This window comes from Borostomias antarcticus (assembly GCF_949987555.1).
Source record: "Borostomias antarcticus genome assembly, contig: scaffold_65, whole genome shotgun sequence".
NCBI lineage: Eukaryota > Metazoa > Chordata > Actinopteri > Stomiiformes > Stomiidae > Borostomias > Borostomias antarcticus.
The window spans coordinates 498,708-570,796 of NW_028176587.1; the positions used below are offsets into that span (position 1 = coordinate 498,708).

At 44.5% G+C, this 72,089-nt stretch overlaps 2 protein-coding genes across 5 annotated transcripts; both read left to right on the forward strand.

Annotated features, from left to right (window-relative positions):
* Positions 1-2,420: 2,420 nt before the first annotated feature.
* Positions 2,421-19,258, forward strand: LOC311328288 (uncharacterized protein; the record flags this gene model as incomplete). The annotated part of the gene is made up of 21 exons (XM_084462276.1): positions 2,421-2,498; positions 2,645-2,702; positions 3,033-3,161; positions 5,495-6,025; positions 6,117-6,185; positions 6,279-6,412; positions 6,506-6,625; positions 6,915-6,972; positions 7,459-7,536; positions 8,301-8,393; positions 8,523-8,690; positions 9,035-9,229; positions 10,583-10,648; positions 11,347-11,748; positions 11,862-11,915; positions 12,333-12,466; positions 12,583-12,711; positions 12,813-12,870; positions 12,997-13,077; positions 13,181-13,228; positions 18,168-19,258. 21 exons carry the CDS (start codon positions 2,421-2,423, stop codon positions 19,256-19,258), a joined length of 3,774 nt encoding a protein of 1,257 aa, XP_084318402.1.
* Positions 19,259-28,124: 8,866 nt separating this feature from the next.
* Positions 28,125-39,513, forward strand: LOC311328306 (uncharacterized protein). 4 transcript variants are annotated; one of them, XM_084462293.1, is made up of 13 exons: positions 28,125-28,566; positions 29,058-29,181; positions 29,480-29,530; positions 29,685-29,762; positions 29,959-30,095; positions 30,591-30,713; positions 30,925-30,982; positions 31,622-31,936; positions 32,063-32,202; positions 32,339-32,452; positions 32,597-32,654; positions 35,842-35,919; positions 36,268-39,513. In XM_084462293.1, exons 3-13 carry the CDS (start codon positions 29,494-29,496, stop codon positions 37,947-37,949), a joined length of 2,820 nt encoding a protein of 939 aa, XP_084318419.1. In that variant the 5' UTR covers positions 28,125-28,566; positions 29,058-29,181; positions 29,480-29,493; the 3' UTR covers positions 37,950-39,513. The 4 variants fall into 4 exon arrangements, with proteins under 4 accessions (XP_084318419.1, XP_084318417.1, XP_084318420.1 ...); XM_084462291.1 differs by having other exon boundaries at positions 29,126-29,181; XM_084462294.1 differs by having other exon boundaries at positions 29,126-29,181; positions 30,591-30,707.
* The last annotated feature ends 32,576 nt before the right edge of the window (positions 39,514-72,089 follow it).

A 72,089-nucleotide genomic window follows, 5' to 3' on the forward strand; every position in this document is an offset into this window, starting at 1 on the left:
TTAGGAGTGGGGTCAAGTTAGAAAACAGGTATGATTTCAAAATTAGCAACTCAAAAGCTAGAGTGGAGTGCCATTCGTTTCAATGGTGAGCATGGTTGTCAAACAAATCAGCAAATCATGTGAACATTTCGATATATAATATGTGTATGTGCTGTTAAAACTTGGAGTGCTGTCAGTTTACAAAATGTGTGGACATTTTCAAACTGCCACCACTCTAAAACTAAGCATTCTATCAATCTTTTTAATGGGACAAAGAATAGACTACATATTTCAATGATGGATAAAACTTGTCACTGCTTCTACATTTTTCAAGCTACACTGATATATTTAAATGTATTTCAGTGTTGAGATAGAGCTGTCTGAAACCAGCCATGCTTTCCTCATATAGAATGAATGGTGGTACTTAGGACAAGACCATGCTCCCCAGTAGAATGTTCAGAACACTCCAGGTGTTGGTCATTTCAGATGCATACACATTTTCTGTTTCATTTAAATTTTTGACTGCTTTTGACTCCCTGCATTCACCTGGGTGTGATTTTTATATATAATAGACCTAAGTGTACAGTATTTCTTCAATCATTTTCAAACTTGTATTTTGTGTGTGTGTGTTTGTCCATTCTTTAGGCTTAAACTTCCTGGTTTTGGTCAGATCCAAGAAGAGGCAATGTTACTTCTGTCAGCTGTGTTCCATTAGGATATACAAAGCATAGGCGTAGTTTTAGGTATGGACGCTATGGACATGTCCATACCAAAGCCACGGAAACACGAATTGTCCCTACCAACAATAATACAGAGTGAAAACTGTAGTTTTTAATTACCATTCACAACTTGCGAAAGCAAAACGGTTGGGAATTAAGGCCTGGTTGACAGCTGCGTTCAGCAAGCTATCCAATCAACAATGTACAGTAGCCTACTTCCCCCCTCCCTCCCTCCTCAACAATGTACAGTAGCCTACTTCCCCCCTCCCTCCCTCCTCAACAATGTACAGTAGCCTACTTCCCCCCTCCCTCCCTCAACAATGTACAGTAGCCTAGCCTACTTCCCCCCTCCCTCCCTCATCAATGTACAGTAGCCTACTTCCCCCCTCCCTCCCTCAACAATGTACAGTAGCCTACTTCCCCCCTCCCTCCCTCATCAATGTTCAGTAGCCTACTTCCCCCCCTCAATGTACAGTAGCCTACTTCCCCCCCTCCCTCCCTCCCTCTGTGACCCAGCGAGGGCCTCGCGAGCTCAGCAGCTCGCAGCACATCGAGCATCGACTGACGTCAACAGCGGGAATTTTGATTAAGCAGAAGTAAGATTGAAGTTATTGAACAAAAGGGAATACAATATGTTGACCGACAATTATTTTTCTGTACAGAGTTGTGTCAATGATAATAGTTTAGTTTGCGTCCTACTAAATGCCTGTAAACTGTAATGTTAGTGCTGGTGGTGCAGCTAGTCAGAGCTGTACGTATTAGCTATAACGTTAGGTCTCGTAAACGTTTGCTGAGGCAGAGATAAGGTGCTGTAATGTTGTCATAACAGTTGTCTTTAGCTAGTAATAAATCAGTTTTGGTATAACTGTTGCAAACTCCTAGGTTTGAGCAATGACTAGCTAGGTTCACTCGCCCACTGAATTTGCATAACAGGCTAAACAAACGAGACGAGACGTCTGGTTTGTTTATGCAATTCAGTCCAAGTCCAGCGTAATTATGTTCATATTTCATATGCTACACAGAATAGGCTGTAGGCTACACGGAAAAGAGTGTTTCATGTCTGCTAGTAGTTTGATATTGTCAATCATTTCCCTTTTATGACCATAAAAAATAAGACAAAAATGGATATTAGATTTTTTTTGGTCAAAGCAGCAGAAAGGCAGGACCTGGAGAGGCAGGCGGGAGATGCATCAGGGTTACAGGTGAGATTATAGTCTGACTCAACAGATGTAGGTTTTGTGGATAAACCTTGTCATTCGTTGTCACATTGCCCAATCAGTGGCGACGGAAATTAATCTGATTCGGCCACCACCCAGATTCAATCCAGACTACGTGAAACAACAACAACCTATTGTGTCCCTACCAAAGCTCAAATCAAACCTACGCCCCTGATACAAAGCCCATGCTGATCACATGACCAGCTCCAGTCACCAGTACAACTATGTGGTATGTTTGTGTCTTAATCAGTGCTTCAGCCAGGGCTGACTATAGAGGTCTATGTTATCTAGGGAGAGTAAGATTTTCTGGAAGTCGTTAAGATTAATAAAGCAGTTAAAGCAAACGGTTATCTGGCATTAGCTCCCAGACTCTTATGTACTTAGGACGTTTAGAATTTAGCTTACTCTGTGTGTGTGTGTGTGTGTGTGTGTGTGTGTGTGTGTGTGTGTGTATATGTGTGTGTGTATATAGAGGTTGAAGTATCCTGGTTGGACCGCTCCCCCAATGGTGAAGGACGAGAAGCTGCACAAGATTACTGCTCGCCTGGCGAAGGTTGACAGAGACGCTGGCCTCTTTATGCAGGTGACTACATTCCATTAGTCATTTAGCAGATGCTTTTATCCAAAGCAGCTTACAGTAATTGCATTTAACATAGGAAATCAGTGTACTACTACTCACCAGAACTCATAAGTGTTTTCACCTCCCATCTCCTTTTTTCTCTGGTATAGAAAGTGAAGGTGAACGACGATGAGTTAAAGCAGCTGATATCTGCACCAGAGCAGGAAGGTGAGCTTCATTCCTGACCATTCCCAGTTCTTCACCGATTTGTGTCCGTTTGCGGTTACTTTTAGTTTTTACGTCCCGACAAAGTCTATGACTACTAGAGACAATCCATCAGTGCATCACTGTAGGGAGATCTGGGCTTGATTACTATATCAACCTCATACAGGGGTTCTGTATGCTATTTACTGATCATTTATTTATATAATTTGTAATGGTTTACAAATAGTTTATAAATAGTTATTTATCTACCGATTGTAAAAAAAAATACTGAAAAGAAAAGAGGATAGTCATATGATTGTGGATGACATGTGGTCTTTGTTTTGATACCCTCAGCTTTGAGGAAACTGGAGGTCATCATCAGACAGCAGGAGGGAGTGCAGCAGGAGGAGGGGCAGCAGGAGGAGGGGCAGACGGAAGATCTGAGACAGACGGCTCCCTTCACCAGTACAGAGGCAGCGCAAGGTAAATAGAACCAGTTTGTTATGAGAGGGTTGCAGACTGATGTTGAGTTGATGTGTGTGGCATGCAAATGATGTCACTCGCCATGTACTGTAGCAGCGCTGGTGTCTCGTGGTGATGATGAGCAGCCAGAGTGAAATAGAGTGGTGAGGTGATGCCGCCATTTTGTAGGCTTAAAGGTTAGCTTTGGTGGCGCAGCACTTAGTACTGTATTATGGCGCAGTACTTACACTGTAGTACCTTCACAGCAGGAAGGTCTCCTGGGCCTTTCTGTGTGGAGTTTGCATGTTCTCCCCGTGTTCGCAAGGGTTTCTTCCCAATGATGATGATGATGATGATGAAAGTGAAGCTACCTCGGAGAAAAGGCTTTTATCGTTAGAAAACCGTCTTCACTTCAGCGAGTAACAATAATATGTGATGTGCAGACTGAGTGACAAGAGTCAGTGGTGCAATGAATGGTTCCTGGCAGGGCGGTATACCAGGGATATAGCCCTGAATACTGCCCTGGACCAGGGCTACCTTGCCCATAGCTAAAACCGGCCCTGGTGCCCAAAATTACAGCACTCTTCTCTAAAAGGCTTTGTTTTGAGATTTGGATTGGATTTGCCCTCTTATTAGACATATATTCATGTTAGTTTATATAGGCTTCTTGGTCGGTCTAACCGTCCATCTGTTATCTCAAAAGGCCAATATGGTTACAAAAGATACAGATTGTGCTATCTGGGCATAGCATGAGTTATTTCCCCACTCAAGCCACAATAGGGAAATAACTCATGATAACCATAAGATGGGAAAGTAGTTCTCAAGCATCGCATACCCTTCATTTCCTGTTATGTGATGTACTAGATTCTATCTCATTTCCTGAGCACCTGCCAGTCGCAGGAAGTCAAACCAAATATGGTTATACTGTGAATTTGGTTTCCGCACGAACGGAAATACTAAGGTATTGGTATGCTGCAGGAAGGTTTAGCTACAAGGGAGAGAAAGCATGACTAGAGTCCGAACATGGTATTTAGGAGAACTGGGAATGGCCATCCGTTCAACAGCGCTCTAAATACTGATCAGACATTACTTCATAGAATACATGAGTTTGATTAATAAAATCCCATTAAACATCCAAGAACAACTTTTGGGCATTTGCTTGAGCTTCAAAGGTTTCAAAATGAACCAATACATAGGCTAGATAAGACACGGTATTAAAAACATTTCCCCCCCTTAAAATAACCTTTAATAACTGTTTATTTTCTTTGAATAAGAGTGCCTTTGTGTTTCTTGTAAAACAATTCTGAGGAAATATGCAGTAAAGTAAATTACATGGACACGTGTAGTCTTTTCAGCAACCTAATTGGCTTAAGAATAAGAATTTGATAAAAATGATACTAGTGCAGATATTAAAGGAGTAGTAAAGGGAAAATGCATGTTTATCCCTCTTTTAAGGTTACTTATGATCATATACAATGGTTCAGATCAAAATGTTGACAAAACTAGCACTTTTGAGAAAGTCTGATAATTGCTCTACCACCGTTTTGGTCATACAATGGATGTGGATGGGCACCTTGAAAAATCTTTCAAAAACATGTTAAACTCTCGATTTCAAAGACAAGAAGCTCACCGAGGGGGTAATTGGTGTCCGTTGGTGTTCTGACATCAAATTCGCCGCAAAGTATGAATCCTGTAGGGTTTTATTGATCATTTTATGAAATCTATTGACTTGTATTGAAGCAACCGTTGTAGATATGTAGATCAATCCGCAGATGGGATTCAGGAAGCGGAACTACTTACGGTAACTATTGTTATTGTTTATGTTGCTAGGCTACCTAGTTTGCGGACGTTTCCACACGTATGTGCTGCGACTAAATAGTTCTATGCTAAATATTTTAAAAAGCCTTTCCAGATTAACTAGAATCTTACTTTATGGCAAATTATATGTCAGAACGCCAACTAACACCTCGGTGAGTTTCTTGTCTTTGAAATCGAGAGTTTAACATTGAAAGAATTTTCAAGATGCCCACCCACATCCATTGTATGACCAAAATTATCAGACTTTCTCAAAAGTGCTAGCTTTGTCAACGTTTTGATCTGAACCATTGTATATGATCATAAGTAGCCTTAAAACAGGGTTAAACATGCATTTTCCCTTTACTACTCCTTTATGACCAGTGTATGAAATAGTGGCATTAGAATGTGCCAGAGGCCACCAAATCTGAGCTTTTATGCCCAAATCTTCTCTCCGGTTGTTTTCCCAGATGGCTCCGCACTCTGTATATTTTCTAGCTTTTTTGTCCTTTGCCAATCACTTGTCTCTCCCCCCCCCCCTCTCCCTCTCTCTGTCACAGTGTTTTTGGGAGAAGACCAGGAACCTCAAGTTCCTTCCCCATCCCTCGCCTCCCCCTCTCTTCACCTCATTGTCTCAATCCCTGTTGCCCTCCGTACCTCAGACACCCCCCCTTCCTGTACCCCTCCCCCCATCACCCCCACCCTGTCTGCGAACGAGCCATGTCCAGATCCTGTCGCCCCTGGTCCGGAACACTGTGACAAACTTGCACCAGCGCACCCTCCTACGGAGGTGCTCGCACCCGCGCCGCTGCCTCTGCCGGAAGCTCCAGGGAGCCCGGCGGGGTGGGAGCGCAAGACTTCGGGAGACCACACACCTCCGGAATCCGGCGCCCCCGAATGCGGCGCCGCTCCCCCGTCTCCCGTGGCGTCCGTGGAGACCCTCCTGTACAGTCCGACGGGGACTGTTCCCAGTCAGGTCCAGGAACAGGCGGGCGCGCCCTCCTTCCCGCACACACACGCACACCCGGAGCCCCGCCCTGCATGGTGCGGCAGCTTTCCGCAGGGGCGTGTGCTCCAGAACACGTTTACTGGTGAGTGACTCAACTCGGATTGGTGGACTGATTTGTCACTCTGTAGTGTGCTGGTCTATCATTGGCTGACGTGTGTGTGTGTCACTCACAGGCAAGAGACGAAGTAATCTGTCAGGGTACCTGAGCGTGAAGGGGCTGCGCAACAAAGAACCTATTATAGGTCAGTGTGTGTTTCTCTCATCTAGTTTTCTCAGTATAGTTTTTTGGGTGGGATGATGTGGAGTGTTGAAAGGTGTTCGTATGTGTGTTACAGGGCTGGGATATGTGATAGAGTGCCAGGGGATATCGCAGGCCACATTCTTCATGTGCGTGAGCTGTGCCGAGATGCTCCCCCGCACACACATCTGTGATCACATCATCTCCAAGAGACACCAGTGCCGCTACATGGTGAGTCATTTGTATGCGACCGCGGCATCAGTCTGCCCCCCCCCCCCGCCACCCCAATAAAAACGGACATATACATTTTCTGTGTGTACACAGTGGATGCTGTCCTACAGTGATGATCCTGCTGTCCTCTCTGCATGGGAGGAGTTTTTGCCACACCACCTCAGGAAAATCGCCATAGTACTTAGTCACCAGGAGGCGGGGATAGATGCCCAGGTAACCAATCAGCAAACCGTCAGCACAGATGAGATGGGAGATGGCTCAGCCATTAGTGCTGTAGAAAAAAACCTTGCTCTCAGATCTAAAGCTGTAGTTCTGAAGATTTGACATAATGAACCTTCAAGATTCCAGTTTTAGAACAGAGACATTCTAGAGCTACAAACATTCTAGAACTGCTTAAAACTGTCTTGGCTGTTGTTTGTGAACCCCGCTTAAAACTGTCTTGGCTGTTGTATGTGAACCCTGTTTTTTGTGTTGTTGTGATGTGTTGTGATGTAATGATCAGGTGATTAGACTGGGCCCGACGTGGTATGGGCGTGTGCAATGTGCTCCGTTCAAACAAGGTAATTGATCTTGTTGATATATTTTGGGTTTGCTTTAAGGTACTTTGTAGTTAGAAATAGGGGCCTATTATGAAGAACTCACTTTTTCAGTGCTTGTGCATATACATTTGGGTCTCTGATGGGTCCACAAACTTTGAAATAAGACAACCCAGTCATTTTAGGTTTTCAGAATTTGACAGCCAAATTCTGAAAACATTTGATTCGACAAGCCATTTGATTTGCCTCCTGTTCTGACATCAGAAGCCCCCCATCTGAAATTAAGTTAATTAGCCATTCAGAAATGCTCTCTATGAGCACAGAAACGGCGCATCCAGAACAGGACTGAAACAGATGGGTATTGAGCCATGCTAGAATGCTTAATCTGAGCGGTATTTTCAGTAAAAGTATTCAAAGACATGTTTTGGGGACCCCAGAGACCTATATTAACTTGTTTAAAAGGAGCATAATAGGGGGCCTTTAAAGTGATTTTGTGTGTTTGTGTTACAGCCCTATACATGCTCAATCTCATCTGTAAGGAGCAGAACTGTGACTTGCCCCTGATTAGTGCCCCCAAACACCCACTGAGTGAGTTACACACACAGAGCACACACAGAGCACACACACACATGGAACACACACACACACGGAGCACACACAGAGCACACACACACAGAGCACACACACACACACACAGCGCACACACAGAGCACACACACACATGGAACACACACACACACAGAGCACACACAGAGCACACACACACACACACACAGCGCACACACACACCACACACAGAGCGCGCACACACACACAGAGCACACACACACACAGAGCACACACACACAGAGCACACACACACACAGAGAGCACACACACACACATGGAACACACACACACACGGAGCACACACAGAGCACACACACACACAGAGCACACACACACAGAGCACACACACACACAGAGCACACACACACAGAGCGCATACACACACAGAGCGCATACACACGGAGCGCACACACAGAGCACACACACACAGAGAGCACACACACACACACAGAGCACACACACACACACACAGAGCACACACAAACACAGAGAGCACACACACACACACACACACACACACACACACACACAGAGCACACACACACACAGAGCACCCACACACACAGAGCACACACACACATGGAGCGCACACACACACACAGAGCACACACATAGGGCACACACACACACGGAGCACACACACACGCACAGAGCACACACACGCCCAGAGAACGCATGCGCATGCACAACACACAGACACATGCAGACTGGTGTAACTAGCAGTACCTCTCTGTTCTGTTTAGCTCTTATAGCAGGTTGGGAGCCTCATCCTGGGTGGAACACTGAGGAATTCCCACCAGAAGCACCGGCAGCTGGGAGAACAGAGACAGAGACCGGTTAGTCTGGGAACGGGAGTTCTCACATACAACCGACGCTTGATGAACACTGTATACTCTGAACACCTTGTGTAGACTTATCGAAGATCGCACGCTCTTTCTTTCTCGTCGTTATTGTGCTGTTCTCAGTTGGCCCTGGTCTCGAGAGGGAGCCGATCCACAGAGAGGCAGTCACATGCGTCCCGGATCATCCCCCGTCCAATCAGAGCTCAGAGAGGGAAGAAGCGGTTCCAGAGCCCATCGGAACCCAGAACCCTTGGAACTCTCCAGAGTCACACCTGGGCCCTGTCTCAACAGGTGAGAGGAAAAGAATAGTTACATTTTTATATTAACGACATGTCATTTAGAAGACGTTTTTATCCAAAGCAGCTCCAAAGCGACTTACAAGTACACTGTCAACAGTATGTGAACTGAAGTTATGTTCAAATACGTACATACTCCGTGAAGCCGGGTTCACATCCAGTACAACTGCTGCAACCGGGCTAGTTTTAGAATGTTTAGAATGTTGATGGCAGTTTTAGAACTTAGTTCTGAAACGCAAAACCACCTGGGCTGCTTCATGTGAACCGTGCTTAATACAGCTAGCACTGTGATGGAGGAGGAGGAGGTTAAGCAGAATGTTTCTCCCTTTCTCTACCCAGTCAGGGTTAAACAGGAGCGAGTGGACCCCGAGTTTGAGTTTCTGGTCCAGCCTGGGGTGCCACTACACCACCCTGGACATCTGGCACAGAACCAGCCTGAGGGGAACCAGAACCTGAAGAGAGACGAGGCCGCCCAGGACCGAACCCAGGACCCACGGAAGTCTCCAGAAACGCCACCTTGCTCGGACGCAACAGGTAAGAGGGTGTTGTGGGTTGAGCTTTCTCCTTGGACCCCCAACTCAGTCTCACAATGACAATGAGCAGTGCACCGTTTGATTAGTTTATGCTTCAACGCCTTTAAAGGAACAGGCCAAGATTTAGCTTATTTCCCATCTTCCCCAGAGTCAGACAAGAAGATACATACCCTTCTCGTGTCTGTGTGTGCAGTAGTCAGCATTGAGACGTGCCGTTAGCCTAGGTTAGCTGCAATCACTAGAAGTGGCTTCGAACCATTAGCCTAGCACACAGTGGAGAGGGAATTTCAAGAATAACTTTTTCGCAGTTGTCAGGACTTGGCAACCTAGGTGAAGAACACCTGTTCTAAGAGTGTCGGTCATGGTGACACTAGCGCTTTTATTTTAAGAAAAGGCGGAGGTGGTAATGCCTTCTTTTGTTGCAATAACGCACCCAGCCGAAAACCAAACTACTACATTGCCCTAATGTTCTGTGCTTGGGTTTCCACTTGTACCTTACGCTCTTATGTAGTTTTGTTTCCTGTGATGAAAATGGCTGTTTTCAGAGAAATGTTGTGGTTTAACCTGATCTTGTTAGCTGTTTCTAATTATGATGTTTGACCCCTGAATGTGGCTGTCGGCCACAGTTTCTGTAAGAAACTGTCTCCCTTCGCATAGACAAACATCCCATATGAGATAAAGATGACATTCCATGGTTGGTACATTCTGTGGACAACAGCAACAGTTGTGGTTAGAGATAGAGACCTGGGCGCCGAACCATCGGCCAGTTATCTCGCTACAAGGCCTTAAGTCACAGGAGAGACCAGACCAGTCCAGACCAGTCTGATCAAGGAAGGAGGGGGGGTGGAACGCCCCCGAACCATAAGAACCATGCTCAAGCTCAGATGCTTTGATTTGGGCCAGACAGCCATACAGACAGGCAAGCTGACATTAGACTAGATGCCATCGTCTTTTGTATGCTAAACCTTCTGTAAATAAACAGCTTTTGATTGTCGCTCAAATCCCATGTTGGAGAGATTCATTTGGAATACATCAGAAAAGGGACACTGGACTGTGTGGTATTGTGTGAGATTGGTGGCCGTCTTTTATTGAAATCAAAACGCAGAGCTGAATAAGGACAATAATAAAAGACAACGAAAATCAACACCTGTAAAGCTTATTTTGCTCTGCACTCACTTCCTCTGCCTTTTGCCAAGTACTAAAATTAAGTAGAACTGGGATGTGGGTGGACGTGTGATGTAATACAGGATGAGTTACAAATAAGTCTGTCTGAGTCTGTTTGCGTGTATTGACAAAGTGAGTGAAATATATATTGTTATCATACATTTTTGTGTGTTTCTCCCTCTCTGCCCAGTCACCATCAAACAAGAGAGAGAGGACTGTCTGGTTCATCCTGAAGAACCACACTATGGATATCTGGGTAAACTGAAACAGCTAACTGAAGCCCATGTTGTATACTTTGCTTCTCGCCGGTTACTGGCGCCACGTTAACATGGTTATTGTAGCCTTGGGAGCTCCTCGCAGACCTTGCTTTGGAAGACAGGAGAAGGAAAGAAAAGGTGGATGCTCCATAGCAACATGTCGTAGTCTAGCCAAAAGTTAAACTGTTACAGCTCGAAGCGCACAAAACTACTATTTCCACTTTCCTTCCTCCAATTACTATGAAACAAGAAGTTGTTGACTTTGAAGCTGATGTCTTTCATCAAGTTAATAAAAAACCTTCATGCATGGATGAATAAATAAATACACTACTCTGTAGCTTTGCAGCTAGCCTACTCCTATTTAAACGTGCTTATGATTAGCAGTTAGGACATTTAGCCTCCTGTAGCCTTAGTGGTGTGTTTCACTCCTGGACTGTTTCAATGCTGACAGAGAACGGCCCTCTCTTGATATGAAGGAGGTGACAATCACAGAGAACATCGGGATGCTGCCATGGCTGTTTGAATAAAAAATTTGAAAAGACACACACAATCCACTGTGCATGTTAGGGCATTTTTAATGAGAGCTATCTGGTGTGTGGAACTCTAATTTTTCCCTGTTCAGATAGATAACCCATACTTACACACGTTGGCACACACGTGCACAATGCAAACGTATCTCTGCTTCTCGTTCTGTAAGGTGAGCGTGAGGCTGTGATGGCGGGGGCCACTGCAGGACCCAGTCAGGAGGGCGTACGGTCGACCACGGGACCCAGTCAGGAGGGCGTACAGTCGACCACGGGACCCAGTCAGGAGGGCGTACGGTCGACTGCAAGACCCAGTCAGGAGGGCGTACGGTCGACCGCAAGACCCAGTCAGGAGGGCGTACGGTCGACCGCAAGACCCAGTCAGGAGGGCGTACGGTCGACCGCAAGACCCAGTCAGGAGGGCGTACGGTCGACCGCAAGACCCAGTCAGGAGGGCGTACGGTCGACCGCAAGACCCAGTCAGGAGGGCGTACGGTCGACCACGGGACCCAGTCAGGAGGGCGTACGGTCGACTGCAAGACCCAGTCAGGAGGGCGTACGGTCCGGAGCCGCAGGTGAGGCCTAACACCCCCAAACTGGTGAATCATGGCGTTTTGTCTTGTTTGCCGGAGAGCTGAGGGGTTGACATTGAGTTGTGAAGAGGATGTTTTTTCTTTTGTTCTGGCAGAAAGGACACAGCTGAGGGACTACATCAGGAGCAAACTATCGGAGCCGGTGGTCGGTCAGTATGGCAGGAGTGTGTGTGTGTGTGTGCGCGTTCTCGATATCTTATTGTTTGTCCATGATGTACTGATTTGTAATTCTACTGTAAGTAAATTGAATTCGGAGGTCATCTTCTATTGTGATCTCCTTCAAGATTACATTCATTCCGTTTCGCTACAGAGTGTGAGTTCTTGAGATCAGGATGGTTTTACGAAGTCAACAATTCAATACACCTTGAATAATCGAAAGAATCGAATCCCCATGGTTGTTACTGGACCTTGTTAATTCAATTCAATTGTTAAGATTTTTTTATTTCGGCTGCCCACACTTCAAACCCGGTTATGTTGCTCCTTACTGTAGTGTGAGTACATATCCTGTGTGTGTGTGTGTGTGTGTGTGTGTGTGTGTGTGTGTGTGTGTGTGTGTGTGTCTCCAGGTCTCTGCGCTGTAATAGAGTGCTGCAGTGAGGGCCAGGCTCCGTTCTACCTGTGTGTGTCGTGCGGGAGCAAGGTCAAGCGTGAGCTCATCATCAACCACGTCATTAAATACAGGCACCGTCAGGTGTACCTGGTAAATTCTCTCTCTCACACACACACACACACCCTCTCACGCACAAACATACAGTATACTACCACAAGCACAAAATCATCTGGTGAGTAAACGCATACACTCTTTAACCCCCCCAGAGTGCACGGTACCCCTGGTACATCCGGGGGCTGTTGGAGGGCCTCGGGGTGACAGAGCAGTCCGTGCTGCTGATGCAGTTGGCCAGGGAGCTGGAGGCGCAGAACCACGATGAGCCTGGCACACTACAGGTGGGTGTGGCCCTCGAATGGAGTCAGGGTGTTAAGTGTTACTGTGATACGCTGTGCGTTCCCAGTTCCTAGCTTGTCGCTTTTTTCTGTCGGCTCTGCAGGAGGTGCACCTGGACCCTGCAGACTACAAAGAGATCTGGCTCATGGACCTGGACAAAGGTACAGCTGTGAACTCTTCCATCCCAGAGAGCAGGCTCATTTACCGTATAGGACTTTTACAGTGGCATTAGTGGAACACCGCTTTAACCTGCCCTTGACTATGTTCCCCCCACCACCTCCCCTCAGCTGTGTCCAGACTGCAGGAGATCCGCACGCAACAGAACCAGCCGGAACTCCTGACCCGCGTGACCAGCAAACCAGAGCCTGGTACAACTTTGGCTTTCTCTGTAGTCAAAATAGTAGTTTGCATGTATGACCTTGACCACAATGTGTCTTGAGTACTGAGCGGGTTGGTTGTTTGTGTTCACAGTGGCGGTCAAACAGGAGGTGGAGGAGAGTCCGCTGAGCTCCCACCATGGTAGGTGAAGTCCATGAGGAGTTGAGGAAGCCATTCCTCAGAACTGTGAAGCTGCTAGTCAAAGCTTTCTCAAAGTTCCTCTCTGTTCAGCAAGCATTTATAGAAAGTATGCATTGGTGGCGGATGGTCCTCTCATCAAACCTGGGTCAAAGTACTATTTGAAATCATTTCAATTACTTGATAGTAATTGATCGTTTTTGTCCTGGCACAATAGAACCAATGGGCTGTTCATAAAAGAGCACACGTGGCGCATCAGGCGGACTCAAGCAAACAATTAAGTAATTGAAAGAATTTCAAACTGTATTTCAACCTAGGTCTGATTCTAAGTCCCCCATTCCTAACAAAGATAAGATGGAATCTTAAAGCTGCATTCATTTATTTTATTTTACCACGAGATAGCAGTAAGGGACTCATGCAACTTCTGAAACAAGCAGCCAGAGCCATATAAGGCACAGTGGGCGGGGCAAAGGCACGGGTCAGCAGACAACACAGGCAATTGACAACACAGGCAGAAATGCTGGAATAACAACAGCCAGGTGACCGATAGGGGTGAGTCATTGAAGTAGGACGCTATTAGGATGCGATGGCTCAATGAAACAATCTGATATCAAGTGGTTTTAATTAGTTTTGACAATATGCATAAAATCAGTGAATGCACCTTAACTGAAATAAGGTCATATGGTTTGTAGTGGGCTATCTAGTTGGGTCAGTTCAGGAAGGAAATTATTTACAGTCCTGTGGTGTCCCCTCCTGTCTGACAGAGTAGCACCAGATTCAGGACAGCTTCCGCTTTATTACAGCTATGTAGGGTAACTGTCTGGCCTGTCTAACAGTGCGCTGAGTACTGTTGTTTACAAATAGCTCACAATGTTGGTAATTTCTGATAGTACAAAACTTCACAGGAGACTCTAGTCGATCAGCCTTTACGGGTATTTTATTACTGATACACACTCAACACAGCTTCACAAATCTGATGTACAGCCCCAGCCCAACTGAGCTCATCATCACCTTTATATCCTAACCTCAAACACAGTGTGTGCTGTGGCTAATGGCTTTCTTGGAACTTGTGTAAGTAGATATAAATCTTTGTTGTTGAGACATGCAGTACTATGAAGTGGAAAATTCCTGACTAGAACTCTCTGAAGTGGGGAGCTCACTCTGGGGAGCTCTCCCCAGATGACCCAACTTGACCTTACGGCCTAACACACCTCTAAACTCTACTAATTTCCACGACATAATCCCCCCTTTGATGGGCTCGTCCATCATACTGACTAACAAGAAACCAGTGGCCTTAATTCTCAAATGCATTAACTAGTTTTTAATCAACCACTGCAGGGGGGAAGGTTTCCAAGCACGATAACAGTAGTATCGGCCAAAAGTCAAAGTAGGTTTGTGTTCAAACATTACAATTCTGTTTTTACTCTAAATGAGGTTGAGACCCCGTCTCACACATCTGTTGACCAATGTAATCATAATATGTAAATCTCTTTCAACCAATCACTGACCAGTTTGAGGATACAAAGAGAAAGGGCCATTTGTTTGATAGGAATCAACAGCATTGTGGAGTTGGTGTTAACCCTACACCCATAACATACAGGGCCTATAAAAGATATTCACCCCCTTGGACTTTTTTTCTTCTTCTGATAAACACAAGGTATTCTAAAATGGAAAAAAAACTAATTTGTCCTAATTTAATTACAAATAAAAAACAGAAAATAATTGATTCCATAAGTATTAATAGAGTTAATACTTATTGCAATTATAGCTGTAAGTCTGTTTGGGCAGATCTGCACATCTGGACGTAAATGAAAACTCTTTGTGGCTTCTGGTATAAAACTGTCTTTATTTTACTTGCAAGGGGAGAGACAATGGCGCATTCAGAGTGAATGCAAAAAAAGAGTTCCTCCCCTTGAGATTACATTCATACAGAAGCACAAACAGGTGTCAGAGCTGGACAGCAGTTATCAAAAGCAGATGGTGGCTACTGTATGTATTTCGTCAAGGCCACTTATTTCTCAGGGCATGATGTGTACAGTGCATTGAGTCACAGATAGAAAACAACTAGGCCTAATTAAAAGAACAAAAATGTTATTGATTAACTTGATTCCAGCAAGCATATACATGTGCAATCTTTAAACTTTACAGCAATAATTGTCACCCATTCTTTGCAAAATTGCTTAAGCTCCATCTAGTTGGATGGGTGCAAGTCTTGCCACAGATTCCCAATTGGATTGAATAGCCACTCCAGTGTAGCTTTGGCTGTATGTTTTGGGTCATTGTCCTGCCGGAAGATGAATCTTCTCCCAAATCCCAGGTCTCTTGTAGACTGCAGTATATTTATTCTCTTTTCACCAAGTCTCGTATTTCGGCAAATTTCCACCTCAATTTTGGCGCTGTCAGGCAGGACAACTGATTGCCCGCGGCGCACTGCTGAAGGACTGGAAACTAGTTAAAGACAGGTCTTTGTGTTCCAACCCTCCCTTGGTGAGCGCCAGGGTGAAGACGAGAACTCCTGGGTCTCCACTGACCTCTCATCAGTAGCCGTTTAATTATTCAAAGCACAATGAAAGCTCTATAATGTAATGGGTCAAAAATGGTGTATAGATTGCAATGAAACTGAACGCAATAATGTTTCTCTGTCTATGAGAACATCCCAACAGGAACAAAACCTTGATTGTATCACATGGTTATATATCTGATTGAATGACTCCTCATGCAGAGTTAAGTCAATTGCTGCTGTAGAAGTCTTGATACTTTGCCAATGAAACAGATGGACAACAGAAATGCCAGTTGAAACTGCGTTTATTGACAGATCATCAACGACACTTCATCCCAGATGGTTGCCTGCAACTGGGGTCAATCAAGTACAATCACACTTTAATATAGCATTTAATGATGAAGAAAGGCCACATTATGATTGGACAATATGAATGGCGCGATAAATAAACCCTAGGTGGAGTTCTGATCTAAGTCCAGACAAGAACTGCTGATGTGTCAGGTTGTACAAACAAGCAGTACATTTCCAGTAATCTGAGAATGGATCGGTCCAATATGTCAGTGTGATGAGACAAGGCAGGTTAATACATCTTTATTACTGTAGGTGGGTTCAAAGCATGCCCACAACACTGCCAAAACCGTTTTCCACCACAACCTAACCACTGCATCTGTCTTTCTAAGAAATAAGTTTCAAGTTCAGCAGGAGGAGTCAACTTTCAGCGCAGGGGTGTCTGTAGCAATATAGCATTCTATGTCGCAGTATAACAGCCATATCTCTTTAACTAGGTTATCAACTTTTATTAAGTTATAACTAAATTAGCTTTTATTAGCTTTGTGCTAGTACAAGCAGACTATATAGCCAAAATATCCTTTATCAGAAAAATATCACTCAATAGTTCAATAATAGTAAGTAAAAGGTAATTATCATTCAATAATTCAATAACAGTAGGAAAGAAACAATTATTCTTCAATAGTTCAATATCAGTAGGAAAAAACACATCTAGTATTTAAAATGTATCTGCTGAGTCTAGAGGATCCGGGTTACATCAGGGTGTGTAGAGACCTGGGAGTAAATGGAGGTCAGGACGCTTTTATGGGCCTCACTCACACACATACACACACACACAACACAAGATATTCACATGCGTTGGGATAATGCAACATCAACCTTCTGTGTTGTTGTACGTGAGCTCAAGAATACTTTAATTACGTATAGAATGATGTCATGTGGTGTTAATACGTTTACTCAGTGATATCTCAACAGCATAACCAGACAATACGACACAAGTGAGTTGTCAGCTACTAAAGTTAGAAGTACTTTTTAGTCAAAATGACCTATCCCTCAAAATCAAACTCATGCATAATTAACTAATTACTAATTAACTAATAATCAACTAATTACTCATCAAAACCACGCCCACCTTAATGCATACCTTACTTTAATATTTTTCAAGCTTGTAGAATGTTACAGATACTGTAACTCAATGCATGGCTAGACTGTTAATGTGACTGAACAGTAGGGGGCAGTGTCTTTAAGCAAAGAACCTTCTCTCCATGCATGAATAAACTTGAATAATGTCATAGCATCCTGAGAGTTTTGGATTGAGAAACATGATAGTAAGGGATGGTGTTCTTGGTAAGGGATGGTGTTCTTGGTAAGGGATGGTGTTCTTGGTAAGGGATGGTGTTCTTGGCATTGATGTGCTCAACAGCGCTTATTGTCGATGCCAAAAAGTTTTTATTTTAATCTCATCAGATTTAACTGCACCTGGCGGTTTTTTTCTAATTAGATGTAGATTGTATTTTCACTTTGACATTAAAGTGAGTACTTTCTGTTTATCAGTGACAAAACCCAAATCCATTTTGATTACATGCAACTATGAAATGTGAAAAAGTCAAAGGGGGGTTGAATGCTTTTCACTGGCACTGTAGATTGCTCTTATCCACCACAGGAGAATGTGATCACTCAAGACTCAAGCCACTCAAGCATCACCCCAGCTCAATAGCTCCTGCAATGTCTGCCATGCCTAGGGGTTGTGAACTCCTTTGAACTGGGCTTTTGTTGCTGAGCCCCCAAGCAAATGGCGCAGATTAGCAGGGCCTAGTCATTGTTAGGAGGTGTAAATGGCTTGTAGTAATTAGCTCCCCAGACAGCCCCTTGCCTGCTACAATTGCCTACTTACAGTATTCTAGTGTCACTCATGATTACAGTACTCATCTTTCACATATTTCTGCTAATCATGACTTTTGCTTGTCCTACCTTTTGGAGGATACATGTACGTATTGTAACACCATTGAGTTGAGTTGATTCTCACGTATATGCACAAGTAAAGCTTTTGCATCCTGAGACATCATACTCTTGTTACTGAGGTATTTTTCCTTGGCTTCGGTCCCCCATCACAGGGATTTGAATGCTGAATACTCTTTGTATATCTCTTCACAGAGGGCAGAGACACAGTGAAGAGGCGTCACGAAGACTTGGAGGACAGCGAGACGAAACACTCGCACACAAACCGTCCCAGTTCAAACAAGAGACCGCGACATGACTCCTGCTCCCCCTCTAAAGCAAGTAGGCAGGCTTCCGCACACCCGCCGCCCTCTGAGCAGCACAGGCATTCTAACGGCAAAGCCTCGGAACAACCACCTGGACAGTCCAGCGAGCCGACAACCAGGCCCTCCAGGACCACAAGTAACCCTGACACAACCCTAGCGTCCATACCCACCCGGACTATAAACGCCTTCCCCCAGCACCTCTCGGATCTCCGCTCAGCCAAACTCACTGAGGCGTCCTCAGCCCGGGCCCAGTCCTCTAGGAGCCCCTCAGGTCAGCCCAGCTCCAGCCCAGCCAGCTCGGGCCCTGCCATGCTGAAGGAGAGGCCCCTGGCCCAGCCCCAGCCTGCCACCCCGGCCGGCCCAGACAGCGGTGGCGGGGCACCGGTTGCGAGGGCCAATAACAGGTGGGATGTGAAGTGGAAACCACCTCCTAAGGGTTCTCGGAGCGATGAGACGATGGGCCAGCCTATCGCCACTGTGCTGGCCCCTACTGACCAGCTGGAGACAGCACTGTCACACAAGGAACTGGCTGGTGTAGACCCTTGGAACTATGAGAACCGACAGTTCCGCTTCGACCACAACCATGTGAACTCTGTACCCTGCTCTGATCCCCAGCCCTTGGTGGGCTATGGCCACCCGCAGACTGATCCCATCTATATGGTAGAGATTCTACCACCGGTGTTCAGAGGCGGGTATCTGGGTGGCGGGTATCACGGCTACCCCATGCTGGCTTATCATGGAGCAGAAGTGGGCCCTGAAGGGATTTCTGGAGGCAGCTTCAACCCTTACGACCCACTGATGGTCCATATGGGCACAGCGGGTTTGGTAGTACCGGCACCAGTTTGGGGCACGGCCCAACCACTGCCAGCGGGACATCAGATGAGTTACGACACCTGGGCTGGTGCTGCCACAGCTACAGTCAACCAAGTTTCCTTGGAAACAGGCTCAGCCAGAGAGGTACTGGTGAAGCGACCGTATTAGACCTGCAGCCAGTCAAAATGACACCCCTGCTGCATACATACTGACACACTGAAGACGTAGATTATATACTGACACAGAAGACTTGGATTATATACTGACACACAAAAGACATAGCATATACTGACACAGAAGACTTGGATTATATACTGACACACAGAAGACTTGGATTATATACTGACACAGAAGACTTGGATTATATACTGACACACAGAAGACATGGATTATATACTGACACACAGAAGACTTGGATTATATACTGACACACAGAAGACAGCATATACTGACACACAGAAGACTTAGATTATATACTGACACACAGAAGACTTGGATTATATACTGACACAGAAAACGTATCATATGGTGACGCACAAGATTTAGATTATATACTGACACTCAGAAGACATGGATTATATACTGACACACAGACGACTTGGATTATATACTGACACACAGAAAACGTAGCATATACTGACACACAGAAGACTTAGATTATATACTGACACTCAGAAGACATGGATTATATACTGAGACACAGACGACTTGGATTATATACTGACACACAGAAGACGTAGCATATACTGACACACAGAAGACTTAGATTATATACTGACACACAGACTTGGATTATATACTGATACAGAAAACGTAGCATATGCTGACACAAGATTTAGATTATATAGTGACACTCAGAAGACATGGATTATATACTGACACACAGAAGACTTAGATTATATACTGACACGGAAGATGTAGCATATACTGACACAGAAGATTTAGATTATATACTGACACACAGAAGGCTTGGATTATATACTGACACACAGAAGACTTGGATTATATACTGACACACAGAAGGCTTGGATTATATACTGACACACAGAAGACTTGGATTATATACTGACACACAGAAGGCTTGGATTATATACTGACACACAGAAGACTTGGATTATATACTGACACACAGAAGACTTAGATTATATACTGACACGGAAGATGTAGCATATACTGACACAGAAGATTTAGATTATATACTGACACACAGAAGACTTGGATTATATACTGACACACAGAAGACTTGGATTATATACTGACACACAGAAGGCTTGGATTATATACTGACACACAGAAGACTTGGATTATATACTGACACATGGAAGACATAAACTATATATACTGACAGACAGAAGATGTACAGTAGAGTAGATTATATACTGACACACGGAAGACGTAGACTATACTGACACACAGAAAACAGATTATATACTGACACACAGAAGACGTAGATTATATACTGACACACAGAAGATATAGATTTTTTACTGACACAAAAGATGTAGATTATAAACTGACACAGAAGATGTAGATTATATACTGACACATAGAAGATGTAGATTGTATACTGACACACTGAAGACAGTACACCTACAGTACTGACACAGACCCACACTGGCGGGGGGGGGCGTATGTAGAAGGACGATTCTTATCCTCTCTCTGTGGTTTGTTCCAGAAGAGGTGCTGACTGCAGATCCCTCTCTACCCCTGGTGCTACTGGAAGAAAGAGCTGAAACTTCAGACAGACATACACACACACTCTTACATCAGCTATATTGTTTATAATAGACATTGTAATGGAATTTCCTAATTATATTTCCCTTGATATGTTTCATTGCGAGTTGATTATCTGGTTACTATCACACTCATGCCCAAAAATCTGAATTTCTTATGGAAAATGAGGCACAAGATGTTTATTTAGGCTTTTTTTTTATTTTTATGTTGTTACATTGTAATGGAATTTATTTTTTATTTTTCTCTTTATATGTTTCACTGTGAGTTGACGTTCTGGTTACTCATTCCCAAAAATCTGAATTTCATATGGTTAATGAGGCACAGAGATGTTTTTTTATGTTTATCTTGTTATATACAGCAGTATTTTAAGTATAAGGCTTAAAGTATTTTCGTTTTAATAAAAAAATAAATGCATGGAAAGACTTTTGGAGCCGAATGCTTGTTTTAATGTATATTATGATATTATTTTTGTATTTGAAAAGACTTATTTTGTTCTATTAAATCTTTTCTATTAAATGTATACATGCCTCCGGTGTGTGTGTGTGTGTGTGTGTGTGTGTGTGTGTGTGTGTGTGCGTGCGTCCGTGAGTTTTGATGACACTGACTGCTGTGATGGATGATCCACTATCTGCCTTTGCACTGTCCCATCTCTTCCCTGCACCCGGTCCAATGATGTCTCCATGTTCTGCACCATTGACCGAAACATACCTGGTATGTTGTAAACGTACAAACACACACAGGTGCATATATGAGTCACACATTCTTACACACGCATCACCTACTGTACTGTAAGGGTAAAAATTTGTTCTGGATAATGTGTTTAGTACCTTGAACTCAAAGACAGTGTTTAATGTATCACAATGTGAGACAAGGGTTTGGGGTCACAAAGAGGTCAGGGAGAGCTATGTTTGGACAGGCAGCTGAAGTATAACTGGGTGGGATGGAAAGGGCAGGCCCCACTGACCCATGTCCTAGGGAACTTTACTACATACGCTTGGGATCTGGAGGGTCTGGACCTGCATAGTGTCTCTACGCATGTCTAGTTCTGAGTCTTATCTACATCCTGATTTATGGACAGGAAAGGGGGAGCTGAGCACTTTCTGGATGAATTCTGAATTCCAGAGAGCATCGGTCTCTCTCTCAACTGACCGCCCTTGTTGCAGGTTGCTTGTCAGAGAGCCACACTTAAGTGTTGTAATTATCCATGGATGAAATAAATTCTTCTAACACTGTTGAACTGTTCTGGCTTAACCCAATATTGTACGAGAAATTCTGTAACGTGCACAAATACACAACAGTAGTCAGCAAAATCTCACTAATACATGTTCTCTCTCTCACACACACCCTGAAGATATCAGTCCACAAGGCCCCTCGCTAAGCCTGGAGGGTAGAGTATTGCTAATTTCATTGAATTGGGAGACCGGGGTCTTGGCTGGGGATGACTGTATGTTATCATCAGTGTAACTGCTTTAGCCACTGACCACTACCATTAATGTTATGGAAGCTGTTGCTAGTTGTTGTGAGCTCATGAGCTAACTGGCTATCTCGCTCTTATTGTGCTGGATTAGCATTGGAAGCATTGGAACTGATGTGTCCAGGCGACCTATCTTAATTTATCAGACATTATTTCATGTCATTTCAATTCACAGCTATTTCAGTGGCATGACTAGCTTCCATCCTACCAGTCCTGAACAGAAACAAGCCAGCCATGCATATAAGCCAGGCTGGACCTGGCCTGGTTCTCATTCACTACTCTGGTTTGTCCTGCACCTGGTCTGCATAGTGGTTGTGCAAGCTCTTTTCTTTTCAATAACCTCATTATATGTGCCTATCTCTATACATTACTCTGGACACATTATATTGTGGCGTAGAGGCATTGGAAGGCATACATCAGAAGCGTTCCTGTTTCTCTAAACTTTAACTTCACTTTGTGACAGTGCTGGTTTATTCTGAAGGTGATTTAAAACTAACCATGCTTAAAATATTCTGTGGATGACTCTTAAGCAAAATAAAAAACATCTCCCACAACAGGGATATATTTTCTGGGGTGTTTAGTCATCACACACACACACACAAAACACAAAATTCCTGCTGGGATTAAAGCCTCTGTACTGTGGGAGAAATATTTGATTCTGCATTGTGGAATAGGCCTATTGATGAAATGTCTAGTTTTGGTTAAGTTCTGTTGTAGTCTTTATCTAACCCCCAGGAAAGCTGAACTGGTAGGCGTGTGTTTTCGCCAGTTCTTGGTGTACAGCCAGTCTCCAGTTGCTGGAAAGAGCGCTCCATGTTTGGCGAACTCTTAGCTCCCTGACTGATTGAGTCAGTGTCTCCATCGGGAACTTGGTCTGGTACCAGTTCCCTCTTGGCTTATACTTGGGACTGAGCTGTCCTCCACCAATAAGATGATGGCAGACACCCCCCTCCTGTTATTAATATCACACTGTTATGTAACCATTGAAATGCTTTATAATATTGTGTTACAGTAGCCTATGCTCTCATGAGACCAGCTGATTGCAACCAACCCGGGATGAAGTGTTGAGAAAACAGAATATGATACCTTCAGGTTGTACGTGAGCTTACTAGATCAATGGGAAAAGCATATTCATATAATCAAATGATGGCTCTTGTCTTAGTTCATACCCATATCATCATTACTGCAGAATGATTTGATGCTTTGATTCAAATAAAATAGTTGTCATCGACGGACCTGGACAGTAAATAAGAATTTGTTCTTAATGATTTGCCTGGTTAAGTAAAGGTTAAATAGAATTAAATAAAAAACAGTCCTTCTTTATCCAAACCAAAATATACTAGTCAACAGTTAAGCCTACTGTGAGGAAAGTGACACCCTCTGGCAGGTGGGACGTCAGTAATTCATTATAAGCTTTGGCTAAACTTGATATGGTCTGAGTTAAGCTTGCAGCTGACCTTGGTGTTTCTTCACATACTTGTAGGGTCAGCGTGTCCCTAAGGAGATACAATTATAACAAGTGCCCCCTGTCTGCTCCTAGAAAGATTGTCTCCAATACAGTAGGTCCCTCAAGACTTCAGATTTATTAGAACACATGGTCATATATGGTCGAACACTATTTAGCTAAGCATACCTAGGCCTGTCTCAGTAGTCACACAGGAATAAGTTATACTAGTGTTGGCTTTTGAAGCCTTTCTTGATGTTTCTTGTGTGTTAGTCTGAATTGTGTATAATAAGTTCAATAAAGAGGTGCAGCATCGCTTAACTATTACCACGATCTTAATTGTCTTTCTTGCAATGAAGAATCACTGAAGAATTCACTCCAACACGGGATAAGAAGCAGCGACAGATACAGGTTTATTACAGAAGTTAATCTTACAATAGACACTTTCAGCCAGTACCCTCTCCGCCTACCTGTGTGGCTGCCGCACTCCAATATCAGCTCCGAGGCCGTTGTGTTACTCCTCTCTGCCTCCTCTGCATTACAATTACAAGATAAAGGGCGCCGAGGGCACCGTCCTACCCCCCAGAGATACCTCCACCGTCCTACCCCCCAGAGATACCTCCACCGTCCTACCCCCCAGAGATACCTCCACCGTCCTACCCCCCAGAGATACCTTCACCGTCCTACCCCCCAGAGATACCTCCACCGTCCTACCCCCCAGAGATACCTTCACCGTCCTACCCCCCAGAGATACCTCCACCGTCCTACCCCCCAGAGATACCTTCACCGTCCTACCCCCCAGAGATACCTTCACCGTCCTACCCCCCAGAGATACCTCCACCGTCCTACCCCCAAGAGATAGGGCAAAAGGCACAAGGAAGTTTAGAATGAGCATATATATTTTTAGCCTGTATTATATTAACCTCATGCCTGTATTATTCTCATGTAGTAATCATTCATATAAGACACTGGATATTCTGTCAAACATCAATTTAGTTAGAGCTGTACCAATTTAAGGACAGCTGGCTCAAGAGATGGCCTTTTGTCTGGTCTGAGTCAGCACATTCGGTAAGAAAGCCCGAGTGTCCGGAGGGGAGCAGGGGACTGAAAGACTTGCTGACCAGTATACTCTTTGAAGCTTCAAAACACCGCCACCACCACAGAAGAAGACTACCTCGGAAAAATTATTTCACTCGGACAGAACGCGTCTAAATAAGTTATTTAATGGTAGCGCCGAGGCTTCAAAACCCAGCATTTGTTTAAATAGACCCTTTTGCTTAGGTAAGTTAAGTTTCATGTTTATCTGACACTTGTAAATATGAGTGCCTCTCCTAAATAGGCCGACCGATTTATTTTGACGGCGAAGTGAACGGAGGGTGAAAGGACTGGAGCGAGCGAGCATGCGACTACAGGACTGAAAAGGGCTAGGTGTTCAGTGAACATTGGTCCTCATTCCTGAACAAGTGTCTTCTTAAATGTCTTCTTACGAACTTCGTAAGACCAACCCTAAGAAAGATCTCCGCCGGGTTCATGAATGGAAATGTGTTCCTAAACCGGCAAAGTGTTCTCAGCTGTGCTCCCCTTCTTAAGTTGAATGCGCGTTCTCGTACACCTGAATTTGCATAAACGCCCCGCCAGCTCCTTCCTACAGGGTCGTGTGCACACAAAACCCCCAGACAGCGCGGAAAAAGTTGAGACCGATGGCTCATCCCAATGTCAAATCGGCAAGTGCATGAGGGCTCTCTGGCAGACATTTTGAGCCCTTTATGGCCCCTTAAGTCTGCCCTTCTGCAGACTTCGCCTAAGGGAATTACCCACAGTTCATATCGTTGTGACGTGAAACACGGGGTTACCTCATGGGTTACCTGAAGAACAGCCAAAAACAAGCACCGACAGATCAACCAACCCTAATGTTCACGTTACAAAACAAAATATGTTTTCATTTTTTCAGCTGGACTTGCTTATCTGCACAAGTAGCCTTATAATTATTTTGGTTTCATTATTTTTAAGTATGGGTTATTAACCCCATGGGTTTGTATAATGTGATGTGTAAAAATATGTAGGCTATGGTTATAAATTACATCGATTTCTGTTGCTCTAAATCATATGATTTCCCAGTTAAAAGCAGTATGACATTAATCACCCATTTCGGTGCAGTGTTCTTTGAATTGAGATTTCCAACATGAATATGGAAAGAGTTGTGAGGTGCAGGAATGTGTAGGCTATACATAATATATTATCATTCTTAAGTAAATACTTTTGGATTCATCACAAACAAGAATCACAGGCAGTAATGTAGTTCGCATATCACCACAAAATGAAATGATTTCAACAAGTTGAACAGACATGTTTTGAGGGTAACACAGAGTTCGGATAAAGGGGATTTGACTCAGCCCAAAATTAATTTACATGAAGGCCTACAAGAAAAACATGTAAAATTGAAAATTTGATAAAAAGCCCCACACCCACAATAGTAAGAAATGTGTTTTCACGTCAATGTAATGTGATGTCGCAAGTGCTGTCCCATTCCTTTTTATACCAATTCGAGCCCTTGCAGCCTCTCGCACTCAACCACTTTACCAGGTGACGTCAATAAGTCTGTGAGGGCTCAGGGCTTGAGGGTTTAGGGGGGACATTGGGACTGGGCCATTGAGCGTACCTCCATGCCATTGGGCTCTGTGCACCAGCTCCACTACTTCCTGAAAGTCACTTGGCATCTTTATTTCCTGTCCTATATGATTGGCCTAAGTGATTAATCAGGTGTGCGGAAGACCCAGCGCACACCTGATAAATCACTTAATCCAATCATATTGGACAGGAAATAAAGAAGCCAAGTGACTTTCAGGAAGTAGTGAAGCTGGTGCACAGAGCACGTGCAAATTCGACGTTTTATTCGTCACATGCAACATACCAGTAAAATAAAATGAGCAGTGAGACGTTTCTCCGCTGGCTCTAACGTGCACACTAAGCTTAAGCAAGGTGAAAAAAACCAATACAAAATAGCAAAAGAAAACAACACAGTATATATGGACTTTTAATACAAAATGAAAAATATATAGCCGAAAGGGATGTGATGTGCTGAGAGCAGATTCAATTGTACAGTTTAGTTAAATGCATGAGTAGGCTACTTATGGATCTTGATAGGCCCTATATCTATATTATGTAGGACCATATGATATATTTTAGTTATGGATATTCACGTTTATTTACAGAATGTAATTGTGTCCATTCTGACGACTATGGAATATAAGGTGCTGTTGTGCTGAGTCTTAGTATAGCGACTGAGTTTAGTGCTTATTTATTAATTCACTGCCATTTGCAGTGTTTGTGTAGTGCTTTTATTTATTTTAGGACACTGCGATGCCTTGTAGAATCATGATTGTGAAACGTAATTGGAAATGATACAAATATCCTCGTATTTATGATTATGATTATTATTCAAGCCTAGGATGTCTGTAGAATTGATGTGAACGCAATCACCTCGGATTTCTCATAAATTCAGCCCTTGCGAACGGGCGCACTCCAATCTTGCCTACCTACGACTGCATTTCCGCGTTCTTGAACAAATCCGAGATAAGAAACCATTCAGGAATGCCAGAATTGTCCCGGGAACTTCGTAAGTGGAGTTGAGAAGAAATTTCTTCTTAACTTCTTCTTAACTGCGTTCAGGAATGAGGTCCATTGTCTTTTATGTTAATTGTGATCATGTGGAATCATGTGAACCCTGGCTGAAAGCCAAGTTGCTGCTCATGGATTGTATTTCAGTTCTGCTGTAGTGTATTTCGGATGCATCTTCTTCTTGTGAAACAGAACTTCAAGGAGGCCAAAATCGTCGAATCATCAATTTATTGAGCATGCCTAACAGGGCCAAAACTAAGGCAATACCACTTTCTTTCACGAGGCGGCCAGCTTATATGTCCTGGCTTCAGGACAAATATCACATGACAAACCAATTTGCATACAAGGATATAAACATGATCACAAACGGTCAACTGATGTTCTGACTGGTCAAGGTGTCAACTGGTCTTTGCATCAGCTGAGCTCTTGCCCCCCTTCCTCGGACACGGGGCTTCCTGGGATCATGTTACAACTGTAGGCTAACTGACTTATTCTTCAGAGGTGTTATCTTTATTGACTCAGGGACAAAGGAATGTTGACTTTAGGACAGAACATATGTTGTCACTAACCTGTTATAATAACAGTTCTACCTAAAGTGAAGTTTATTCATTATTCTTAATAAATGGATTACTACATGAGAGTAATACAAATGTATTGATGTAATACAGTATAATACAGTATAAAAATATACTACACTGCCTGAGACTTGTCCCTATTGACTTTACTCAAATACATTCTTAATTCGACCGTTTTTCCCCTGAAGTTCTTTTTTTATTAAAAGTCTATGCATTACAAATATACTGCACACGAGCTACATGCATGCACACGGGTGCATCTGGATCTACTGACGCGATCACTTTCGAGGTTCGCATGTCCGGGTCTAATTGTTGGATTGTTTTGTTGCTACATTTTCACACGAGGTCCTCGGTTTCACACGACCTCCGATTCAGACCCTCTGACGCCGCGCGTGGATTCCCTTCTGTCTGGGTGGGTGTTATCTGCTATGTGCCCTGTTGAGTTCTGATCAGATCTGCCAGCCACTTTAATCAAAGTTCACACCAGGTAGGTGGTGGTTGTCTGTCAATAACACTGACCTCCTCCCGCCGCCCGGGACAAAACGTTAGACGAGGCTCAGTCTTCAGTTAACCCCAAGATCGGCATGATGTCAAATTAATGTCACCTGGCATAGGACTTACGAGCAAACAAGTGAGTGTGGCTTTCATTTTGCTTAGAATCCAGTGTTGTTCTAGCCAGCTAGATCCGTGGCTAATGTATTTGTGCGTCTTATTCCCTTGTTAGCTAGCCATTAGCCTAGCATTCTCCTTCAAAAGTTTGCTACGAGCGCGCATGTTTGGTATGTGGTCGTGAGGAAGTTGAAATAATGCTGTTTGCTTGCTCGTGTCTGTACCTCCCAGTACCGTCTCTCCTAGGGCAGCTGTGACCGAAGTTACTCCCTGTTCTGTTTTGTCTTCTGTTCAAAACAGGACAACTCTTCTCCGTTAAAAACAACTCCATTTGCATGCATCATAGCCAGGTGTTTCTTGGTATTGCTTGTAATATTGTATGCAAATCTCTGATTGGGACTGTCTCAGACAGAGACGTTGCCATCACTCTGTCTCCGTGAGAAACCATGGTGGTCATCGCAAGTTCTCTTTATTGATTATTAGAGAAGATTGGATTCTTTTCTTCCACATTAGGCTAGTTGCTCCACCTGGCGGCGTGTTCCTTTAACATCCTCGGTCCGTGTCCCACTTTGGCATTCCAGACTGCTATCCCTTGGCTCTACTGAAGGCTTCTAGCTTGACTTGGCTCTAGGCTTTGGTGAGTGCTTGCCAATCAGTAGACTCTTATGTTAGATAGATGGATCCTGAGTGGAAATTCATTAATTGTATCTGTACATTAAATACATAAAACACATACAAGCACGGCAAAAATGTAAGGCACAACAAGGGCATTAAAAAGACATGACCATCATTACTTTTTACAGTAGTAGGCCTCTATAGTAAAAACAATAAAAGCAGAGTCTGAAGTCTCAGTTGTAGTCAGTTCAATTCATTCTTATGTCCACTTAATCAAATCAAGCTGTGTCAGGTCAAGTCATATCACCATTTCCTTGTAGGTTCTTAGTGACTTATGATGTTGAGCATGCCGCCAGAAAGAACCCCGAAAGGTACAGTATGTCAATATCAGGTAGGCTGCCTGTCTTGTAGCTCTGAAATGGTAAATTTACCATTTACATGAATTCCCTCATGGTATGTAATGTTTAGCTTTAGTGCCCATGTGTGTCATTGTGTGTGTATGACTACCGTGTTCTCTGGCTGTAGGTGTGTGTGATCAGAGCCTACTCTTCCACTCTCTGAAGGTGTATCTGAACAACAAGAACCGACTGCAGCCCATTATCGGTCAGTAACAACTGAATACGCGCGAGTGCGTGTGTAAGATTGATGGAGCGAGAATGTTTCCAATCTGTTATGCTTTAGTAATATGTTATAGTAATAGGATATGTTGTGGTAATTTGGTGAACATGGTTATTTACGTGTGTGTGTGTGTGTGTGTGTGTGTGTGTTTGTGTGACTGCGATGTGCAATGTGCTTGCAGGTTTGAGCTGTGTGATTGAATGTGTGAAAGCAGGTGCCAGGGAGGTGGTGTACCTGTGTGAGGTGTGTAAGTGTCGGCTCAGTAAAAATGATGCCAAGAACCACATCATGGGCAGTCTCCACAGATTCAACTACATCGTAAGTGTGTGTCTGTGAGACAATCATGTTTCTAAACACACTGTGTGCACTCTTAAAATTATGCTTTTCTTTTTTGCAACCATTTAAAATACCGCTTTTTTTGAATACAGTAGACACGCTCTCTTTAATACACAAACATGCACACTCTTTGTAGCAACATTACTCAACATTACCCACAATACATTGATTTAATATAAATGTTATATATTTATAGCACACAATCACTAATTGGCCATTTAGTCAGCCCTAAACAGAGTCGTGAATCGTGTGTGTTACCATTACCATTAGTCGTTAAGAAATCTGTCGCCGTGTGCTTGGGACCTCTGCCGGTACCTGTGCTAAATATGAACGCTGTCAGGCCGACGGTGTCCGAGGAAAATGGAAACGCACTGAGATGCACAAATGAGCAAACCTCTCTGTGTTAGATATATACATTTGTCCTGATCTGTCAGCGGTGTCTCTGTTTCCTGTCTTTGTTGCTTTGTGTTGGAGCAGAGAGTCAGGTACCCGCACTTTGTGTCTGAGTGGAAGACTAATACTGACCTGTCCAAGATGGCCAGACCTCTCATGGAGATGGCTCAGATACTGGAGAGGAGAGAGGGCACCGGAAAGGTACAGGTGTGTGTGTGTGTGTGTGTGTGTGTGTTTGTGTGTGTGTGTGTGTGTGTGTGTGTGTGTGTGTGTGTGTGTGTGTGTGTGTGTGTGTGAGAGAGTATTTGTGTTTGGGAGGGTTAGTCTGTGTGGAATCTGTTTCAATTTGTAAATTGTGTTGTATTTGAAAAGGGACTGTTGTGTGTGTGTGTGTGTGACCTGCCTGTCATCCCGTTAGGTGCTACAGCTGGACAGTGCTACATATGCAGAGATGACAACCAACAGCGAGAGTCATGGTCAGTCGCGTTGCCTCTCCTCACCCTGTCCTTCTTTCTCCATCCTCCTCTTACCCAGGATAACACCCACCTGCACACGCTACCAGTCTACCTCTGCACACGCTACCAGTCTACCTCTGCACACAGCCAGATTCATCAATGAGACATGAGACACAAACAGAATTTGTGAAACTGAATTGATTTGAAAAACAGTATTTTTATAAGGTTTGCAAACAGGGAAACACTGTACAGGCCAGAGTGGTATTCTCTGACAAAGAATAGTTCAACAAAGCATTTATACATTTCCTCACTTGGTATAGGTGGGATCCACCCGGGCTGTAACACAATAAGATCATTCTAAGTATCCACACACAATGGTAGGACGTGCAAACAAACATCCAGACTTGCACAGAACATCAGGAGGGATAAGAAACAACTCAAATTCAAGGTCCTTCTCGTGGAAAACAGGATGGGAGGATAGGGTTAGCAGTCGGCCTAGAGCCAGAATGTCAAGCTGACATTTACAGAGATTGCACAAGTCTGCTTGCATACAAATATCTTTGATTGTGGCACTCCTACAGTAATATGAGAAGAATTCTTCTATAACACACAGGATATTAAGGTTTTTACACATTTCACTGCATGGTTCTCTTCCCCCAGCCCTGACTCTACTGCATGCCATCAGAACTGGACAGAAGCTCAAGAACCAATCAGACAATCCCACTGCTCCGTCCGAGCGTCACGCCACCCAATCGCAGAGAATTGTACTTCCGCCACAGAAGCGATCCGTCAAACCTGAGATCGTGGTCCAATCACAGACGACTGCCGTCCCCTTCGACAGTCATTCCAACGTAAGGCAGGATTCCTTTCAGAGGGTCTCTGCCCAATCAGAGATGGACTCACCGAACGCCATTGTACAATCAGAGATCAGTGAAGAGGATCTCCATGGTTACACAGGGGACGAGCCATTGATTGGTGAGTGTTGAATTTTACAGAATGGTGTCCTAACAGCCGAGCACAATGGAAAATGTGTGTGTGTGTGTGTGTGTGTGCATGCGTGCGTGCGTATGTGCGCGTGTGCGTGCTCATGCTCGGTATCAGGTCTGACATGTGTGGTGGAGTGCAGAAGCGAGATGGAAGGCCCTCCTTACTGTTTCCTGTGTCGGTGCTGTGATACGAAGGCCACCAATGATGACATCCTAGATCACCTGACTAACCCCTACCACCGCTTCAACTACATGGTCGGTTCAGTCTACTTCTTCCTTGTTACTCGCCACTACCAGTAAACATTACCCAGTACCACTGTGCCGTAGATGCTGGGAGAAGTGCATGTGTTGTTTCACGCGTTGTGTGTCTGTGTGTTGCGGGCGCCTGTAGATGAAATATCACGCTGAGTGTTTGGAGGGAATGAAGGCAGGGCCAGATATCAGTCAACATCTGCAATCAGCTGCCAGGGAACTGGAGAGAGAGGAAGGGAGGGGACAAGTACAGGTAACACACACACACACACACTCCTGTAAGTTCTCGTGTGGAGACGGGGACAGTCAGAGGCTCAGCTCCTCCCATTCTCCACCCCACCCTCCCGCTGTCATCTGCTCATGTCATGTTCAGATCATGTTACGTTTCCTACTGTAGGTGATGAGATTATCATCCTCCCTGTGCAGCCAAATGGTTGTGAACAGTTACCAGTGGTGTAAGTACATCACCTGCTCTCTCCATCTCTCTCTCACACCAGTGGTGTAAGTACATCACCTGCTCTCTCCATCTCTCTCTCCTCTCTCTCTCTCTCCATCTCTTGCCTCTCTTTCACACCAGTGGTGTAAGTACAACATCACCTGCTCTCACCATCTCTCTCAGTCTCTCTCTCCATCTCTCTCTCCATCTCTCTCCTCTCTCTCACACCAGTGGTGTAAGTACATCACCTGCTCTCTCCATCGCTCTCTCCATCTCTCTCTCTCCTCTCTCTGATGTAAATGGTATGTATGATTTGAGTTTTTATGGTATCTGCAGGTCCTTAAAAAGTCTTAAGTCAAATGAATTTAACTAAATAAAAGGCCTTAAGTCTTAAATTGTCTTAGTCTTAATAAATTAATTACAGAGCACTACTCTGTGTTGTATAGAGGGGCTGTTAAAGAATTGGTGAATGGATGTAGATTTGTGATGTTCTTGATGTGAAGGGGTGTTTCGCGTTCTCAAAACAAACCGATCTGGTTCTACAGAAAACCAGGCCTTCATGCTCAACACGCCTCAGAGCTGCAGTATCACACATGACATCATTATTACCGGCTAAACTCGTTCTTCCATGCATTTGTCAAATTGTTGAATGTTTCATTTGCAATGTGCAATAACAACATTACAAGCAAAAGAAAGGTAAAGATATTGACATTTTTTCATGATAATCCGACAATGAGATAGCATAAGAGATTGCTGGTAGGTGAGGTGAGAGAGTGATGAAAACATCCAGATTTACAGAACAGGACACAATGATAATCATCAGTCATTTTTCTTTTATATAAGGCTCGCACAGCCTAATGTAAGAGAATCACAGTTTCAATAGTCAGTGCACTGTAGCTCTCACCATCTACTGTAATCCACCAATAGCCACTGGCGCTGTAGACTACCTAGCTAAAGGTCACAAAGTGTTTTTAACAGCGACACTCAATGCACACAGTGCGAGGGACAGCAGGGAGTCCTGGTCACTCAGAGCATCCAGGCATTCTTATTAGGGCTGGGTAAAAAAAAAAAAAAAGATTAATCGATTCTGAATCAAATGATTCAGAATCGATTAATGAATCCCAAAATCGATCTTTTATTGAATGAATGAATGAATAAATGAAGGAATGAATAGTTTAATTCATTCACTCATTCATTTTTGGAAATCACTATCGATACCCAGCCCTAGTGTTGATGTGTTGCATAACTTGGCAGTCATGTAATTAAGGTTACAGCTATAAAAAACAGGTTTTAGTAACTAACCGAATTGAATCGTGATAATCGATTCTGAACCTTGTGAATCGGAATCGAATCGATTCTTGAAATTCGAATCGATACCCAGCCCTAATTCTTATACAGGTGGCATTGTATAGTGACCTTAGTAAGCCAGGTCAGAACAACCATCAACACACAGATAAAGACTTTGTTATTTATTCCTCTTTACAGCTGGCCTCGCCAGTAGCTCATAGCAGTACGGTTCTTACTCTACACACAGACTTCCGGCAGCAAAATAGCACACACGCATCATCAGTTTCAGAATGTATATCGTCATAATAAAGACTTTGTTATTCATAACTAAGCTCGTAGCAGGATGAAGGCCTTGGATACAAGGCCTCTACAGTAGTCAAATCAAATGGTTAACCCAAAACAATCATCTTTGTCTATGCACAGTGACTTTCCATTCAGTTGAGATGACACAGACGGTGCACATTTTGTATTGATCAACTATGACACAGAGGAGTCTTACTGATGATGGGCTCTAAGGCCTATATTTGCCATCACACTTGACTTATTAATATTTGACTTACATCTGCTCTAGTGCTATTGATGTAGCTTTAATACTTTTAATAGGAAGTCAGACAGGGAGCTCAGAGTTCACCAAACAGGGTGTTTTGCCAGAAACCAGAGACTGTACACCAAAGACATTATTCTGGCCTAAACAGCGAGTACTTCACTAGATGTCAACCACCAATAAATCTTTATTCCACTGGTCCAACTGGAAACCACAACACTATCTTTATCAATCGTATTATAATGCATACTGTAGAACTATTACCTTTCATATCTGGAAAAAAAAACGTTTTCTCTGCCCTCTACAGTACAGTATATGACCTGCTAGAGGGGCCATGAATCTTATTAGAATGAGGAATGTCATGGGAGATCTATGGACACCCACCACGCGTTATCAGTCACGTCTGCAGACTGAGATTAATCAACGAGCACAAACAGAATTGCTTTTATATGATTTTTGCAAATGAGGAGACCAGCTCAATACAGGGTCACAAAGTTCTCCTTTTTTAAACACCATGGTTGACAACTCCCCCCAGGACTCTGTAGCCGTATCGGGTGAATGCTCAGCCTAGGGTGGTACTAGAGTTCATATCACAACCTGGTTAGAATGGTCTGACCACACAGATGGATTGTCTGCTCAAAGTTTAGCAAGCTCAAACAGAGCTCAAACAAGCTCCCTCATTGCACAGTCGGTATTTCATACTGACCCAGGAAGTACATGTTAACTCTTTAACAGCATATATCATAATACAATCATGATTACACAATAAAGAGAATGGTTTTACACATTTAATGGAAAAATCCATCACAGGAATTGATGGATCAAAGCACTGATAACAGTCGTTTTGTTCCCCAAAATATATAATGATTAAATCAGTTTCAAATATAAATCTGATCCAAGTGTCATAATCTGCCGATTTTACTTATTAAAAATATGTTCTTGGGCATTTGGTCTCACCGTCCATATATTTTTTGTAAATATGGCCTTAAATTGCATTGTGGCATTAAAAAGGTCTTAAAAAGTCTTAAATTGACCTTGCTGAAACCTGCAGATATTCTGGTATGGCTGTGTGCTTTTCTCTCTCATTGCCTGTGCTGGAAGTTTGAACCTGTGTGTGACTGTATGTAAAGTATCAACAATGGCTGGATATTAAAATACTGCATCTGTAACCCGCTTTTCTCTCTTTAAATGGTGTACGTCTCTCTCTCTCTCCCCCAACTCCTTCATCTACTGGAGGATTGTCTTTAACTCCTCTCTCCTGAACCTGGTTCCATCGCCTTTTTTATGTACTGTCGTTCTATATTTCTTGTTCTCTCCCTTCCTTGTCACTCTGTTGTTGTGTGTGTGTATGTCTTTCTCTCCCTCTCTCTCTCAGGTGTGGACATGTTGAAGTTTGGTTTCAGTGAGGTGGCAAGATCAGGAACAGTGAAACAGAATAGGGAAGATATACCAGGTAAGTGGACCTTATAGTAACCCAAAATCAGCAGTAACGTGACCCCTCCAGCAGTAAGTGACCCCTCCAAATCCTCCTTGTGGTTGTGTTGGGTTTAACACGTGAAGGGCAAGACATGCAGTACATTTACAGACCTCCCGATGTACCTTCTTTTTATCTCTCTCTCTCTCTCTCTTCTATCTCTCTGTTCTCTTCTCTCTCTCATCCCCCTAACTCTGTACATCCCCTTCCTTCTCTCCAACCCTCTAATTCTCTTCTCTCTACACCCCTCCCTCCTTCTCTCTCTCCATCCCTCTAACTCGCTCTTGACATCCCTCTCTCCTTCTCTCTCTTTCACCCCTTTCTCAGTCTCAGAAACGGGCCATGATGCAACAAAGGTCAAAGATCAAGGAGTGTCACTAAAGCGGCATGCGTCGATGCCACAGCAGCATGACCCCGCCAGCTCCAGGCCAGCTACTGAGGTCAGGAGAAAGAAGAAAAGGCCAGTGGAGGTGCAATGCTGTGAGCCGGTGTTCAAGGTAAGCATGTCTCTAACGGACGGCCCCCTTCTGCTGGAGAGGACATCCTTCAGCCAGGACCCCTCCCTTGAGCACCCTCCCACGCCTGACTTCCCGCCGAGCCCCTCCGGCCAACCCCAGTCCATCAGCTCAGAGGTGGATTGTGGTCCAACGCCACCCCCTAGTGGCGGACTCCCATTCCTTCAAACTGCAGACCAGGACACGCTCACTGACCACCGGCAGCCGGGAGAGCAGGACGGCGCCACTGACGGTCGTTATTTCGGCAACGGTGAAAGCACCACTAGCAGCGGCGGACTAGCCAATGTCAGTGTGACCTTGAACATTGACAGGCCGCAGCTTTTCCCTGACAGCTACTCTGCCGGTGAGGACGAGGGGCCCACCAATCCACCGCTGGCTACAAGAGAGGGGCCAACTGAACATCCGTACCATTCCGGAGAAAGGCTAGCCAGTAATCGGTACCCTTCAAGAGAATGGCTAACTGACAACCGCTACCCTTCAAGAGAATGGCTAACTGACAACCGCTACCCTTCAAGAGAATGGCCGATTGACAGTGAGTGCCGTTCAGGAGAAAGGATTACCGACGGCTTCCACCGTGAGGAAGAAAAGGCAGGCGATCGTCAATATCACTCAGGAGAAGGACAAACTGACCGTCTGTACCATGCAGACGAAAGCACAACTGCCCGTAGGTACACTGAGGAAGAAGAGCTGTACAGATCAGAGATCCAGAGGGGTGTTGGGTTGAGGGTTGAGGTGATGAAGGCGGAGGTAGAGGAGAACAACAGGGAGTCCTACTCTCCACAGCAACAGTACTACACGAATCAGCCTCCGTTGCAGTACCATACACGGCACCGGGACTACGGGGATGCCGCGGTCCTTCAGAGGCGTGACATGGACTTTCATACGGGTGACCCGGCCCTTTACGACGGCCACATGGGTGTTTACAGGGCCAATGCCAGCGTTAATATGGGTGGCGTAGCTGCGGAGCCTCGGCTGCAGTTCTACGAGATGAGGTACAGGGCACAGTGGGAACCCACACAGCCCTCCCCTGACCACTTCCGCTCCGGGTCACATGGGTACGAGGCGCCGCCCAATACCTACCCACCCCAACCTCAGGCCCACAGGATGACCTCTGACCCCTACTATGCTGTTTCGGATGGGTTTGGAACCAGCCCTGACCTGAACCCTGAACCCCGGGGGCACCCTTCTCACCAGCTATACATCCGAGCACAGACCCAGGGGTTCGGAGCCCTCCCTGGCCCGCCTGTGTTCAGGACGCTGCCAGATCTCGGCCGCCACCCAGAGGTTATGTCAGGGGGATTTGTGAGGCCCCCCTCTCAGCCCTACTTTCCTGACCCAGAGGTAGGGTACGTAGACCCCCACTTTAACCCCACCCCTGACCATCCGGGCGCCCTCTACCATGGGCACACTTCAGCGTCCAGCCCATGGGCTTCTCCAGGCCTGCCTGGGACTAACCACCCAACTGGTCCACAGGTCATTCTAATGCTGCTGTGACTAAAGACTATTTCTTTTTTTAAATGTTTGTTTGAGACACTGGATTCTGCTGGGGCGTTTTGGCGCTCTGTTTGGCCAAAAGCTGAGGTAATCCTCCACACCCACAGACCTGATCTGAGTATTTTCAGTTCTACCTGCAAGGCAATGGATTTCCAAATTCTGTTTTTCCTCTGTTTATCTGTATTTAAGCAGTAGCTGCAGTGTTAACTACAGCAGCCCCACAGTAGGGAGGAGGTGTTTGAGGTTTGAATGTGCTGATATAGATTAGTTAGTCTTTATTTAGTGGGTTTTTGCAGAGGTTTTCAGACTTAAGCAGTGAACCTACTTTAGTTTCAACTGTAGACCTCAGACCACAGGTTCAACACGCCTGTTACTTGTTAAAACTCAGCAAAAGGGACTTTTTGTCACATTGGCATCTGATTGGACAGGTGTTCATCAAGAGATAATGTGCTCTATCTGTGGATTAATGTGCTCTATCTGTGGATGAACATCAGTGATAATGTGGCACTCTGAATGAACACCTGACCTTTACAGTATTGATTGTTGTACTGCTGTACTTTTCTCTTCTGAAGTATAAGTGGCAGTGTTTGTCGGCTACATTACTGTATTATTATTTTGTATTTTATTTTTTACATTTTGATCATGGGACAAAGCCCATGTTGAGCCATCTACTGTTCAGTGGCAGATTGTTGTTGATAGTAAGCCACCATTCTATCTTTTGTATGCAATGTGAATGCAGTATTTCATTTGTAAAAAAGGTTATACACTGTTTTATCTGAGGTGAGGAGTCCTGTGTTTGTAGATACAGACTTCTTGGTTTGGGAGGGTATACAAGTATTTTGAATCAATAGGGTTTAACTGCTATAATATATCTCATGATTTTTAATTATTTGACAACAGTCTCCAGAAATGAACACGAAAAGCTATTTTTCCCCATTTGTCATGCTGTGTACAGAAAGTGAGAATAACCTGGGTATATAATATAGTTTTGTATTTCTACCCAGACATGTGAAGTCTTCATATAAAGTCAGTGTTATGTTGTTGTTTTTTCAGAATTGGTTGCATACTACTTAAATTCAAGTGCGTTTGATTAACTATATTGTGTTAATTATCTGAAGATCCTGAGACAAACTGTCCAGTTGTTTTCGTTCAAACCTGGTTTTCAGAGTCCCTTTCTATAAAAGGTTTCCTGGCCTTTAATTATGCCAAATTCATGACTAAAATAATACACAATGTAAGAACAATTTAGAACATTTCTTCATGCAAGGCTTAATTTGTTTTGTACCCAGTAACTATAGCCAGATAATGCAATGTCCACCACATTGCTCTGAACTCATGGGTTAGACTCATCAGTATGACCATTCATCCAGCACCCACAGGGTCCTCTTAAGGCCAGGTTTGGGTGGTGACTCATCAGTATTACCATTCATCCAGCACCCACAGGGTCCTCTTAAGGCCAGGTTTGGGTTCATCAGTATGACCATTCATCCAGCACCCACAGGGTCCTCTTAAGGCCAGGTTTGGGTGGTGGTGTTGCTTCTTTCTGGACAAAAAGCAAACTAGTAAAACAGGACTTGACTCACTGTACATTATTTGTTTGTACTGAGATTCAATCAAAGGAGTTGGTACTGTATCTTGAGTGTTATGCCTTTGACCAAATAAAAGAAGCCAGTAGCACTTGGTGTAGTGTCTTTTTGATTAAAAATTCTAATAGTAGCTCTGTGTCTCTATATTCTGCTTTAAGTATGCTTAAAGTGCACCTTCTTTCATTGATTTTAAAAGGAAAGAACTGGGGTGAGTGTCAGTGACAGGATCAGTGAAAACATCTGTAGACTACCCATCCTGTGTGTTTAAGGTCAAATGACCACTCACCCATGTCAACGAAGACTGTAACCTGACAACTGAGTTGGTGCTCCGCCCCTCTTCTTGTGGTGCTTTAAATGGCAACAAAATAGTTTTATACAAACCGTAAACTACTGTTAAGAGAAATGCAACAGAAAATCCCTCTAGAAGAGTTAAGGTTTATCAGACTGACGATTGTCCTTATGACTAAGTGAACGAATATTACTGGAACCTTCACGGGGTCTTACCATAAGGCTGCTCACCGATGACCTAATTTTCTCATCCACAAGATCACTGACAAGTAAAAGAAGGGTCTCAATTATTATGATCTCAGTCAATAACTAGTATGAGATCATTGGATATTAGGACCATGGAGGCCAGGTTGACATATAACCAAATACTGCCAGAGTCATGAGCCATGCGTAGAAATATCTCTCAAAAAGGCCATAACATTTCCATAGAATTTACATGTCATTACGTCCATGACTCACTCTCACTTTCTCCTCCATATGAATACCATGTTATGATAAGGGGTCTATAGGTCACCTGATGGCCTGTCCAGTTCTTTGACACCAATACAGGTTTGGGAAATGGAAGGCTCCATAGACTAAAGGATAATCCAAAACCAAGCCTCACCATACACCTTGAGCTCCCTCTCAAGGGACATTTCTGACGAACGGCTTTTTTGCTAGATGGGATTACCTGTTAGAAATGTTATGATTTGATGCAGAATAATCTCCATAATATAAACAATAAATAATTGATTATGTTGCTGGTATAGCATATACACTGGCGAAAAAAGCTATATGGTAAACCAATTGAAAATGAAAGTAAATAAGGTAGCAGCTGCTTCGATAGGCTATTTAACAGCTTGCCATGGATCAGCGGAAGAGGGTAGCGTACCTACTCTAAAGGTAGAGTTCCCATAAACAGAGAGATCGTAGGGGGTTAAGCTTATGGCTAAATTAAAGTTGGGCTTTTGGTTAGGGTTAGGTTCAGGTTAGGCTTAAGTATAGGGTTGGGTTAAGTTTAGGGTTGGGGTTATGGTTTGGCCGGTCTCTGCGTGGGAACTAACGTAGGCCACTACCACAACAAAATCGGGACAACTATAACTGCGGGAGACTTTTTGGGTCCCGTTTGAAATGTGCAATGAATGACTATACACATATGACGTTTGTCAATTTAAAACATGTTTTACTCGTCTCTGTTAACAGCCCTACAGAACTGCCTTTGGCATTGCTGCAGCTCCCAACACGGCCAGACTTATAGTGATTTCTCCTCTTTTAATACGTTTCCCTTGACAAACTACAGCGACTTTCTGGACTTGCAAGGCTGGACCATTTCTCTCGAGAATTCCCTACATTCCTCCCCCAATCAAAATGTGTGTTGTTCGTTGTTATGGCAACTGTAGTGTCTACGAAACGTGAGTGAACAGGGTGCAGTTGCAGATTGTTAGTTGGCTAAATTCATATTTTGCATTTCCTCGCACTAAAATGGCACATTACAAAGTAAGTATGCGTTCTATGAATACATGGCGTTGACATTAGCTAGTGCTACTCAACCCATTACCGAAGTTAGAAGATGTTCTGCTTGTCGACACTCAGCTCGTCTTTGACGTTTTTGTTATTGTTGTTGCGTTTTACATTTTGTTTGGAGCTAACATCGTCTGTCATTCTCGGAAGCAGTGCTGTGAAGTACTAGAATTACATCTTTTTAAGCCGAATGTGTCTCAGCTAGCTAGCTAACATCAGCCAGCGAGCTGAACTGGACACATCACAGCTCACACTAAGGAAGCTTCCACTAAATTACAAAATGAAGTAATTATAACTGTTCAGTTACGTTAGCTGAACTTCTCGCCTATTTAAGGGTCCTGAATCCAAACGAGAAGAATTTCGAAGATACCTTGAAAAGGCTGGTGTTCTAGACAGCCTCGCCAGTGGTAGGTCTCTTTTCAGGAAGTAACTCATTTGGTTGCATGGTTTTACTAACGTTACTAACTGTTGGCCCTGTATAACTAAAAAATGTCTTCTTCCAGTACTGGTGCCACTTTACGAAGAGACGGATAAACCTGATAATGCTTTGGAGTATCCTTTTGACTTGGTGATTGCATTGGTCAGCTGTTGGTGTAGTATTCTTAAGAGGGGAACTTGGATGTAGGCCTATAGTTTCATGGATCAATTCACTAGATACATGCCAAATTCTTGCTTGGTGCCATCAACTTGAATTCACTGGTAATTAGATTACCTTACAGCAGCCTGTGATGAATTGGGGTATCATTATAGTGCTGTTCAACCTTCACTCAAACCACAGCTTCATAAAGCACCACCTTGGTGTGCCTGGGCCAGACACAGCAGATGCAGAGACACTCCGCCTGGAACTGACAGAGCTACAACAGAAGTGTGAACTGCTGATGGAGGAGAACAAAGAACTAAGGAATAGGGTGAGGGAATAATTCTTATCTCCATACTGTGCTATGTCCAAAATGGTGCCCAGTACATTCAGCACCTCTAGGTGCAAGCCCCTGAGTTTTTTATTTTGTTTTTCAGATTCTACAGTAAGAACCAATGCCTGAGGATGGAGCAGCAGAGTAACATTTTAGAGCAGACTAACATTGCAGTGCGAGGGGTTGCATTGTTCTTTGTTTAAAAAAAAAAGAATAATGTAAAGATGTACACCAATCTGCCACAACATTAAAAACACTGACAGATGAAGTGAATAACATTGATAGTGTGATGCTCTGGGAAATGTTCTGCTGGGAAACCTTGGCTTCTGGCATTCATGTAGCCTAGATGTTACTTGTACCACTTACCTAAAGATTGTTTCAGACCACGGCTAACAGGTGTCACTGCATTGCGCTTTAATATAGCTTCCACCCTCACTTTGACCCCACATTGGGTTCGAACTTGACTTACGAACTGATTTACGAACACACGTGACCACCACTCATAAACACCGCAACCAGCTACAGTATGCCATTGAAAAGCAAGTGTAGTGTATATGTTGTATCTTTTTGTCTTGACTTGGAAAGAATCTTCTGGAGAAAAATGCAGTTTAAACCAAATTTATTGAGCACGCCATTCGGTCAAATCCGGCGGTACTACTGTACTTTACTCGGTCACCGGTTTATATCCTTGGCTTCAGGCCAATGAGCACACGATAAACAAACAATTTTGCATACGAGGGAGGTACATTTACAACTAGTCTTCTAATTGGTCAATAGGTGTCACTGAGCTCTGCCCCCCCTCCGGACATGGGGGCAGTCTTGGGGTTTTTCCGGTCCTGCTTTGATCACCTGTAGACTTCCTGACTTCTTCTTCAGGGTGCCATCTCTATTGTTCCTCAGGTGGCAAAGGAATGTTGACTCAGGACAGGACATGTGTTTGTCATCTACATGATAAACTAATTAAGTTAACCAAGTTCCTACTGAATTGGAGTTTATTCATTATTCTTAATAAAATGATTACTACATGAGAGTAATACAGATGTATTGATGTAATACCGTATAAAAATACACTACATATCCCCCCTTCGAGGCGTCTTAACGCCTCGACACAAAACAACATTAAACATAAACAATACCCCAAAACACATACAAATAACCAAATCTTCACACAACAACAAAGCAAATCGGGGGCCAGAGGTTACTAGCACTTAGCCCCTCCGAAGGAGAACAGCCCTCAGCGCTGTCTCATCTCCACGTCTCACGCTGGAGCCATCTTCAGACATCAAACCCCCAGGTGTCGCAATCCTCTCTGACACCCAGAGAACAATGTCCGCAGCAAGATGGTAAGCTCACCCCGTCCGAAACAGGGAGAACACTCCAGGAATGTCCAAGAATGACCCTCAAGTCATCCGTGACTCCACACAGTTCATAGCTTCATGCTGGTGAGGGGCAACCACGCCTTGGTAGCCCACTAAATGCACTGCAGGAAAATCTGAAAACATCAACACAGAACTACACAAAACACAGAACATCCTATAGACATAGGCTAAACCTAAATTACTACAAAACAGAACAATCTAACCAAGGAGACGTGTACACACACCTGAATCAAAAACACAGGTGAAATGTAGACGACCCCCTGCTGTCTGATTAAACAAGAGAACAATATACAGACAACAGGTGACCGTCAGCCCCCAGGATGGCATACATCAGGCATTGCTAGGGCCCGGCCCCCAGGGTCCACGGTACCTGTAAAACAACACTTAACACAAACCGAGGTTAATGACAGAGGGGGAGGCCTAAGGCCAACTCCTCAATAGAATGCATAAACGAACAGCTTATGGCCATTCATTGACTATTGAAACACAAACTCCTAAATCAAAGTGAGAAACATAACCTATTTGAACTGACTAAACAGCTTTGTAAACCAATTATCTAAACTGATGTTATATGAAACCATAACTGAATACTCCTACTATTATGAAATTCCTATAATAAACTGAACTTAGCATCAAATCATTGATAATCATTCAACACACATGACTTTTTGTTTTTGTTTTTCTGAACAAAAAGATGGTTCATACTCTAGAGTCCATATCCAACTAGTTTGCTTCTATAATAATCTTCTGGAGACAAGTGTTTCTCCAAAATGTCACAGATGTAATAAAAAATATTCCTCATCACTTCAACTTCAATAATGAACTCAGGCTCAGAGGTGACAACGTAGGTTATCACCGCTATCATTCTCCTAAAAAATTGATTCTAAAAATGTAAGAAATACTTATTGTATTGTAAATTGCTGATGACATCTAGCCAATGACATGTTTAACTTCCTCTTCACCCCCCCTTTTTTTTTTTTTGAATACTTCAGAATTAATAATCTCCCCCTGTCTGAGGCTGTTGGAAAACAGGGAACGGGAGTGAAGATCACATCATTGGTTGTTGTTGTTGTTGTTGTTCTGCAAAACAACAGCTTGTTTCTATTCCATTACTTTCCAATTACCTTCAACTACTTCCTAATCTCCTTCAACTACTTCCTAATTACCTTCAACTACTTCCTAATTTCCTTCAATTCTTCTTAATCTAGTACATCCTTGGTCCATGTTGTATCATCTTCCTTCGAGTCAGACTCCTCATTCACTTCTTCACTAGTACTACTAGTCTGTTTCATTAGCAACACTTCCTTTCTATACAGCACCTGTCATAATCTTACTAATACTTTCATCATATCCTCCAATATCCACTCCTTCATCTACAGAAGAGTCACTGTCGCTTCCACACTTTCCCTTTTTGTTCATCTACTTCTTCTTCTTTTCAGCTGGTATCAGATGCTTATCTAATTTCTTGGTTTTGCGCTTCACATCAAGATGAGTTACAACGGTCGTCCTGGCATTTCCCTTCTGCAAAATATCATTATTATCATCTCTGATTACATATCTTCCCTCAGAATTTAGCACAAGTAACTGTGTATAAGCCATATTAGATTCCCTCTTGATGTCATAAGAATGCGAAGTCAAAACTTAATTCATGTGGGAGAACAGAGCATCACTCACTCAACAGCTTGTCCGTCGTGCTGTTGACTTCCTCTATTTCGGTTGGAGCTATAATTACTGCTTCCAATGCTGTGTTCTGTATCCGTCCCACTTTACTGAACAGCGTCAAGACTATTTAAGATCCTCATAACTTAATAAACTGTTAACAATTCAAACTATCAATAAACCTATTAAGAATCTAACACTATAAAAATGAAGCTTTATCATTTATGTAATTAATAAGAAATGAACACTCAATCACTCACGGACATAGGACTGTTCTTGCTCTGACTAAACTTCCTAACCAGATATAATCTTGCTCAATCTCAACCCTAGTCTTCAGCACAGGGAGCGATCGGTCCCATTTAAGCACTTTTAATTTTTGCAAATTAAAAACCACAAAGCCCGGTTTGACGCAAGCTTAGGGTATTGTGCACCAGAGGACAATCCCCTCATTAATCGCTGTATGCCAGAAAATAATGAATTAAAATAAAAAATATTTTGACGTAGACATCGAAATGTCCACACCACTTTGCCTGTCAGCAAGTTGAGTCCTACTGTCCGTTCACTCAGTCCTTTCACTCCATACACACAATATGCAAAGCGTAATATATGTATGTACGTCTATATCGCTCTACTAAAGCAACCCTTAAACTGATGTTTATTCTATCAAAAACCAAGACACCTTTAAACCAGATATCCAACAGACCACCAATCACTCAAAATCCAAAGCTCATCACCAAACCATCTACATCCATTTAACAATTAAACACCCTCAAAACCACTTATATCCAGTATCAAGTAGAATTATTATATATATAATACTTATAATAATAAAAAGTTGAATAACTATAAATAATTAATCAAGTAATCAATAAAATATTGAAGAGTTAATCAATTAATAAACTAACCATGTATCCTTATTATCAAATCAAGTAACCAAACCAATCAATCACCTTATCATAAAACACCAAGCCTCAAATGCAGGTCAACCACTCAAAACAATTAAATCAGGTGATCAGTCTAGTTCAATTAATGAGCATTAATCAGCAATTCAGGCTTACTTTTCAAGCAGGTGATGGATGGGTGGATGGATGGATGGCTGGTATTGGTGGCTGGTTTGGACAAAAGCTTTTCCGGATATAACTGTAAACAGATTGACTCAAAAGGGGAAAACCCAATTAATAAAAAGCAATGATAATTAAAAATATATTTGTTATTAACAATCCATTATTCTAAAGTCAAACTGTCATAAAACACACGAATAATCAAACAAATATAGAAAGCGGTCATATCTATCAACGGCCACGCGATGGCAGCATTGAACCACCTATTACACTTGAATCCATACAATAGACCAACGTGAACTGCAATCTAAACGCCACTAGATGGAGGCATAGGACAACAGAGGTGAGAAGGATGAAAGATTTCTTAATATCCCTAAAATCTGGCTAAAGTTATAATTGACTAGTGGATTTATAAATTAACTTATTCTAATCTAATCCAGTCGTCCCATACACCGCACGACCCACTGGATGAATTATCTGTCCCTAATTTCTAAAGACAGGAAAGAGAGAGAGATAAGAGAGAAAGAAAGAGAGAGAGACAGATAGATAGAGAGAGAAACACAATTGGGTGACTTCACACCTACAAACCACAGCACAACCCCCCTGGCCAGTGAACGCGTTTCACCGACCCCCCCCTCTTCACAGCTGTTTGATGAGGGCTAGGAATTTACAACTCAGGGAGTTGCTTCACCCACAAAAGACAATTAAACAGGAAATATCAGCCAATATTATTTACATTAACTCAACTTTCAAACCTTACAATGTATAAAACCAACAAACACACAATCTCAACTTTTAAACTTTAAAGCACAAAACCCACAACACACGGCTCTCATTCACTCTCCTCGTTCACACCTCAACTTTCACACCTCACACAGCCCGTCTCCTCACACAAAGGCTGTGGACGCAGGCACACACACACGTGGAAGAGTGAACAAAGGATCTCTCTTCCTCAATCATTCATTCAAGAAAGTAAGAATATCTACATTAGACAATTACAAGAAACAGGACCAAATAGCAGACTGCTAAAAACGTACTTTAAAACGAGACAATACAGGACTCCGGTTTAGCCTGTTTCACATTTACTGGTACCTCACACTTAACACAAATATGCAATCCTATGCATTTAATTTAACCGGTTTTCATTAGAGACATGGAACCCCACTCTGGAGCTCCCGTCTTCTCTGAACTTTGCGCACTCGTATGCGTCTTTTCAAGACTAGGCCCTACGAAGTCAGCGCATCAATGCGTACACAATTTTAAATCTATTCTCCTTATTTATTGGAAGTTCTTTACGGCGAAAGCATAAAATAGTTTGCAAGACAGTTTACCTCGATCAAGACTCGCGAGGTCGTTCCCTCTTGTCCTCCTTGGCCGTTAGGTTCACGTGAGGTAATTGAAGTCGCTATCTTTCAAGGGTCTTGCAAACGTAGCTAGAATCGCCGTCTCGTCCCCGTCGCCAATATGTTGTATCTTTTTGTCTTGACTTGGAAAGAATCTTCTGGAGAAAAATGCAGTTTAAACCAAATTTATTGAGCACGCCATTCGGTCAAATCCGGCGGTACTACTGTACTTTACTCGGTCACCGGTTTATATCCTTGGCTTCAGGCCAATGAGCACACGATAAACAAACAATTTTGCATACGAGGGAGGTACATTTACAACTAGTCTTCTAATTGGTCAATAGGTGTCACTGAGCTCTGCCCCCCCTCCGGACATGGGGGCAGTCTTGGGGTTTTTCCGGTCCTGCTTTGATCACCTGTAGACTTCCTGACTTCTTCTTCAGGGTGCCATCTCTATTGTTCCTCAGGTGGCAAAGGAATGTTGACTCAGGACAGGACATGTGTTTGTCATCTACATGATAAACTAATTAAGTTAACCAAGTTCCTACTGAATTGGAGTTTATTCATTATTCTTAATAAAATGATTACTACATGAGAGTAATACAGATGTATTGATGTAATACCGTATAAAAATACACTACATACGGTATTACATCAATACATCTGTATTACTCTCATGTAGTAATCATTTTATTAAGAATAATGATAAACTCCAATTCAGTAGGAACTTGGTTAACTTAATTAGTTTATCATGTAGATGACAAACAGATGCCCTTTCCTGAGTCAACATTCCTTTGCCCCTGATGAACAATAGAGATGGCACCCCTGGAGAAGAAGTCAGGAAGTCTACAGGTGATCAAAGCAGGACCGGAAAAACCCCAAGACTGCCCCCATGTCCGGAGGGGGGGGCAGAGCTCAGTGACGCCTATTGACCAATTACAAGACTAGTTGTAAATGTACCTCCCTCGTATGCAAAATTGTTTGTTTATCGTGTGCTCATTGGCCTGAAGCCAAGGATATAAACCGGCGACCGAGTAAAGTACAGTAGTACCGCCGAGATTTGACCGAATGGCGTGCTCAATAAATTTGGTTTAAACTGCATTTTTCTCCAGAAGATTCTTTCCAAGTCAAGACAAAAAGATACGACATATTGGCGACGGGGATGGGATGGCGATTCTAGCTACGTTTGCAAGACCCTTGAAAGATAGCGACTTCAATTACCTCACGTGAACCTAACGGCCAAGGAGGACAAGAGGGAACGACCTCGCGAGTCTTGATCGAGGTAAACTGTCTTGCAAACTATTTTATGCTTTCGCCGTAAAGAACTTCCAATAAATAAGGAGAAATAGATTAAATTGTGTACGCATTGATGCGCTGACTTCGTAGGGCCTAGTCTTGAAAAGACGCATACGAGTGCGCAAAGTCAGAGAAGACGGGAGCTCCAGAGTGGGGTTCCGTGTCTATAAAAAAAACCGGTTAAATTAAATGCATAGGATTGCATATTTGTGTTAAGTGTGAGGTACCAGTAAATGTGAAACAGGCTAAACCGGAGTCCTGTATTGTCTCGTTTTAAAGTGCGTTTTTAGCAGTCTGCTATTTGGTCTTGTTTCTTGTAATTGTGTAATGTAGATATTCTTACTTTTCTGAATGATGTTGAGGGGATAGAGATCCTTTGTTCTCTCCTCCACGTGTGTGTGTGTGTGTAGGCTACTGTAGCCTGTATGTGTGTGTGTGCCTGCGTCCACAGCCTTTGTGTGAGGAGACGGGCTGTGAGAGGTGTGAAAGTTGAGGTGTGAACGGAGAGTGAAAGGGAAGCGTGTGTTGTGGGTTTTGTGCTTTTAAGTTTAAAAGTTGAGATTGTGTGTTTGTTGGTTGGATCCATTGAATGTTTGAAAGTTGAGTTAATGTAAATAATATTGGCTGATATTTCCTGTTTAATTGTCTTTTGTGGGTGAAGCAACTCCCTGAGTTGTAAATTCCTAGCCCTCATCAAACAGCTGTGAAGAGGGGGGTCGGTGAAACGCGTTCACTGGCCAGGGGGGTTGTGCTGTGGTTTGTAGGTGTGAAGTCACCCAATTGTGTTTCTCTCTCTATCTATCTATCTATCTATCTGTCTCTCTCTCTTTCTTTCTCTCTTATTTCTCTCTCTTTCCTGTCTTTAGAAATTAGGGACAGATAATTCATCCAGTGGGTCGTGCGGTGTATGGGACGACTGGATTAGATAAGAATAAGTTAATTTTTAAATCCATACGTGGTTGCTGAATCCGGGCCATTGAGAATGGTGTAGCTTTAGCCAGATTTTAGGGATATTAAGAAATCTTTCATCCTTCTCACCTCTGTTGTCCTATGCCTCCATCTAGTGGCGTTTAGATTGCAGTTCAAGTTGGTTTTGGTTGTGTTGATTCAAGTGTATTAGGTGGTCCAATGCTGCCATCGTGTGGCCTTTGTTAGATATGACCGCTTTCTATATTTGTTTGATTATTCGTGTGTTTTATGACAGTTTGACTTTAGAATAATGGATTGTTAATAACACATTTATTTTTAATTATCAGTGCTTGGTGATTAATTGGTTTTTCCCCTTTGAGTCAATCTGTTTTACAGTTATATCCGAAAAAGCTTTTGTCCAAACCAGCCATCCATCCATCCACCCATCCATCACCTGCTTGAAAAGTAAGCCTGAATTGCTGATTAATGCTCATTAATTGAACTAGACTGATCACCTGATTTAATTGTTTTGAGTGGTTGACCTGCATTTGGGGCTTGGTGTTTTATGATAAGGTGATTGATTGGTTTGGTTACTTGATTTGATAATAAGGATACATGGTTAGTTCATTAATTGATTAATTCTTCAATATTTTATTGATTACTTGATTAATTATTTATAGTTATTCAACTTTTTGTTATTATAAATATTATATATATAATAATTCTACTTGATACTGGATATAAGTGGTTTTGAGGGTGTTTAGTTGTTAAATGGATGTAGATGGTTTGGTGATGAGCTTTGGTTTTTGAGTGATTGGTGGTCTGTTGGATATCTGATTTAAAGGTGTCTTGGTTTTTGATAGAATAAACATCAGTTTAAGGGTTTGCTTTAGTAGAGCGATATAGACGTACATACATATATTACGCTTTGCATATTGTGTGTATGGAGTGAAAGGACTGTGTGTGAACGGACAGTAGGACTCAACTTGCTGACAGGCAAAGTGGTGTGGACATTTCGATGTCTACGTCAAAACCTTTTTTATTTTAATTCATTATTTTCTGGCATACAGCGATTAATGAGGGGATTGTCCTCTGGTGCACAATACCCTCAGCTTGCGTTAAACCGAGCTTTGTGGTTTTTAATTTGCAAAAATTAAAAGTGCTTAAATGGGACCGATCGCTCCCTGTGCTGAAGACTAGGGTTGAGATTGAGCAGGAGTATATCTGGTTAGGCAGTTTAGTCAGAGCAAGAAGTGTCCTATGTCTGTGAGTGATTGAGTGTTCATTTCTTTATTAATTACATAATTGATAAAGCTTCATTTTTATAGTGTTAGATTCTTAATAGGTTTATTGATAGTTTGATTTGTTAACAGTTTATCAAGTTATGAGGAGCTTAAATAGTCTTGACGCTGTTCAGTAAAGTGGGACGGATACAGAACACAGCATTGGAAGCAGTAATTATAGCTCCAACCGAAGTAGAGGAAGTCAACAGCACAACGGACAAGCTGTTGAGTGAGTGATGCTCTGTTCTCCCACATGAATTAAGTTTTGACTTCGCATTCTTATGACATTAGGAGGTAATCTAATATGGCTTATTCACAGTTACTTGTGATAAATACGGAGGGAAGATATGTAATCAGAGATGATAATAATGATATTATGCAGAAGGGAAATGCCAGGACGACCGTTGTAACTCATCCTGATGTGAAGTGCAAAACCAAGAAATTAGATAAGAATCCGACACCAGCTGAAAAGAAGAAGAAGAAGAAGAAGTAGATGAACAAAAAGGGAAAGTGGAAGCGACAGTGACTCTTCTGTAGATGAAGGAGTGGATATTGGAGGATATGATGAAAGTATTAGAAAGATTATGACAGGTGCTGTATAGAAAGGAAGCGTTGCTAATGAAACAGACTAGTAGTACTAGTGAAGAAGTGAATGAGGAGTCTGACTCGAAGGAAGATGATACAACATGGACCAAGGATGTACCAGATTAAGAAGAATTGAAGGAAATTAGGAAGTAGTTGAAGGAGATTAGGAAGTAGTTGAAGGAGATTAGGAAGTAGTTGAAGGTAATGGATAGAGGAGGAGTAGTAACAAGCTGTTGTTTTGGAGAACAATAACGACGACAATAACCAATGATGTAATCTTCACTCCCGTTCCCGGTTTTCCAACAGCCTCAGACAGGAGGAGATTATTAATTCTGAAGTATTCAAAAAAAAAAAAAAAAAGGGGGGGTGAAGAGGAAGTTGAACATGTCATTGGCTAGATGTCATCAGCAATTTACAATACAATAAGTATTTCTTACATTTTTAGAATCAATTTTTTAGGAGAATGATAGCGGTGATAACCTATGTTGTCACCTCTGAGCCTGAGTTCATTATTGAAGTTGGTGATGAGGAATATTTTTATTACATCTGTGACATTTTGGAGAAACACTTGTCTCCAGAAGATTATTATAGAAGCAAACTAGTTGAATATGGACTCCAGAGTATGAACCATCTTTTTGTTCAGAAAAACAAAAACAAAAAGTCATGTGTGTTGAATGATTATCAATGATTTGATGCTAAGTTCAGTTTATTACAGGAATTTCATAATAGTAGGAGTATTCAGTTATGGTTTCATATAACATCAGTTTAGATAATTGGTTTACAAAGCTGTTTAGTCAATTCAAATAGGTTATGTTTCTCACTTTGATTTAGGAGTTTGTGTTTCAATAGTCAATGAATGGCCATAAGCTGTTCGTTTATGCATTCTATTGAGGAGTTGGCCTTAGGCCTCCCCCTCTGTCATTAACCTCGGTTTGTGTTGAGTGTTGTTTTACAGGTACCGTGGACCCTGGGGGCCGGGCCCTAGCCATGCCTGGTGTATGCCATCCTGGGGGCTGACGGTCATCTGTTGTCTGTATATTGTTCTCTTGTTTAATCAGGCAGCAGGGGGTCGTCTACATTTCACCTGTGTTTTTGATTCAGGTGTGTGTACACGTCTCCTTGGTTGGATTATTCTGTTTTGTAGTAATTTAGGTTTAGTCTATGTCTATAGGATGTTCTGTGGTTTGTGTAGTTCTGTGTTGATGTTTTCAGACTATCCTGGAGTGCATTTAGTGGGCTACCAAGGCGTGGTTGCCCCTCACCAGCACGAAGCTATGAACTGTGTGGAGTCACGGATGACTTGAGGGTCATTCTTGGACATTCCTGGAGTGTTCTCCCTGTTTCGGACGGGGTGAGCTTACCATCTTGCTGCGGACATTGTTCTCTGGGTGTCAGAGAGGATTGCGACACCTGGGGGTTTGATGTCTGAAGATGGCTCCAGCGTGAGAGGAGATGAGACAGCGCTGAGGGCTGTTCTCCTTCGGAGGGGCTAAGTGCTAGTAACCTCTGGCCCCCGATTTGCTTTGTTGTTATGTGATATTTTGGTTGTTTGTATGTGTTTTGGGGATTGTTTATGTTTAATGTTGTTTTGTGTCGAGGCGTTAGGACGCCTCGAAGGGGGGATATGTAGTGTATTTTTATACGGTATTACATCAATACATCTGTATTACTCTCATGTAGTAATCATTTTATTAAGAATAATGATAAACTCCAATTCAGTAGGAACTTGGTTAACTTAATTAGTTTATCATGTAGATGACAAACAGATGCCCTTTCCTGAGTCAACATTCCTTTGCCCCTGATGAACAATAGAGATGGCACCCCTGGAGAAGAAGTCAGGAAGTCTACAGGTGATCAAAGCAGGACCGGAAAAACCCCAAGACTGCCCCCATGTCCGGAGGGGGGGGCAGAGCTCAGTGACGCCTATTGACCAATTACAAGACTAGTTGTAAATGTACCTCCCTCGTATGCAAAATTGTTTGTTTATCGTGTGCTCATTGGCCTGAAGCCAAGGATATAAACCGGCGACCGAGTAAAGTACAGTAGTACCGCCGAGATTTGACCGAATGGCGTGCTCAATAAATTTGGTTTAAACTGCATTTTTCTCCAGAAGATTCTTTCCAAGTCAAGACAAAAAGATACGACACAAGCAATTCGATGGCGCGGGTGGGCGGTATTTATACTGAGTGAGTTTAACCAATTTAACTCTGTTACACAAGTACACCTCTTACGGGAAATAAGGAGTAGCCACACTCAGCTCCGATGCAAAAGTATATTTAATAGACCAATGTTTCGGCCTCAACCTTCGTTAGGGTAGCCTACTTGTAATTTTCTTATGCATCCAGGCTTTAAGCAGGATACATTGCCCTCCAAATAATAGGTGCAGGCAATCATATAATTACAATAAAGGCGGTCACAAAGAAAAGTGGAAAAAAAAATTGTTTGTAAAAAGCCATTAGAAAAAACATTTTCAAACATTTCTAGCATTATTTCAAACATGATCAAAATGTATCAAAATATTTATCAAACATCATAAACATTATAAACGTTATGGACCTTCAAATGAGTCACAGTGGTAATTAGGGCTGTCTTCGACTCAGGATTTTGTGATTCGACTCAGACTTGGTGTTCAAAGCGACGCGTCGAATCGTCGATGTGTTTTTTCTCTTTCTCCTGGCTATCAGAAAATCACTTGACATCAAGTTTCCGTGATTATTTTGGTTAGGCCTATATTGGTAGCCTATAGAAACAATCAATTGTTGCCAAGGCACATTTCTGAGTAGGTTAGGGTATTTGAAATCAACGAGAATGACAGTTACATAATTACAGCATTTTAAATAGCTAGAATAGCCTGGCTATCGGTTTGTGGAATAAGATGGAGGGATGCTTAATTTTGTTCAATCTTTTTCTGAACGAACTTTCGTCCATTTAGGTTATGCTTGAATAGCCTTTATTGGGCTATTTTACCTTGATTGGTGTTTATTATTTTCCGTTGAACAAAAAAGTAGAATAAAGTTTCAAAATAAATTATTAGCCTTGCTCATATTTCCGCTCCTCTAAAATCCTCTCCGCTGCCTCCGAATGTGTTTGATAGCTTGTTTCAAGTGCAGCCCATCCCTCTTTCTTGCATTGTCCATAGTTTGGATTAATAGACAGGTTATCAATATCTTAAACATTTTGTCTTCATATCCATTTTGTGACATGTCGGGAGATTCGTCCCCCCCCCCCCCCCCCCATATGTCTAGGCTGAGTCGGGAGAGCTGTGAAACTTTCAACTCAAAATTGCAGGCTGCACAATAAAATACACCTGTTTTCTTGTTAAACATGAATCTTCTAGCATTGTCCATCTACTTCGGATGCCCCATGTTTTTATACAGTTTCACATATCCTACATTAGGGTTGGGCAATTTGACGATAGTCTCCTCAACTGCGCATTTGAATGCTTGCGCGAATCGGCTCATAGTTGGGCAGCAGTCAACAAGGAAATGTTTTGTCTGTCACTAAAGCATTTTCACAGACGTTAGAGCTCAAGCTGTCTATGGGAGACCCTATTTTTACCATTGGATATACAAGAAGATTGATTTAGGAAAGCAGTGTGATATTCCATTTGGGAAATGCACGTGATTGCTGGCGCATAGTAGGCTAGGCTAGGCTAGGCTAGACGCTTAGCGGAGGGGAGAGGGGCTCCCTGCCTTCTTCCCTCTGCTATATCAGTCTTAACTCTTCTTTTACAGCCCAACAAATAGCTACGGTAATAGCCTAGGTCGAAAACGAATGATTGGCCTGTTCTTGATCTTAGTCCACCTCCTAGTCCTTGACAGCGGAGCAGAAATCGACTTAAAGAATCTCTGTCGACTTAAGGGTCTCCGACTGATGCTTCGACGCGTCGACTTTCAGGGGGCAGCCCTAGTGGTAATATAGGCTGGATAAATCACATGATGATACCTACAGTCAAAGTTATATAAATATTTAATTCTAATTCATAATTCTGGACCCATGGGGGGGTCTTTATTTGAGCCAATGTTTTTTGTCTGTCTTCAAAGAATGGATTATAAACCTGAGTTCAAACGCCAGCCTCTGAGCTCCGAGCTCACCATCAAGGCTTCACCTGAAGCCACGGCAGTGGAGATGGTGGTGGCCTCGCAGTCGGCCACCAAGATGAAGGTGCCTGGCAGGGTCATCGAGGAGGCGAAGGAGCGTATCCTCCAGGCTGGAGGAGACCCCGGGTGCTACCAGCTGGTCCTCAGCGCGAGCGAGCTCCAGTTTGGGAAGTACCGGGGTCAGACCTTCAGGTGGCTCCTGTCCAACGACGTGGGCTGGGTGTGCGGGCTGCTGGCGTCCCACCAGAGGGAGAGAGACGGGGGAGACCGGACCCAGACACCCCTCATGGCAAACAAAGATGCCCTCCTCTCCTACGCCCAGCTGTTCCCAGAGGTGGCTGCTCTCATCAGTGAGCGTAGGATGAAGGAGGGCTCTTTGCCTATCCGGGGCTTGGATGCCACGCCGGTGGGTTTTGGCCAAAATGCCACCGACACGTACCAGTCTCTGTACGAGTCCACCAGCGCAGAGAAGCAAGGGTAAGTACTGTACCTCATGTCAAAGATGATGTGGTGTGTGATGACGTGTGGACCTCTCTGTTGCTCTGTGCAGTGTATAAGCCCTGCTGTGGTGCTCTCATGTTTGTAGATATGTGCAGTGGCTGAGGAAGCAGAAGGTCATGGCGGGGTCAAAGATGTACAAGCTGCAGGCGTACGTGTTGGCTCGGGACCAGGAGAAGAAGAAGGCTGCGCTTGCTCCCCAGCAGACCACACCCCTGCCTACATCCCTACCTGCTACAAGTAACCACCCTATTTACAACCACCACAGTACACAACCAATGCCCAACTGTTTGTCAAGATATATCTCATCAAATATTTATTACCTCTGTCCAAACAGGCTCTGCATCTTTGACTCCTCCTGATCTGTCTGACAAGGATCTCTTTGCTGCCGCCATGGAGGTTGACTCTGGTGAGACACCCCTATACACCACACATCCACACACACCCCATGCACATAACGATGACAAAACAGTGATGTCGATTTTCATTAATGATGCCTGTCTCACTATTTATTAGCCATCAACGGATTACCATCTAGGTAATATAAGTGCGTACAATCGAAGGTAAGTGTGTGTGGGCAAGTTGATTATCAGTATCTGCACGGCTTACCTGCTTTTGGGATTTGTAGTCCTTCCACCATGCTTCTCTCTGTGAGTAGTCTTTAGTCATTTCATGTGTAGGAATAACGTAGTTCATACTATATTTCAATTAACATTCACAATGCTGGCTTCAAATCCTTCTGGCGTAATAAGCCATATATACTCCCACTTGGTTTCCATTCTTTACATTTTCTCCTAGAAAAAGCAGTGAGTGAGTGAGTGAGTGAGTGAGTCAGTGAGTGAGTCAGTCCTTTGCAGATGCTAGATGCTATGCCACATTTGTCTGTCCGCATGCAGTCTGTCCTCCATCTGTCCTCATGGCATGTTGCATCACAACAAGCTGGGCTTCATGCAATTGACCTTATTGACATGTGGGGTTCACATCCTTGGCTGACATTGTCTTAGTTTCCTGGAACACAGTGTATGTGTGTGATTTGGTGTGTCTGAACCTTACAGATGACCGTCCAGCAGCGTCAGCCCAAGCCCCCCTCCCTCCCACCGCAGCTCAGGAGCAAGGGGAGCCTGTACTGGTGTTGCCATCCTCTGGCGCAGAGGTAGGCCCATCCATGTGTGTTTTGACAGTGTGTAACTCAGAGTTTAATTGACTGCTTTTCTTGTATTCTCAAAAGCGAGCATTCAGTTCTCGGTAATAACTGATAAAAAAATATTTCTGTTGTAGCTGCTTCCTAACAGCTGGAGGCAGACGCTCCCTGAGGAGCAGCACGAGTGGCTGGGCCGGGCTCTGTTCACCAGGGGGGCCAGCGGGAAGGCCGTGCTCACCACCAACCTGCGCCTGTGGTGGGAGCCCCCTGGAGCCCGGCTGTTGTACACTCAGCCCCCCGCCTCAGCCCACGCCCTCTTCCAGCGCCGGTTCTTCCTGTGGATGCCGTACAAGTATGTTGTGTTATATTTCTAGCAGTATGTGGTATTTGCTTTAAAATATTTCAACTAAATTGATTTAAATACAGAACTGTAATACATTTTATAACATGTACAATTTGACTTTTAAAGGATGTGGGCGTACAAGTTTGTATGCCCCATCTGTAGGCGCAGGCTCACCGGTGCTGGCTGGTACAAGACCGTGCGGAGGGTCTTGGACAGGGACGGCTGGTACTTCATGGGCACGGAGTACCTGGAATGCCGTCCCTGTCAGAAGAAGTGGGCGAGCTGGGCACAGGACATCTTGGACCAGCTGGACCCTGCACACAGGGAGGAGTTTCCAGCTGTTCTCACATACAAGTAAGTAATTGCATTGTTATATTGCCGTGTGGATTAAATATAAAAAGGTGTGTGTGTGTGACTGTGCCACTTTTTAATATGTCTCACAGGCTGTCCTGTGACAAGGTGTTGCTTGGGCTGCTGAAGCAGCGCACTATGGGCAACAGTGCGACTCGGCTCCACTCCTTTCTGGTGGAGCAGCACACCAGAGAGTGGATGGCGAGGTCCATGAGCTACCTGTCTGCGCTCCGCAAGCTTCGGGTACCGGGCGCAGCGCCGCAGCAGCAGCAGGTGTCCCTGCCTCCCATGCACCTGGTCCCCTGCGTGTCCTGGCTGATCTCCGTCTACGTGAGGGAGGCGGCCAGTAGAATGGAGGAGACCAAGGCCAGGGTCACCTCCATCTTTGGAGACATCCTGAAGATGGACTCCACCAAGAAGGCAAGCTTCACTACTACTTATACTACAATGTATAGTGCAATTCATATATTATAACAACAGCTGACATTATAACATATATATTGTAACAGTGACAGTTGATTTTATATTTCAAATGACAAAGAAGCTTGCGGGTGCCGCTGCTCACACGGCTGCCTGGGTGACCAACGTCGGCAACGAGTACGGGCAGGTGTTGATGTCCGTACTCACCGACCGCGAGGGCGACGGTCTTCTGCCCATGACAGCCGGTCTGATGCAGCGGTACAGAGAAGCCGGACAGGCCCCTCCCTCGGTCCTGTACGTGGACCGGGACTGCTGTTCCCTCTCCGGGGGACAGAGCAAGGTACATGTTGACATGTTGTTTTAGTTAATGCATTCTATTATGAGCTGTGTTCTTAGCACTTACCTTTTTATCAAATCACACAACAGGTGGCGGCGATGTTCCCGGAGTGGGACAAGCTGGTGATCCGGTTGGACGTGTGGCACCTGATGCGGCGCTTCGCCAGGGGGGTGTGCACCGACAGCCACCAGCTGTATGGCCTTTTCATGGCGAGGCTGTCCTTTGCCATTTTACGCAAACTGAGCATTACTGGGATAGGAGCCCATCTTGCGGTTGTCCCGTAACGACGAAGACTGATTGACTGATTCTTCTTTGCCGTCACAGAGAGAGTGGGGAGTTTGACCTGATGATCGGACGGCACATGAGGAGCGAAGCCCTGAGACACGCCCACTAAGGAGAGCAAAGCCCTGAGACACGCCCACTGAGGAGAGCAAAGCCCTGAGACACGCCCACTGAGACTGCGGTAGTTGCAGGCGGAGGCTCGCGGGGCGGTGTGGGCGCAGCACTAGAACACAGACCTCACTTCTCTCCTTGGAGTTAATGAGCTTATTTGCTTTGGAAGGGGTTTCCAACGTTGATGATTCTCTGGCTCTGCGGGGATCAAAGGGTACGTTTGATGTCTGCGTTGAACGCGCCCATGCCGTTAGTTTGTCCCCGTTTTTATTTTCGGGCCCCCGCGCCCGACGTTAGATCGACCCCCGTGCGCGTTCGTTTGTTCATTCGTTCGGCCGTCACAAATGTACCAGAACCCACCGCCCGGAGGCGCCTGCCACAGTTAAATAATTGCCAGTTACATTTTGCTTTGTAAATATAAAGCTACCTGTATGCTTGTCGTCTCAGTAAAAATAGAGTTTTTGAGTGAAGCAGTTGTTTTCACTGGACACACACATGCTCTCACACACATTCTCAAAGAGCCATTTGGTGCGCAAACACAGAGAGTATGAGAAAGAGAGAGAGAGAGGGAGGGAGGAGGAGAGAAGTGTGTGTATCATATCGATTTGAAACCCCTCATACCTCGTTTTATTGTTATATTGTTGCAATGCGGCAGAATAAAAATTCATTATACCCACTGGAACCATAATAACCAACCCAAACTCATTTGAGTGCTCTGTAATAAAGCGATTACTTGGACGGGGAATAAGGCATAAAATGTATTTTCATGGCTTCTGAGAGGCCTAATTTACGGGGAGGCGTGGGGCAATATGTGTGGTGAGGGGCAGATGGGCGCCGGTTCTCCACTCTTAATAGCAGAATGACCTTTTAAAGAAATCACATTGCGGCTCAGTGGGATCACAGTCACTGTAGACTAACATGGCACTCATTTTTCATAATGATTTATGGATTTCATTCAATAAAAAGCTGGAGAATTGACAGTTGGCGAGACGCGTTTGCTGTGAAGAGCGGAAATTACATTTGATATTGGGATCGGGCCGCTGTGTGAAGCTGTTGTGGTTCTGTTTTTGACATTTTGGCTTAATTTGTAACTTTGCTCGACAGGCTAAATTGGCATTGATTCTCTTGTTATTTCCAGAAGCGTGTTTACATTTGAATCGGGTTATTTTGCAGGGACAACCGACTCTCTGCGCTGTTTTTGCCAATTGTTGTTTTTTTTCAAGGTTAATGCTTTTTTCTCTCTGTTCCCAGTGTCTGCCAGCTCCCTGGCTGGCTACTGGAGCAGACATTTGATAGGAGGAAACTGAGGGTTGAGTGAAGCCTAATACAGCGGCCCGAGAACAGTCAGTTACAAAACACCACTGACATAACGTGCACTCATGCATGTACAGCACTTGTAATGGCCTGCGTCAAGCCCAAATACAGCATAACAAGGCACCGCGTGTCACTTCCTCCTAATCTCACATCACACCTGTCACGGAAGTGAACATTGGCTCGCTCTGACACTCCATTTGACACTTTTCGACATGAGAGTCTGTGTTTTTCGGTCCGAGGCTCGAGTGCGAGGGCTGTGCCTTTCGTTTTTTTCTCGTTCGCTCTGCTTTTCCTTGCCTTCGTTCATTGTTCATTCGTTGTGCCTTTTTCACACTCACAATAACCGTGAACACACCGAGGCCTCTCTGTCCGCGAGCTGCTCCGTGCCCCATGCCCCGCTCACAACCGACACCTTAATGAGGACTTCCAATGGTGCACAGTGCCTCGGAGGGGTCGAAAAACTTTCCACTTCTTTTCCACCGAGAAACTTCGCTAGTGAATACTCTTGTTCTTGTTTAAGTGTTTGTGATTAGGTCTATTTCTGCAATAACTGCACTTATAGCTGCGTTTACCACTCGTTGCTTCGGGAGCCGCCATGTTTGTTTAGCGAGCGGCAGGGACACTAACCAATCAGGTGCTGCTTTCCACTGTGGTACGGAACAGCAGTTAAAACGCAGTCCCTGATTGGCCCGGTATGGTCTGGATTTTGTGATAATCGCGAGAACGGGATGAGTACCAGGCTAGCAAAAGGCCACATAATATCCTGCTTTGCTGCTCACTTGCACTACTACTAAATTTAACAAAACAATGAAAAATTGGTAACGCTTCACGATTGTGCTCGGCCGATTCCAATGTTCTGGTTCCAATGTTGCCGCGCCCTCATTGGCTGTTCCAATGTTGGCCGCAGAGCGCCATTGGCTGTTCTAATGGTTCCAATGTTTGCTCGGCCAATCGGCGCGTCTGGTTCCGCCTCTGTTCTAATGGTTCCAATGTTTGCTCGGCCAATCGGCGCGTCTGGTTCCGCCTCTGTTCTAATGGTTCCAATGTTTGCTCGGCCAATCGGCGCGTCTGGTTCCGCCTTTAAGTGAGCTCCTCGCGCGCTGGCGCTGCATTCGAACGGCAATAGCAAAGACGACGAGACGGGACACCGGGAACGGATTTACAGTCGGGAGACGGACGGAGACACATTTTGAGAGACACGACGTCGTTGGCGTGGAAAAGTAAGTCTCAATTAATTATTTTCTGGTGAAATAGTAGGCCACAGTAGCCTTACCTACAGCGACCGCACTGTTGATCGTTATTTTGCCGCATGTTGACTTACAGTATAATCACAGTGAGGCATACAGTGAGGCTCGGTGGCCGGTAATGCTGGCGACGTTACAACGCCAAAAGTCGCCGATGAGCTAAGAAAGGCATCAATGAATTATTTTTGGTGAAAGGGTAGGCTACAGTAATCTATAGTAATCTACAGTAATCTACAGTAGGCTACAGTAATCTACAGTGATCTACAGTGAGCGCACGGTCGATCCAACTCTAGTTGGCTGTAACGCTACAGTGAGCTAGCCTACAGCAGTGTTTGGGACTCTGGGACTCGTTCCTAGTTCAGTCAGAATAAAACGTGAAGCTTTTTAAAATAAAATAAGAAATCATTTTTACTTTCTTTCATACAGTTACTTCATAGCTATGGCTAGTTGGTGAAAGTGCTGGTGTGTCTTGGTTTAGTTTCTGGTACACTCTGTAAGAGAGGGAGTTGTGGAGAGGGTGTGGGTGTGTCTGGGGGGAGGGGGTGGTAGACCTGTTTTGTGCCAAGGTTAAGGACTACTGGGACTGTGTATTCGTCAGCAGAGGGTGTGTGGGGGAGGGGAGGGGGCTAGAGTCCTGTGAGAGCCCTGTTTTCTGTAAAGGTGTGTCTGGGGGGAGGGGAGGGGAGGGGAGGGGGGGGGGGGGGGGTGGTAGAGCCCTGTTTTCTGTAAAGGTGTGTCTGGGGGGGGGGGGGGTGGTAGAGCCCTGTTTTCTGTAGAGACAGTAAAAGAAAAATCAACCGTAGGCCTAGCTGTTGTATATTAACTCTGTCTTTTTCCTTTTTTGTAAAGAATGGATTTCAATCCAACGTTTCGACGGCAGCGTAACGGGGATCTGACCTTGAGGCCCTCTGAAGCTGCCGTCACCATAGGCAAGCTGCCCCGCTCGTCTGCTTTCAAGGTCCTGACTGCCAAGGAGGTCAGACAGAAGGCCATTGAGAGGGTAGTTACAAAAGGTGGTGATCCCCAGGACCAGCGGCTGGTGGACAGTGAGAGTGCCCTCCAGTTCGGCAAGTACCAGGGGCGATCCTTGAAGTGGCTGCTCTCCAATGACACTGGCTACCTTGTCATGATCTTGTCATTCCACCGTCGGGAGAGAGAGCGCGACCAAAGCCACACCTCAGATGGACAACAAGGACCTTCTGGACAGCTACGCCTCTCTCTTCCCCGAGGTGGATGCCTTGGTGGTCAGGCAGCGACTGCAGCGTGAGCAGGGGGCCAGTGCTGGGCCCATATCTGCAGACCTGGAGGAGCAGCAGGTTGTGGGCTTTGGGCGCTACAAGGGGTCCCTCTTTGGGGACTTATACAGGGACAGGAACAAGGAAGTCATGAGGTAAAGTCAGCTCTGTTCAATCCTCAGAATATCATGTGTGGATTGAATATGATCCTGAATGTTTGCATGCTGTTTGTCACATATTGTAATGTCCCTTGTATCTATACAGCTACTTGGCGTGGCTTAGGGGGACGGATGTGACGCCTGGGTCACAGGTAGCAGCGCTGAAGACATTTGTCCTCCGTATGGATGAGCAGCTGAGCCGTACTCCAGGTAATTATGATTGATATTATTATAAAATTATTCATAATGTACGTAGCTTTTTGTAAATGCTATATTTGAATGACATGCAGCCCTTTCTATTGTAACAGCTGAGGGTCGCTCTGAGGTCCCCACTACCACTCCCACCAGCTCCCAGCCCTCTGCCAGCGCAACCCAGCCACGCACTACCTCCCAGCCCTCTGCCAGCGCTACCCAGCAATGCACTACCTCCCAGGCCTGTGAGACGGCGGGTTTCACCCCCTACCATCCAGCCTTGTAAGAATACATTTGATTCAGATTTTACATCTGTGAGTTTTAAAATGATCTACATTGTAGATGTGTGTTTTTGACCACAAATACAGTAGTTTGGAGGAGTGTGTGTGTGTGTGTCCTCTCCTCACCTCTCTGTCTCTTTGCAGCAACTCAGTCAGGTCCAACTACATTAGTGGCAGTTGAGATCACTGATGAAGAGCTGATGGAGGAGTGCTCATTCTGGTCTGATCTCCCAGATGTAGTCGGTATGTCAATGTGTATATTTGTCTTTATCGCTCTAAAGAGTATCATGAATATGAATAGAGGTTTTGTTTACTCCTCTTTCTGTCATTGCAAACAGGTTATTCTGTTAGTGACATGGTAAGTGGAATCATGTGGTAGTTGTACGTTGTAGTTGTAGAAATGTCACTGCTTTACTCCTGCTCTGCATGGTAGTGTATGGTGCTCTCTCTCCGTCACTGGTATAGTCACTGGCTATAGCTCGTCTTGTCTTCTCATCTAGCCAATCATATTAACACTCTGAGAAACACCCATCTTGGTGTGGCTTCCACTATTTGCTTTGCTATTTGGCTGCAATCATTTCAATTCAACTCTTTGCACACTGCATTGTAGTAATAACTTAATGCAATTCATTACCAAATTAAAGTATTGTGTTAAAGTTAAACTCTTGTGCAATATTATGGTAGATTAACCTTTGTTTTATTAACTGTGTAGCTCCAGCTCCAGCTCCAACAACCTTGTTGTTGGCTGACAGGCCTGTTGCTCAGCCAGAGGTCATCACTGAGCCAGAGGTAATCAATCATTCTTATTATTATTATTATCATTATTATTATTATTATTAATAACAATAATTTGTAATAACCTAATGTCTTTCACAGGTTGTTCCTCCAACCGCCACCACCCTGCCAGCTCCTCCATCCCTAGCCTTGGACAGACTGAGAATCAGGCCACAGCCTCCGCCTGTCACTCACAAAGAGGTAATCAAACACGCACACACACACGCACACACACACACAGACACACACACACACACACACACACACACACACACAGAGCTGAACCTAATGTGTTCTCTCTTTCACAGGTTCTTCTGCCTGATGGGTGGATTAAAACCCTCCCTAAAGAGCAGCACCAGTGGGTGAGCAAGGCGCTCTTCAAAGCCGATGCCAGTGGGAAAGCGGTCATCAAGAGCGACCTGACCCTCTGGTATCACCCCCCTCCGCTGCCCAACATCTTCCACCAACCTCCGGCTTCTCCAGATGGGTTCTTCCTCCGCCCGCTCTGCCTGTGGATGCCGTACCGCTTGTGGGCCTACAAGTTTGTGTGCACCCAGCCAGACTGCAAGAACCACGCCCTGAAGTCCTGCAGTCGGCCGTGCAAGGAGCATGCGCTCACAAGCTGTGGCCTTTATAAAGTTGTGCGCAAGGTCCTGGACATGGAAGGGTGGTACTTCCTGGCTACGGAGTACCTGGAGTGCCGCCGCTGTACCAAGAAGTACACTTCCTGGTCCCTCGACACCCTGGATCAGCTGGAGCCCGGACGCAGGAGCCTGTTTCCAGCTGTTCTTACCTACCAGTGAGTAGACACACAGCTTTTCACTTATGTACTATGCAAAATAGATTATTTAAAAAAGCCCTGCTGATTCAAGTTATCCTATAACTAATGATTGTCTTATCTGCCCATCTCTCCATCAGTCTGGCCTGTGACATAAAGGTGGTGAAGCTGATGAGGGAGAGGACTCTGGGGAACAGCACCACCAGGCTGTACAACCAGATCAGGGAGCAGTACAGCGAGCGCTGGAAGGCCCAGACCATCCTCTACCTCAGCACCTGCAAGAAGTTTGCTGTCCCGGGTGCTGCGGTGAGAACCGTCCTGCCTCCGATTCCCATGATCCCTGTGCCCTCACCCCGTTGGCTGCTGACCGTCCGCGCTGCTGATTTGGTGCCCAGGATGGAGGAGATGAAGGCCCGGATCACCTCCGTGTATGGGTCCATCTTGAAGATGGACTCCACAAAGAAGGTAACAATGAATGGCAGAATGAAAACATGAATTGTATCCCTGTGAAATATAGATATATTAATGTCATCCCTATGTTATACATCTGTTTGTTGTTAGGTGACCAAGAAGCTGGCGGGCAAGCTCCAGGGGAGGGCAGCCTGGGCCACCAACGTGGCCAACGAGCTGGGGCAGGTGCTCATAACGGTCCTGACAGAGGCGGAGGGAGTGGACCTGCTCCCCATGACAGCAGGCCTGCAGCAGCGCAACCAGGACGCGGGGGTCCCACCTCCCGTGCTGCTGTATGTGGACCGGGACTGCTGCTCTGCCCATGGCCCGGGCAAAGCGGCAGCCATGTTCAGCCAGTGGGACAAGCTTGCGGTCCGGCTGGACATCTGGCACTTCACCCGCCGGCTGGCTGGGGGAGTGACCACGGACTGCCATCCTCTCTACGGCTTGTTTCTGAGCCGCATGTCAGGCTGCATATTCGAGTGGTGCAGAGAGGATGTAGACCTGCTGATGGCGGCCAAGCGTGCGCTACTGGAGGCTTCCTCCCTGGGACCCATCAGCGACGCCCAGGTGTCCAACAGCATCTCGAAGAAGGAGCTGGCCAGGCACTGTCGCCGCCGCACTCGTGGGGTGCAGGAGACCGAGCGGCGTCTGAAGGATCTCTTCAGGGACTTCTGGAGCTCCACCGACACCCTGGGCGTTCCGTTCCTGGACCACCGGAAGATTGAGGTCATCTGGGACAGCCAGCGGCGTCACCTGGAGTGCATCCAGGATCCCCCCGGCGTGCAGATGTACACCCAGACAGGCAGGGAGAAGAAGGGAGGGCTCCTCCTGCCTGTGTTCCGCTGCTCCCGGGGGTCGTCGTCACTGGAGTCCTTTCACCTCCACCTGAACCGGTTCATTCCAGGTATATACTCAGACATTTAAACAGATGTTGTTAAGCTCATGTTCACTTAACCAGTGGCTGGACGTTGGGTGAGAGTTTATTACTACAAAAAAATCTTGTTTCATTTTTTAAAGGAACTCGCCTGAGGGGGGGCCACTACCATGCCTTCCTCCTGGAGGGGCTCACCAGGTGGAATGAGGACCGGGCTGGGATAGCTGTGGAGGGGCACTACGGACCATCCATCCACAGCTATGACGGCCGCCTGAAACAGGCCATCAACTCCCTCACTGAAGAGTTGTTGGCTTGTAAGATAGCTGAGGACTTCACGCACCCTGTTCCATACACTGGTATGTATTCTCTCTCTCCCTTGCACTCTCTCTCAGGTTCTTACACAGAACACACACACACACACACACACCAGTAAGTAAACCCTTTCTGTACTTTGTTTCAGGTGAGCTCATCGGACTGGACTACCTCCTCTCCCAGATTGGAGAAGAACCAGAAGAGCTCACCAGGGACCCAGAGGTGCCTGATGGAGTGAGGGAGGAGGACTTTGGGTTGGAGGACGACGAGGGGATCGATCTGCGCAACGAGGAGGATCTAGATCCTACCATTGTCCTGGAAGACCTCCTGCCTCCTCTACCCAGGGCACCTCCCTCTCAGCCCGGTCCAGCACCTCCCTCACAGCCTGGTCCAGCGCCTCCCTCACAGCCTGGTCCAGCGCCTCCCTCACAGCCCGGTCCAGCGAGGGACAACCCAGCCGAGCAGGAGGGTGCTGCGGCGCCAGAGGATGACAATGTAAGATTTACTGTAGATCACACTAGACATGCAGGGAAATGCACAGTGACTCAGCACCCCCCTTTCACTGCATGTTTTACCCTGTATTACTGTACATGTGCCAAATAAAACTACCTTGAACCTTGAAAAAAATTGAATTTGGTTTTTAATAATCATCTTGTTGATTTCCTTTTCTTCTCAGGACTTCCTGGGACCAGATGGAGCGCCGGGGTACCAGCATGTGGTCCGCCTGGGACACGCACTGCTCAGTCTGAGGGACCAGGCGTGGATCTCCAGGCAGAAGGTGCTGGAGATCATAGCTCTCTGGGAGAAGCTGACCCCGGATGACAAGAAGGCGGTGACCTACCCTGAGAGGTTCCGGGACCGACTAGTGAAGGGGCGCATCAGGACTAGTCGCTCAAAGACGGCTGTCACTCCAGGAGTGGACAGTGTGAAGCGGTATGTAGAGAGAGCTGTATTTTGTCAGTCACACACTTTATAACACTCATTTGTTTACTTCTTTACTCAATAGCAGCCATTTGTTTACTTATTTGCCTTTTCTCTCCATCCAGCTGCCTTCTTGGACAAGGTGTAGGGCGTTCTCAGTGGCCGGACAGTAGCCGCCTTGTGGAGGCCATTTTCAGAGAGCTGTGTCTCCTCCACCCTGCCGGCAGGACCATTGCTGGGGTGAGGTTGGACCGCTGGGCGACCATCCTCCGGGACTAGCGGAGGATCAAAGACCGGGTCGACGGCAGTCCAGACCTCCAGGCCAAGACAGAGATCCGCTTGTTTCAGGTCAATAAGCTGACCCTCAGCCAGTGGTACGTACTTATAATAAACCAATACTATTCAAACTATGTTATTAATATATATTTAATAAATTGGTGTACTGAATGTTATTGCTCTGTTTGTGCAGGCACAACAAAAGGCAGAGGAACCAGGAGCGGGCCATCCTGGACCCAACGCCATGGAGACCCAGTGTGGAGGTACCTGCTGCTGACGCCCCCGCCCACTTACCACCAGCTGATAGTGGAGTGCATCAGCAGCAGCATACAGAAACTTTCTTCACTGTGCCAGAGGACAGGAGTGGAGAGGCTCCCCAAAGGGGCAGGGTTTCAATACACCGGCCCACCTCTGACCCTGCCCCGCTCCTTCACACCACCCCTCTGCCTCCTGCTACGGCCCTCCCTGTGCCCCCGGTTCCTCCAGGTCCCCAGCTCCCCAAGACCACAGCCTGGAGGAAGAAGAAAATGGAGGAGGCCCAGGCCACCCAGGTCAGGCCGCACAAGGCCTATGACACATACAGGTGCAAAAAGTGTGGGTTGCCTAAAACAAAAGAAACGGGGCACAGCCGTTTTAAGAACACCACATTCTGTGCTCAGACGTCTGGGGGGAAGACGGTCGAACAGTGGCTGGAGGAGATGAAGAGGAAGTAAGAGGAAGGAGTTGGATTATATTGTATATATGTTATTATTGTGAATATCTGTTTTTATTAAAATGTTTCTTTTTTTAACTTGTGTGTTGATTTTCAATTCATTCATAGAATAGATAGTTCATTTGCCAGCTATAACTAGCTGGTGGAAATGTCTTGGTATTGAATGGAAACCTTTATTTAGTCAGGGGAGTCAATTGAGAGCCACCCACAAGCAATTTGGGGTTCAGCGTCTTGCTAAGGACACTTGGACATGGAGCCCTATGGCTCACTGAATATGTATTGATATCTTAAAGGCCAAGTGTGTAACATACACCCTATATCATGTTTGTTTGTTAACTTATAATGTGTTGATTTTCAATTCATTCATAGAATAGATAGTTCATAGCTATAACTAGCTGGTGGAAATGTCTTGGTATTGAATGGAAACCTTTATTTAGTCAGGGGAGTCAATTGAGAGCCACCCACAAGCAATTTGGGGTTCAGCGTCTTGTTAAGGACACTTGGACATTTTGCGTCGGAGGTGGGGATTGAACCGGCGACCTTGGATCTCTACCTTGGCGATTACAATGGAGCCCTATGGCTCACTGAATATGTCGTGCTATCTTAAAGGCCAAGGGGCGAATTCACTAAAGCAAATTGCGCCCGCTAATTGCACCATAATATTGCGCGTCAGTTGCGCCCGCTATGTGCTCCGTTTTAAAAACCTATTCACTAAAGACATTGCGCTAATAATATCCCAGCGCAAACACGCCCATTCGGTGTTTGCGGCTGAGTGCAATTTGCTGCTGATATAGGAAATGACTATAAATACTGCGCATACAGCGCATACAACTCGAAAGCATATCATTGGACGATGGCAGACAGAAAAAGAAAGATACGATTTTCAGACAGCGAACTTGAAGGCCTCACGGACGAGGTTTAAAAACATGTCTCACAGCTTTCGGCAAAAAATATCACGACTGCAGCAAAAAATCATATTTGGGGTTTAATTTCCCAATCAGTCAGTGCCATTTGTGTGTGTAAACGCGGAAGACTGCAAACGGAGGTGGAATGATTTGAAAAGACGAACAAAGGAAAAATTGTCATTTTATGTTATGCAAGTTGCAGCACGATGATCTGGCATACTTTTGGGGGAGTGTATAACATTGCCCCACCGGTACGATCTAGGCATCTAAACGGCTTTTCAGGATTCCAAATGTGCACTCAATCACACCGCGCGTCCTGATGTGAGCCCGGTACGCCGCCTCTCCAACGTTGGAAGGATTACGCACGGGAGTCATCATCCATGGCTGAATATGATACCTGCCGTCACCTATGATACAAAAGCAAAATATTTTCAAGACCATTCAAATAAAACAAATATTGTGTAGGCTATGTTTTTATTTATTTATTTATACCTAGGCCTATATCGGCCCCCAGCCGTTCAATGAACAGCTATAGGGAATGCGCAGTTTCGCGTATAGACTATTATACGCACAGTTTCGTGCTATGTAGGCTATTATGGTGTGTTCGTTTGTGGTCGGAGGTGGCAAGTCGCATGTGGCAAAATACCTACCTCCGACCTGTGTGCATTCGAGCTATATACCATTATAATATCACAGTTACCTAGTTATATCTAGTGCATTCGAGCAACTGGGGGCTGAGAAACGTATCCGAATTTGCGACGAGGAAGTGCGAGTTCATGCGGTGTTTTATTTAATAATTCCTAGTAGAAAGTCGCAATTTGCCACCTCCCAGTTATAAACGAATGCACCATTATATTCATTGGGGGAGCTTGGACTCGCTGGGGACGGGTGGAGAGACGCATAGTCAACTGAGCCTCCCCAGACGCGACTTCATCCTCCAGTTGGCTGAAGAGCTGCGCGCTCTGGTGTCCAAACAGCTACCGCGGTGGTTCTAGTGTTAAATCAAAAAGTGACCTTCTTCTAAATATTCTCTCACGAACAACATGCCTGGCATTGCGATGCCTTCGCCTCGCAACAATCACTGCTGCCATGATCAGCGGACAGGCTGGCCGCGACACACCCCTTGCGCTTAAATACCACCACGTTTCTGAAAACGGTATTAATTTCACTTTAACTGCGTGAGGCAATTTGCGCCGATGTTTGTGAATTGGGCGGGTTTTGCAATAATGTTCATTTGCATAGAAAGGGGAACATTCTCCGCCCATATTACCTAATTTAAATATGAGCTAATAACACCGGCGCAGAGCAACGCAATGACGAACGCAACGCAGTTAACACCGTATTTCACCCTTTGCGAGGGCTTTGTGAATAGCAAACATAATTTTTGACTTATTTGCACAGGCTTTGCGTCAGGAAAAGCTGCGCAATCCTTTAGTGAATTCGCCCCCAAGTGTGTAAAATTCATCAGTTCTTGATAGATCACTTCAGTGATATTCAGTGAACCCCTATATCAACGGCGCCGCTCAGGAGGCCGCAGGGGGTCGCAGGGGGCCAGACTAGAACAATGTGCATATTGCCCGTCTAGACGTCATACGTCTAGCTAGTCCTTTCACCGTCCAATGTTGTCTCCATGTTATGCACCATAAGACCGAAGAAAATGTCAAGTATATAAGTTTGAAAACCTACATGGCAATAAATGAATTCTGAATTTGATTCCTTGTTATGTTTTTTTTTTTTTTACTGTCTATGCGTCCGGTAATGTTCAGTTCTGCGTTTGGATTAAAAACAACTGTGGTCCAGTTCTGCTTGGAAGCTATTTGCTCGCCATTCATGTAGCCTACGTCTCATTTTACGGAGAGGATGCGCAGAAAGAACGCAGTCAGAGTGTTTAATCGTTACAGGATACTTGATCGTTTTATGAAAAGCTTTAAACTACCCCTCCTTTGGAATTGTTTATTCGGATTGAGGTGTGAAGGAGGTGACTTATTTATGAAACCCACCAGTCAGACCATGGATGTATTAATTAAACTGGATACAGCCACTCCATTCACTGGCCGCTATCAACAATGAAGCCCTATTGAACCGCGCCATCTTGGCAAATTTGTAGTCATTTGACTATTTCCGGTGACTTTTGACTTGCGCAGTTGTGCTTTTCTGGCCTTCCGGTGACTTTTGACTTGCGCAGTTGAGCTTCTCTGGCCGACGCGCGTCCACAAAAAAGTTCACATTTATCTGAAATGTAGACGCACGTTCCCGGCTCTCTCGGCTCTCCCCGCTTTGATTTAGCAATGAAAACCGGCTTGCATATTAACCTGTTTTTGTCAAATA

Coding starts and splice junctions, on each gene's coding strand:
- LOC311328306 (XM_084462292.1), top strand. CDS start 29,494: ATGATGTTGAGCATGCCGCCAGAAAGAACCCCGAAAG. Junction 30,096..30,590: donor TCCACAGATTCAACTACATC/GTAAGTGTGTGT, acceptor GTGTTGGAGCAG/AGAGTCAGGTACCCGCACTT. Junction 30,714..30,924: donor AGGGCACCGGAAAGGTACAG/GTGTGTGTGTGT, acceptor TCATCCCGTTAG/GTGCTACAGCTGGACAGTGC.